The 72,089-nt window shown below is 37.9% G+C and overlaps 1 long non-coding RNA gene across 1 annotated transcript; it reads right to left on the reverse strand.

The window, feature by feature from the left end:
* Positions 1-265: 265 nt before the first annotated feature.
* On the reverse strand, positions 266-30,372 carry LOC310911265. Its single transcript, XR_014590478.1, has 3 exons — positions 30,183-30,372; positions 26,664-26,744; positions 266-339 (listed from the first exon to the last, which is right to left on the reverse strand). It is a non-coding gene; the product is annotated as an uncharacterized lncRNA (long non-coding RNA).
* Between the last annotated feature and the right edge of the window lie 41,717 nt (positions 30,373-72,089).

Raw genomic sequence — 72,089 nt, forward strand, 5'->3', positions numbered from 1 at the left:
TCTTGAAAATGACACTTTAAAAAGTGACTTTACTGTATTAAACACCCTCCTAACATGGTATCATCCTGCAGCACTATACCAGAGAGTAACAGGGGGATTTGCATCACAGCTGGGGTCTGGAGGAAGGAGTCTCATTTGGGAATTTAAATAGGAAGTATTTCAGACTCAGTCCTTTCCAAAAATAAAGGCTTTGGTCTACTAAATCAACAGAAATTAATGAAGCAAAAAAGAGAAGCTGAGATACAGAAAATATGAAGATTGAGACCTTTCCATTTCCACAACTATTATATTTACTGGTCAGATATCCCAGGAGTGAGTCTCCAGAGGCAGCAGGTTTTCCTGCAAAATGGAAACAAAGAAAGAAAAGAGGTCATTTTATCTTCAAAGTTCTAATGCAGCAAGTAGCAATCTGCCAGCACAATCTTCCACCCTTGAAAGAATTCATAGATCTCCAGCATCAACAGACTGCCCTATTGATGTTTCTAGACTATACACGATGCTGCACCCTTCATTTTCCAGTGATGCCCAGGGAGTTGGCACATGTAATTCTACAGGAGCAAGTGGCTTCAAATTTAGAGTCACAGGCACACTGGCCATTATCCGAGTTTCTTAGTTGACAAATGTTTGGAGAGACTGAATAACTGATTTTGCAAGGATCTGTTCAAGTACAGCTGCTTAGGGAAATCTAAGGTTTTGCAGAATCTGGGTGTAAAACAAAAATTACAAAGTTCAAGCCCTCCATATTCTTTTACCTTTTTTTGATTCATTTTAAATCCGTGTTTGCGTGAAACATCCATTTCATGGAGTGGGGATTTGCATAGAGGATTATTTTTTATTTGAAGGTCAGAATCCACCCGTTTCATTTAATTTTTTTATTTGGCATTAGAATTTAGCTTTAATAGCTGGGGATTTGGCTGTGCTATATAAAAAACTTTTTTGAGAAGAGAAGGTTAACCCTGTGTTTATGGAGCACGGGCAGAGCTCCAGCCAGCACAACACTGTCTCTGCTTGCTGCATTACCAACATCCTGATCAGCCTTTGGGGAGGCTGGGTTTCTCTTTTCCACTCCTTTTCCTCTCAGTTTTTTAGTTAGAAAAAAACCCAAACCAAACTAAGGCAGAGAATACTAGCCTTATCTTTCTCTTCTAAACAACTATCCCTTTAGCTTTTTCCACCGATTGGCACTCTTTCAGATGCTAGCAAGAAATACAAAAGTTGTAAGATTTTCAATTTTTTTAAAAATTAGCATTTGACATGTGGGGAAGGACAGACAGGAATGAAAGCATTTTCTTTACCTCTTAGGAATTAAATAAAGCTTCCTCCTTAAAATTGGCCTCCACCAGGAGACTAAAATACTCTGAAGGTTAGCTACAGCTTTATCTGCTGCTGTGATGGTATTTACTGGATGATGAATATATTACTTAAAATTCAAATTGATTATATGGAGTGGTAATGTTGATACCATATTTACTGCTTTAGTGTAGTCCAATCATTAGTGTGGAAAGAGTGGTAAGAAAATAACTTAAAGGTGACACTGTCTGAAATGCAGGAAATGAAGAGTGCTTTATAAATAATATATTTATCCTATTGTGTTGATTTTTCAAAATAAGCTTAGAGTTAAGTGTAATGTTCTATCAGTAGGTGCATCTATTCTAGCATATTATTAGTCTGTTTAGTCACATCTAGAAATATGTTCTTCATATTTGTGGTTCCCAAAGTAAATAGAAATCAATAAAAGTAGCAAAAGTGCTGAAGCCATTTCAATAAGTGAAGTGCTCATTAATTTAAATTTCACACTTGACATTGTTACAGACTAATCACAGAAAATAAGGCATTGACTTCTAAATATGTTCCAAGCCAGGGAGGAATCCTGCAACTTTGTTGTCAAAGTGGCATTGACATTAGAGGGAAAGACCTCTGACTGCAGCAGTTTAGGCAGATGGTAATGATATGGTAAACTTTCTCAAAAGCCTGAAGTCCATTCATATGGATGACATAAGCTTGAGGAGTTAGCAAGAAAACAATATTGAGGCACTGGGACTGAACATGTTTTAAAACATCAAAAAGCTCTTCCTGCCGTTTTCAAACATCTAAAAATATGTGTGAAGCCTGTTCACAATTTAATGGGAGATACACAGAGAGCTGGGGGTGGTTATACAGGAAATTAGAAAAGCCTCATCTCATCAGAGTGAAATAAATGTGCCATCATATAAGAAAGTAATTGGAGGGGTGTGTCTGTTCTGTTGATGTCAAGCAGGTGTTCATAAATTAGAATAAGCATTTATAATTGATATTAGTGATAAGAAAGTGTTTTAAATTACACTGAAGAGAGATACCTAATTTGCCTCTTTTTCTCCTTTTTAAGAAAGAGGTTTGGGAAATGCAATTTTCCCCAGTTATCTTACCCAACTGATCCTCTACTCACCTGCTTTTCTGCGAAGTATCCAAATCACATTGCATAATGCAGCAGGCAGGGCAAGTAACTTAGAAGGAAGACTACATTGCAGTTGCAGTAAATAGCTTTACTCTTAGGTAATGGGAGGCAAGTAGGTGACACTGAATTGGTGTTTTGTGTTTGATAGGTGCAAGGATGCTGTCTCACTTTTCTTTTCTGTCTAATCAGTTCCTTAGTCATTGAGAACTCCCACTTATGGAGAATGAACATACTTCATTCTTCCCACCATTGTCTGTTGCTTAGAATATTCAAGAGAATGCAGAATTCCTTAGCACCCATGTTCTAGATGGCACACAGATGCCTTCCTGTCAACCCTTTTTGAAGAGTTAACTTGGCTTGGACTTGCTCCTAATTCCAGACCCTGCCTGTATCTTGTTCACTGTTCATAAAATGCTATTGATTGTTGTGAAAATCTTTTTTGATCTGATATATGAATCATGACTGAGAGCTTAAATATTAATCTTGTGGTTTGTACACAATATATTTAAGAGCAATGCTGTTTTTTTGCTGTTACAATCTCTTGCTTAAAACAGGAAGAAATCAGTAGTAGTGGTAAAAACGGCCTTCATTTGAGATTATGGTGTGCATCTGAATGCACTGCTAGGATTTCTGAAGTCTAATATTTACACAAATCTTTAATAATAGATACAGTTTTTCCTGTTCAAAAAGCAGAGAACTGTAAAATTGTACATGGTGTTCAAGTGCCCTGCCATATTACAGCTCTATGTGGTCTAGTTTTTCCACCAGATTTCAGTGTAAATTGGATGAACTATAATAATATCAGTACAAGTTGGAGACAAAACCTAGTTCAAAATTTGGCCTTTAATCTAGTTTCATGTATCTGCTTAACATTACTATTGCGTTTTGGATTGATTATTTCAGTGGTTTTTTTTTCCAGTAACAAAAAAGTCCAACAGAAACTTTTACTTTGGATTTACCTCCTGTGTGAACTTAAATTTGTGTATAAAACTGTGAGACCCACTGAGCTAGTGATTGTTTTATCTTTGTTTCATACAGCTTGAAGTTACTGTGTAGTAACTTTACATTTTACAAACCTGTCCCATTCCAGTCTGATATGAAATGGCAGTAAAACAGATTCCTCTTGGAAGGGTTCAGACAATATTTATAATACAGGATTACATTCCTAAAACAAGTGTTACTGAGAACTTTCCTAATAAATGAAACAGTTGCAAAGGTGATATACTAAGGGGCTTAAATCAGTGCGAGGTGGTGGTTTGCCTTCCTTTTCAACCAATGTGCCTTTGAGGAATAAATATTTGCGTTGTAATTTGCAAGCTACTGTGAATTTTTCTCATAAATTTTAAAAAACTTACCCTTTTCCCCCCATTTTTTCCCCCAATTTTTTAAAAATTCTTGTTGATTCTTTCTTTTTCCTTTAAAATTTTCCATCTAATAGTGAAAAGAAAAGCATTTTTAGTAGGAAACCTAGAGACATATCATAGCTGGTTAAAATATTACACCAAATATGGTATTTAATTTTCTGTAAACCTTTCATCACATAATATCTCTGTGGAAAAAAAGCAGAAGAGTCCTGTTTTACCCTCCTGATGGAACTTGTGAACCTTTTCTGAAGCTCGTGTGCAGTTACACTTGAAGCATTGACTAACTCTGTCCATGTTTACATGTATATATGTATTTGGGCCTCCTGTCCTGTGTATCCTTGCATAAATGTCCTGATCTGCAAGCACTGGGATTGAGGAAGAGAAGGAAGGTTGCAATAAGGGCACTTTGGTCCTCAAATCCTGACCTTTCCCTATTCCACTTATCAGGTAGGTGTAAGACTTCAGTGTGAGGTAGCACTTCTGTCCCAAAGTTTGGCTCATGCCAACTAATTTTTGCACCATGTATAAGCTTTGAGAACACATTCTGTTTGTGCAAAGAGTATGCAGTAGTTTCAGTATCTTAAAATAAAAGTCTGGAATGAAAAGGGGTGATGTGGGGTGAGCAGGAGTAGAAGAGGCCTTGGAGGAGACAAGATGATCTGAACCATCTGCAAGAAAAGGTAGGCAAACAGCTGCAATGGGGAGGGCACACACAAGCAAGGAATGTGTGCAATTAGATTCTGCTTCACATAGGGGGGCTATAATTTCATTTTATGACTTTGTTGACAATCCTCTCATTTCTTTTTTATTGTGAATGACATCATCAATACCATCAGCTGGTTCACTAACAGATGGCTTTGCACCATTTCCAGTGTGATACCCAGCATATCATGTTATATTTACCTGCTTTCTACAGAGTATTTTACCTGGAAGGACTGCACTGCTGTGTAAGAATACATTTAACTGAGGGATCTTATGTAGCTCTCAGTGGGAGATAAGGCAATAAACAAAACCTGGATAACATTTTGCTAACTAGTTAATGAAGGAAGTGAATTAACATGTTTTGAACTTATTTGTCCATTTGCTTTTCATTTACTTGTTCAATTTTCTAGAAAGGAAGGAATGTCTTTTGATTGGAACACAATTCCAACTGAAGTGAGAAAAAGGAAAACTGTGCCACTGCATGGCATGCTGAAGAGTGAGCAAAAGCCCTTTTAAATATTTTCTTTTCCCCTTGTAAATTTGTTTTCTACTTTTTTTTGCCAGTTTAACTTTCAAGTAGTTTTTAACTTATCTTGTAATTTGTCAGTAATTTTGAGACTAAGAGAACACCCTGCTACCTGTATGACCTCACTATGTAAGTAGGGCTGGAACCTTTACTGTGAATAATCTATACCTGAGCTCTGCCCATCATTAAGGTTTTAAGGCAAGATGGTATGGTGAAGTGTAATTTTCTCTAGAGGTTCTGGAAAAGAGGTTGGAAATAGTTGTTCTGGAAATAGATGCTTTGGATTCTCTAAAATAAAGGAAAGGAGGAAGGAATTCTATAAAATCAAGGTGTATATTCATAATATTTACATTTACTTCCAAAATCACAAATTTGTATGTCTAAATTAATGTAGTCTCCTTATAGGTAATCTTTTCTCCTATATATCTAGATCTGCCACATGGTTTTGTGCTCTGTTTAAAGCCTAGCAATGCACCCAGCTTTGCATAAAAGCTCATCAGTCGATGATAATGCTAATCATAGGATTAATCATAGTGCTGGTTCCTTCTGACCATGCAGGTTAATGGTTGGACTCAGTGATCCTAAAGGTCTTTTTTAACTAAAATTACTCTATGATTCTATTCAGCCCTATAATGTAGTTTACAGTAACAGCTTTGTATACTTGGTCTTCTGCAGAAAAAAAGCTGTCAGAGAAGTGTCCTGGTTTGGTGACATATTCAGGGTAATCAACTCAGCTCCCAAAACTGCACTGTTTGGAGTTAGTGGAAATGCTGCATAAAGGAGGACTGCACACTCAGGCTTTGTGTGAGACAACCAAGATAACTGTGATAAGATTAGTAGGGAAAGAGAGTCGTATGCTCTTGCAGTAAACCAAAGGATGGGGGATCTTTATGCCATGGATAGCAGATCTTTGGAAATCATTGACAGAGCATCTTGTAGATACTTACAGTTTACAGTGGCAAAAAATGGGAGTGGAGAGGTTCATTGATGATTTGTAAATGTGTAAGAATGCCATTGGCTTCACAACATCACCAGGCTAAAAATAGAAAGAGGCTGGAAAATAAGAGAGGGAAGCATGTCTCCCCTCTTGTTCCTCCATAGACATCTGCTTATGACCTTAGAGGCAGAGGGTAGCAGTAGCTGGACCTGCTGAGCTGCAGCAGTTTGGTTCTTCTGAAACACAGCGGAACTCTAGTAATGAAACCTTTAAATAACAACATGCTAATAGGTTTTCTGGTGTACAAAGTGAGAATAAAATCTAGCCACCCTGTTGTAAGTTGGTTTTGGTATATCTAAGTCATTTTCTCACTGATTTTTACAAGGTTATAAACTCAGAGACGGAAATTCTTTTAAGCCATAAATACCTTGCATGCTGTCATGCCTAGAAGTACAGATAAAGCCAATGGGATGCTAAAACCAGTTGAAGCGCATTCCTTTTCTACCTGGTTTGCTCAGCTGAAACTGTCTGCTATCAGTTTGGGCATTTGACCCTTGTCTGTAGATATAAACGAAATAGAGCTCCATCACTTAGTCACGATGCACTGAATGATAAATTTGTACACAGCAGTTGACCTGAAAAGTGGAGGCTTAACCTCACACAAAAGCCTCTGAAGTTTCTTGTATCTGCTTTATCTCTGTAAACATTCTCCAGTCTTTCCCCATCTTATTCCTTGCAGATAAGAATCCTATAGTTGCGGGCCTGGTCTCTGAATTTTATATTCTGTTATATTCCTCTTATTTTGTGTTTTTCATATTATGTGGCTCTGGAGAAAAAGGTGGAGTAATATCCACCATACTTAGCTTGAGTTTGTGCTACAAACAAACTAATTTTTTTAAGTTATCATTTCAAGCATTGCAGGATATGCATTCTATGCATACTTTTTATCATGCCACAGTATTTGCAATGTTACTTTAAGGTTTCCCCATCACAAATCTCAGTAATGTAGGTAATAAATTGTAGAACGTGATTGAAATATAAAGTTGTGAGTATAATACTGAAAAGTGATATGTACATTCATTATCTTTTACTGATCATCAGATCCACAGTGTGAAACCAAAGGCGAAAACAGTTGATGTGCATACTGTTAAATTTCCTGAATATGGAATTTGCATATGAAAATGGAATTATCAACTCTAGTCTTTACATCACACTAAACAGAAAGAGAACAGAAAAAATTACTTCTGGAGCCAGTGTCTCAAACCTTCAACATTAAGCATGTGCAAAAAGAGATATTTCTTCTTGTCCTTTCTAAAATTCCCCATTGGGTGTAGAAATGCTAGTAGTAACATTGAGTTCCAAAAATCTGGAAGTTCAAGGATGATGCATAAATTGCTTGCAAATTGGGATCATTGACTGAACTCATGCTAGGAGAAAATTGATATTTTACAGCAAGAACATTATTTGTCAAAGTGTTTTCTGTTCACCTGGACAAAGACAAGAGGCAGAATGTAATGTACCATTTTCATTCAGTTCTACTGTATCATTTCATTCTTAGAAATGAGACACTCCTAATTTCATATTTAAAACAAGAATTTGAAATGTTATTGTATTTCATTTATTCAGGTGAAAGAATTTTTCCTCTATCCATTTTCTTGGTGTATGCTGTGGATTTTTCTTGGGCATTGAGCAACACTTTAAATTACATCCCAGAGGCTGAAAGTGAAGGATTCCAAGCTAGAAGGCTGAGGAAACTTTGTGTGTTTTGGAGAGGTTCCTGAACAATTTCTATACTTGTTTTGCTCTCCAGTAATGGAAAAGGTCAGCCCTAGCTGTTTCCACAGCTGCTTGTTCAAATTTAGAGGGAGAATAAACAGACACAGTTTTGTTCTTGAGTTCAATTATTTCAGATTTTTCTGCAAAATCATGATGAGGAGTTAGAGTGGGGATTCGACTGCTTATCTTGAAATTTTTATTTTCCTATTTGCTGTACTGAGTGGTGCATGAGCAGCTGGGGAAAAACATAACTGAATTTCTTCATCTTTTAATTTCTGCAGAAGATGGTAAATACATCACTTAGAGGGGAATGCTCCTGTTCTTCTTCTTATGTGTGCATCTTACACATTTTTATGACTATTTAGCCTGTTTAATAAAGTCATTTATTTGCATATAACATAAGAGAAATGGACTGCCTGTACTACACTAGTTCAAGTATCTTGTCTATGCCTGAGCCAGACCAAAAGGACAAAACAAGTCTTCAGTGAATATTCCCAGAATATTCTTGCTGTACTGCCTGAGCTGTGGTACAACATCTTCCATGACCATTTCTATCCTTTCAAAAGGCAGGCACCATGATGGCACCATGAATACTTGCATATAAAAGACTAGAATTTGGTATTTATTACAGAAATTATTTAGGTTTTTCAATAAGTCTGGGCTTATGTTCCCACATGGAAAGTTCTGGTTTGTCTTCTTGAAGGCTGTGAACTTCAGGTTCCAAGTCCCTGTGGCAGCCAGAATTGATGAAACTGTCCCAGAGAGACAAAGGCCTTCCTGTTCTCTTTCCTACTTGACAAGTCCCTGTAATGATTTTCAACAAGGTAATGTAGAGGAAGAAAGATCACATCAGAAATCCCCCTCCAGCTCTCCCTCCTTGCAGGCACAAGCCTGAGAAACAAATTCTCTCAACTTCATCAAAAGAGGACCAAACACCTTCTGCTGTTGTTCCCAGGCATTGTTAATTGTTGTTAATTTCCAACACCTCATTAATTATTTGCTATTAAAGATGTGAGTGAGGCAAATGCCCTTCACCCATGGATAGTCACAAGAATGGATCATTAATAACTACAATTTTTTTTTACTTTTGAAGTTGAAAAGGAGCTTGTATGAAAGTCATGTTGTTGCAGGAAAAGCCTGGTGCAGCATCAGGGTGTAATTTCATAAAGGGCTGGGTGTGAGCAATGCTTTGACATGCCAAAGAAACAAAAGAGAGAACAGTGATAAAACTGGAGCTGATTGTTGTGGTTTGAAAGCAAAATGAATGAGAGGCTCCAAGTCAGAGATATAATTTAATAAGAAGAAAGGTAAAATGGTAAAAGTAAAATAAAATACATGCAATAACACAAAGGATCACTGACAGAGTCAGAATACAACCTGAGCAGGACGGTGGAAGCAGTCCAGGTGAGGTGCTCTCCCTGAAGCAGTGATCCTGTAGAAAGGTCTGGTAGCCCTGCTCCTCTGGGAATCCAGTAGATAAGTGCTCTTGCACTGTCCCACATACCAGCTTATATCCAGGTGAGAATGCTTGGCTCCTCCCCCTGGGCAGAGCATCTCACAATAGCATGAGAAGTGTGAAGTGGGTCCTTGATGGCCCATTAAACGGAGATAACCCCTGGAGGGAGTTACCTGTGACTCATGGGCCAGGCGTTAATGGGCCATTAGCAGAAGACACCCCAAAGGCCATTAGCAGAAGAGGCACGGGGCTTGGGAAAACACCAGCCCACCTGGTTTCAACAGTTCATGAAGATGGTGATAGAATAAATACTTTGTGTACATCCTACACTGCAACCCAGGACACTGATGTAATCAACAGTGGTTAGAAGCAGCCCCTTCCTCTCTGCACTATTTCTCATTTAACTTGTTTGAAGAAGGACAATCAAAATTGGTGGTGATACCATATATGAAAGTTTTAAATCCTATAATAATGCACAGTAACGTTTATTCTTTAGTATGAAAATCAGTATATTAATCTAGTATTCTTATTATGATAAGTCTGAGAAGCCCCAAACAGGACTGAGACTAATAACAAAAGTAACAGTAGGACAATCTCCAATCAAGAAATTCACAACATAGATAGCTTGAGCAGTCCTCAGAAGTGTGGATGTGTCTCCTAATGTGATGCTCAGGAATTGTCCTTTATCATAGGAGCTCGGAAAGGATGCTTATTATTTTGTGATAGTAGCAGAAAAGGAATTTCTTCCTTTTCTGCTACTATCACAAATAGCCCCTTTCCAGCTTGTCTTTAAAGCTGAGCTTGTCAAAATGGTTTCCACAACAGCAAGGTTTGATCTTCTTAAACTAAATTTTGAGTAAATCTCTAGGTGGTGTCCAATAACCTCTTCACTGTTGGCTTTGGTTTGTGGGTCTGCTCTATCTTACCTACTATGCAGCTGCTGTGAGAAATCCATTAGATGTCATTCCTGGGACTTGCTTGTCTTTGGCTGTTCATGGCTGATACTCAGGTGACATAACAAGCTTTGAGACTATTATTTCCCTCCATTTTCTGTTCTGGATAAGGTGCCATCAAGCTAATCTTAAAATATATCCATTCTGTTGCTTCTCTTTCTTTTTACCTCTGTCAGCTTTCACTTTTATCTAGAATATTTGGTCACTCCCTGCACAGACATTTGGTAATGACAGCTCCATGGCTGGCTGAAAATCAGTATTAGATTGTAGCCTGAAAACCAGAAGTGGATTATAGGCTGATCATCTTTCACCATTTTAGCTGCAGTGACTGAGTAACTGCCAAGGAGGGGCAGTAACTTCTGCTTCTGCAGCCAGGTCCAAGTAGAATTGTGAATCAAAGCCATCATTTGCCATTGTGCACAGCCTGGTATATTCACTTTAATTAACTTTTTTTTTTTCTTAAGATATTAATATATAAGGCAATGAATTTCAGCAGCTTGGAAATTTACACACCACTCCTCTGTGCCTCTTTAATGGGTTCCACACAGTCTTCAGAGGTGGGGGGACAGGGTTGCTCTTTGAATAATTTCTAGAGTAGTGATTTCTTTAGCTGCTGCAGTTTTCCAAAAGGGACTGTGAAGCAAGGCCAAGAGATCTGGGCAAAGACTGAAGAATCCTGTTATCTTAAGTCAAGTTATTAATAAAAATAGTTCCAAATACTATCCATTATACTATCCATTGCACAAGAAATCTTAAGCAGAGCCAAGAAATTTATCCATGTCTTCTGAGCTATGTTACACCTTCAATAACAGAGATTATCTTCCAAAGCTAGATTTGAATTCAATGAGTTGAGCCTCAGACATCCACCTTACAAACCAGTCAGTGTAGGGGAGTTCAGACTGCCCCATAACTGCAATTCCCTGATGCGGCAGAACCTCCTGTTCTCTACTCTGAGAGAATGGGGATTCATAATGTTGGATCTCAGCTAATTAGGGCAGTACACAAATAGTGTTACTTTTGTCTTTTTTTCTTTGCTATATGATGTGAAACAATTAGGTAAATAACACAGACTTAAATATTTTTCTTCTCTAAAACCTTCTGTGCATATTATAAATCTAAATGGTGCTAGCCTTGAAGCCTGAGAAAGGCCGTTAGATCATCTGTTTATTTCTACATAATAATTTCACCTCTCCTGAAATTGTCTCACAGCTTTTACTGGGCCATGGGGATCTTCTCTGTAGGTCTCCAGCTTTGCTTTGGAGAGATCAATAGGCAAGACATCCACTACTGTCCTGATTATTTTACCCCCAGAGCTGATAAGCCTCAGTGATTAATGATTTGATAATCAAAAGTAAATGTTTTCTGTAAAAAATAAGGGACTTTGCAAACGCTTAAATGTTATCCTCAAAAAATATTCAATGCATATTGCAAACTGAGAATTCGATTAAAACAGTAAATTATATCCTATAGCCTTGTCTTGAGTTTCACTTTAAAAGAGATAAAACCTGCCCAGGAAGTGTTTTCACCAGATTCCAGATCTATATTTGTTTTAGAAGAGCAGAAGCATAATGAAGTACCTGACTTAAGACTTTACAAGATAAGAAGTGCCTGGTTGGTGCTAAAGCTTCATTTTTAATTCATTCTTTATTATGGGAGTTGTTCTCTCTGGGAGGGTGAGCTGTGATCAGGAGCACAGCCAGGACAGATAAGGCACATGAACCCTGGCCTGAAAGCTGACAAACTACCACAGCTGAGCAGTCAGTTATACCGGAGACAGATCTCTTTCAGGGACTAATTCAAGCTGAATTTATTCTCACTCACCTCCAAGAAAGACTCACTAAAAATGGAATGCACCACAATGATATATGACTTTTAAAAGTTTATAACCTATGGGCCTACAGGTTTCTGTCAGGAGGTAATAATAAAAGAGTACACAAGCAAGGCTTTCTCTACACGTGTGCATACCAACATGTACACATGCTAATACAGACACAGAAACTCATATGTGTATATATAATGATAATTACATATTACAGTATTTATTAAAGTGGACTTTAGACTTAATCAAACAAAATCACAATCAATCGGGTTTAATGAATTAGAAAAAACTAAACCCAGGAGACCATGAAGCCATATGGATATTCTCTTTAACACGTTTTGTTGGAAGAACTTAATTTTTGGTTTGAAAATTAGTTTTGTGATTCCAGTTTGGTTTTTTATGTGTTCTACTGTGATAGTTATTTTCTTGGTTTTCATCATGCCTGACATGTACTCATTAGTGTTTTGTTTTAACCTTGTTTGTATTGCAATGTAATTTCTTTGTGGAGAAAGCAATGCACCATTGCTTCGTTATGTCATCCAGTGCCTAGCATGGTGCCTAAATGCTCCCATGTACCACTTCACTATAATTAATGTATGATCATGATGCCTCTGTTTCTCCATTTCCTTTTGTACTGGAAACTGATTTGATTCATGACTCCTGTAAAAAGTTTAATACTTGGCAGTCCTGAGCCTCACATTTCCATATTGGAGACACGAAGAGTAACAAATGAACAAACAAACAAATGACATTTTAAAAGGAAGCAAAATTCCTGGAGATAAGGTAAAGTTATCAGATGTTTAAAAAGAGATATTTGCATACACAAATAGCTGTGTCTCCAAAAAGTGTACACACAAATACACATTTGTAAATAAAAGCTTGATTGTGATGGACCAAGATTTGGTTCTTCATATCCTATGAATTTATTATTTACTATGTTGAGGGTTTGTTTACCTTTAATCTGACCAGGGAAGGTGAAGTCTGTTTTTTAATTATCCGCATAGTATTTTATAGTTCTTTAGTTTTAAGCAAAACTCTTTTTCATTGCAAAACAAAAGCAGAAATCTTGCAACCAGTGTATTTATCTCTCTTCAGGGGCTGGGGGTTAATATCCAATAGCTCATAACATCTTTATTATAATGCATTTATAATGATTTACTGGAATGACTCTGTAGCTAAGTATCTAATGTCAAAGACTAGATACGGTGTGGTGGAAAATGTCGTATCCTTGGGTAGCTCTAGGGAAAATGAGGCCTCAGCCAATGCTTTCTGTATAATTCTACTAACTGTAATAGGAATAGGGGTAATTGCATTAATGTCAATTAAGCTATTAATAATGCCCATCTTGTCATCCCTAAATATAGCAGTCACTCATACATGCTACTGTCGCCTGTAAAGACTGTACGCAAATGAGATCATGGCTTATTTATGCTTTAAAGCCTGGCTGACAGTCAGACTTGTATCTCTTGTACACCATCAAAATAACCACTGTTTTGGAGAAAAACCACCTAAGGCACTTGAAGAGACCATGACCTGTGGCTGTGATGTTGACTACTTCATACTAGACACACAGCTCCTTCGTAATTTGGGGACCCCCCAGGATGCCAGCAGGGCCCTCTGTGTCACTTCCATTCATGCCACAGGAAGTTTTGCCATGACTGACAGTGAAGCTCTTTAGAGGAATACTTGCAGCATCTCTGTTCACTAGAAGAAATGTTATCTCTGTTGATAATTTCAGGTTTCCTGGATGATAGGCTGTAGCTAGGGGTGCAACTGCCCTTGCTAAGCATCTGTTGTGGGCTCTATATTTTGGCTGCATTTGTGAAACAAAATTCTGTTTCTAATGCCAATTAGAGAGTATTGGTTAAGTAGGATTGGTGTTAAGTAGGATTACCACTAGACAATTTAAAGACGGAGTTCTGGAGTAATGCAAATGGACACGTAACCTCCATGAAACACGCACAGATCTATATTTATTTTAAAAGTTGCTGGAAATTGAGCAATAACTTCACAGAATCAAAGCCTACTTGCTGTGTTGTGCAATGCTTCAACAATGGTGGTCAAGTGTTCATCACCAGCTGCAATGTGCAGAAAACCAACATTAGCAAATTTCAAGTGTTATCAAAGGGGTCACTCGCAGACTTGCACTGTCCTTCAGACAAGTGGAGAGAAAAATATGAGTGGAACCTTTCAGTCAGAGCTCATGACAAATGAGGCCATGGCCAATTCCCACAGGAAGACAGTGAGAAGTACCATGATGTGGCTACATCAAGGAGCAGGAAAGGAGGCAACAGATGATATGTATGCATTAAGGGCAAGAGAGGAAAGGGAAGTGAGAATGAGACTGGAATTGTTTGTGAACACCTCTTGATATTCTAATGCTGCTCAACCTCCTCCCATCTCCAGAGAGCCCGGGGTAAGGTTATAATAGGTGAACTCATTTTTGTAATAAAGTTGGCTGTAGCTCTAGGCCATAAATCACAAGTTCAAGTGCTCAAACTTATACATTTCTCTCTTGCCTCACTCTCTCTTTCTATTTTTACTTTGATATGGATGAATCACTGAATCGAAGGCAGGAAGAGAGAGTAATTCTTTCATCCCTATAGAGAATAATACATTTACATATGAATTATTAGGCATATTTTCTGAAGAGATACATTCTATTTTCTTCTACCAAAGGGAAATATAGTTTCAATGAACCTGCTATTCTGTCCATATTATTTTAACTGACTTCCTACCACAAGGTTTTAATGAGCCTGCAACTGCTGTGAGTGCTAGCCATTAGATGGACTGCAAGTTTTTATCCTGTGCAGCTGAATCTTACTTCTGACTCAGCTTTCATTTATTCCTTCCCTACTCATTTATTTCTTATTCCAGTGAAGTTAAAATATCCTCAGTGATGCACTGTGTCTCAAAATCATGTAATCTTTGCAATTATTAGCATTTTAAGAACAGCTTAAAGGAGGTATTGATACCTCCTTGTCCATTTTTGTCTCTTTTGAGGAAAAACTTTGTCACATCTGTTAACTAAGCATATTTGAAACAGCTGTTTAAACCTTCTTTCCTCATTTTAATTTCTTTCATTACTTCTCCCTTTAAGTACAGGTCCAGTAAAAATGGCTTCTCTGTTTAAATAAGGGTCCAATGGAGAATGAGAATGAATGTTGTCATATGAAGTGCATTTCAAATGTAATAAAGCAGAAAGGAGTTCCTGGCCCCTGTGTCAGTTGTAAGAGGGTGCATACTGTGATCACTATAGCTCAGTGGCTGCAAAGCAGAAAATGAAGATTGTAAAAACGTCACATAAAGAAAAAATGCACAGTGGATTCGTTTTGCGATGCTCATAATTCAGTAATGCCTTTAAGTAGCTAGAAGAAATATAATAAATGTTTTTCCACAACATTGATCATACTGTATCAGAGGAAATATTAGTGTGCAGGGAGCCATGATTATGCTGGTAGTAATTCTCGTTGCAGAAAACTCCTAGAAGATGGGACCCTTTATAGGCTGAACTTTTATTGGCTGCCGTTATTTACCTTTAAGAATACTCCTAATACACTGTTCTATAGCTAAATATTTTTGTGAAAACTCAAACCAGCAACTGTCAGTAAATCAAAAAACCTGCTACCACTTTATAGAATTTATGTTTTATTATGGACAGTCTGATAAGTTCTGAGATACAAAAAATGACCAGTCAACCAAAACAAATTTTCCTGCTGTGTTCCAAAATCTGGATTTCGTCAGACAGGTTTATTGTGCATGATCTCATCAAATCATTGCCTGTAAGTATAAAGTATCCTCAAGAAATGTAATGCAATGGTAGATTAGCCAATAGATTAAAGTACACGGTTATCTGAAGGTTATAAGCAAACATACATGAACCACCATGGATGATCTCCTTACTGTACTGCAAAACCCACCCAAAGTTACCAAAACATGTCTGAACTTTGGGCTGGGTGAGGAGCCCAGTGCGGGTTCCCATTGCAGTCTGCTGCTCCTCAGGCTGGCAGGATGCCATAGTGCTGGGGCAAGGTGTGGGTCAGCCCTGCAGAGGGGAACCACTGGGCTTCCGTGGATGCCGAGATGGCCCTTCCTCTGCACTGTAGGGGATGGAGAGGCTGAATGTAATGTGAGGAGAACTTGTCTGCCAAAGCGTATTCTGTCTGTCTGCTGCCTTCTGGGCTCTGAAATACCCTATTGTCTCTAGAGAAGACACTAAAAATTCATGTTCATTTATCATTAAGCTCCTTTTCAAGATGATGGTTGAACAAGGTTACAACTTTAAGCAAGGACCCACGCTTGTGTATTTCCAAAGTGCTGCTCACAAGCCCAACTCGTGCAACAGGACCTACTGGGCCAGGGCCTGAACAAGCAAATTCATTCTGCTCATCATTGGCTCAAGCCCTGCAGAGGATCTGGTCCCGTAAGATAGGAGGAATTGGTTTTGTTTCCTTGATAGACATTTTAGGCAAAAGTTTGATGTGATTGTTTCCCTGAGCAGATGTTGCCTCAGTCATGAAATTTTAACCACATGCAGCTTTTTTCCTGAAAGACACTCTGTGACTTTTCTTACATTTAAAATAGCAGGGTTGTATTTTCTTGCTTAGAATAAAAAAGACGATCACACTTCCTACTATGTGCTAGTAGCCTGGATTGGAAACTAAAGGTCACTTCTGTATGATCTGTTTCTTTGCTGTGTCAGTGCTTTGTGACATGATCTTAGGCAGGTCATTGAAACCTTCTGTGGTTTAGTTTATCCATCCTTAAAGTAATTAAAATAATAAGAGCATCTCTTAGCAGTTATTGCGAGGGAATTAAATAGTTAAAGACCCTTGGCAGGTGGTATCAAAACAAAGAAACTGCAAGGCTGGGAATTATCAAATGCACAAATTCTGTTGTGCATCTTCATACAATTTTTTTTAAGTGATGGGAGTATTTAATGCTCTTGTGAATTAATTACTGACAATCCTTTATTCTGTGTACCTTTATATAGAATGCATAGATATATGTTGGTCGGGGAGGGGTGTCTTTATTTGCACATGAATATTAAAGTTTTAAGTGCAGCGATCAAGAATGTTACCTTAGTACAGAGTACAACTGTTGCTATAACTTGAAAGGAAGTGCCATAAAGAAGGAGGGGCGGGATTAAACCGGAAGCCCTAAGTGGCAATTGTTGCTAAAATGCGTCAGTTTTGCTTCAGAGGGGAATACTCACTTCAGGTAAGACGTGATGTAGTGCCAGCCCTGTGCAGTTCTGCATCCTCGAGAAGGCTCTCAGAGGGAGCTCGGTGCTGTCCCCCACACGGGCACTGCCCCAGCCCCTGCTCAGCCCCCAAACGCAGAAAAGGATGCTGCTTTCTACGGCTCAAATATGCCCACAGATACAACGAGCAGATTTTACAGCAACTCAAAACGTGATGCTCTGACTCTGCAGTTGCCTTTTAACCCGAAGGCAACGCGCTACCTTTGCGAGGGAAGAAGAGCGATGATTTACTGTACTGGGAGAGGGGATTTCGGTGGCTGGCTGGGCGCCGCCGGGCTGTGAGGAGGGCCAGGGCCACTGGATGTCACTGTTGCACACGGCTGGCGGCAGGGCTGTCCCCGCGGGCCGCCCCGCACGCACCTGGTCCCCGCCCCAGCCCCCGGCAGAGCCCGGGCAGGGCTGCAGCATCCCGGGCTGTCCCTGCGCCAGGGCACGCCCTCGCCACTGAAAACACACCGCACATTTGTCCTGCGTTCTGGTTATTTTAGTCTGACTTCATCTGGGTGTATGTAAAATGTAACACCAGTAAACCCAAATATTTTAGTTGTTCTGCACACCTTGGTCTGCCCACAGGAACAGTGAGAAAGCTGAATTTACATTGACTCCTTGTCAGTGTGACCTAATTTAAGACGAACTAGACCAAGCCATTCTCATTTTCACTCCAAATATCAATGGAACTGCTGGTTTTGAAAATAATTTTCTCTTTTAAATATTTTTTGTTCTTTTCTTTTAAATTACAGATGAAATGTTGCATTTGATTTAATTAACTACTGTATTTATGCTTGCTACTGTTTTTTAGGAAACAGTAAAAAATGGGAATGTTGTTCTTTTCCTCAATTCTAGAACAGATATGAGTCAGACATTGTCATTCCTCATTCAATTCTGTTCTTAACATATGAATTCTTATGCTTCTATGAGAATTTTCATTTGATATTAAAAAATATTTTAATTATATTGAGAATTTTCCCATTGTTATTAATTCAGCTGAACCTCTGTGTTCTTTATTCCCTTTCTTTTTCCTTTTCTTGAATGTTAGAGTACATAAATTGTAGAACAGTTACAGGCTTAGACTTTAGCTATGGGATTTCTTTCTGTTCTTGTACATTATCACAAAATTATGTTGCTTGCCATCTATGGGATGCTTTGATCCAAAATTTCAGTCATTGTTTCCACATTTAGGGGCTGGAATGAACATCAAAGAAGTGGGTGTACTGAATTTGCTGAATGCCAAAGCAGTACAATAACATGCAAAGGATATAAGCAAATCCCAAAGGTAAAATGTGCTGCCAAATCTTGCACATAATAGAAGCTCTAAAGTGACAGTCTGTCTTTGACAAATGCATAATGATATCAATGCCAAGGGAAGGAACTAGCATGCTGAAAGGTGAATAAAAGAGTTGGGAACAATTCGCTACATTTACACATTTCCTCAGTGTGTTTTCACACAACAAGGAAAGCAGATGAGACAAATGTATTAGGTAATCATTGGAGAAGACCATAAAACTGCTGAGGTTTTTTAGTAACCTGGATATTTTCTTGCCTTGTGATGAGTTTTTAAAAACAAAACATAGTTAGAAACAATTCATATTCTAAAACAACAACAAAAAATACAGTCCACAAGGAATGTAAAAAATGGTTAATTCTCTTTTCCTTCGACAAGTTCATATTTAATGCCCATATGGTAGTTGCAATATGCTGTTCTCTTTCCTGGTTGATGGATTCCTAAATGCTTCAAATAGTTGCAAAGACAAGTTAAGGATTCCATATGCATTCACCAGATTTCCAGCACTGTGAACTATTTAATTACAGGGTAATTTAGGTGTGTACTATAATGTAAAAAGATGAGAATCACTGTATAAAACCTATCAATTTATCTTGAAGGAGATCTAAAACCTACTTGTTAAATTCATTTTATTTTCCTTTCTTGGAAAACAAAACAAAATCCAAAGCAAATAATAGCTGTAAAACATGTAACAAAAGGCTTCCTTCCCCAGTATGTACAACACTTAGCAGAGGTGAGTCTCAGGTAGTTTAGCAGGTCCTAGTGTGTTCTGGGGAGAAGTTTTTCCCAAGCCTGCATGTTAATGTTCATCAGAGGGAGTCTGACAGAGGCCCGCTGAACTGCAGCACTCCTGCTGCAGCCACTCAAATATTCAGAAGGAAGTTCTGCTGTAATAAAACTTCAAAGAGATAACAATCGAGGACCTGCTCTTCCCCCATTAGTTTTCCTCCCTATCTCTGGTAGCTGAACAGTCACCTCCAGTTTTCATATGACTGGTGGCTGAAAGCATGGCTGCCACATGTCAAGAGTGCTGCTCAGGTGGGTAGGTACATGGCCAGTCAGCATTTTGACCAGGTGATAGCCGTGTTCTGGTCATATGGCTGAAAAAAAGGCTATTCCATCTTTGACAAAGAGAAGGTTAGTCTTTGCAGGAAAAAGTGACATATTCTTGCCTGAGCTGTGGTTCCTGTACTCCAGCTACAGAGGTCTAAGGAGCAGTTTAAAAAATCTGGTTAGGGTAACATTCCTCCTGTTCAGTAACTGAGGAAAAAAGCTTCTGACTGGCATGGGGTTGTGTTGAGACTGGAGGGAATGTTTCCATTGCCTGGAAACATGGATTTTCACTTGCCATTGACTTTGGGGCAGCCGATTAACTCCTCAGGGTGCACCCAAACTTAGTTACTGGGGCTCTTGAAGCATCCCATGGAGACATATATATAGTTTAAAGCTGCCTATGTCTTGCTCTTCCTTCCTCTTTTCTCTCCTATTGTGAAACTACAGGTTTTCTACTATGCTTTGGTGAAGTGTAGCAAATAACGTAATTCTTCATACATACAACATCCTGGTTTGTGCAAGCAGTTAGGAAACTGAATGTCGTGCCCAGATGGGGACCCAATCCTCTATGCCTTGGCTCCAGTCCTGCATTAGATTTGTAGGGAGTGTGACCTACATTCTCTTCCAAAGAAGGCTGGGTAGGAAGGGACATCTGGTTTGGATTGTGGTTGCTACTAAAATCTCTTATGAAGCAGAGAAAAGATCTGCAAGTGGTCAGGCATAGATGCATCTGTTATCATAAAACAGGATGCATACAACACCACTGAAGAAACCAGACAAATAGATAATGTAAACTAGATTAGATGATGTCCAGTACTGAAGGAGGGAATGTCTAGTCTTTTGCATTTTGTAGGCAAAGTGTCAGACCCCATGGCAGCCACCTGCTAACACTGAGAACAAGCCTGCTCTGACAACAAGACTGTCTCAGTGATAATCGAGGAAAAGCTGAAACCATCAAGAGCTGTGAGATTCATGGACACTTTGCCAAAAAGGGGAAAATAATGGCAAGTAAGTCCCATCATCTTCAGGATAGTGGTGACATCTCCTGAATGTCCCTAAAGACATGCTGCTTCCCAGAAATCTGGGTCAAAATATCACTATTTCTGCAACTCATCTGCTTCATTGATCTATTCTGTTGCATCCTACTCTCTTGTCACAGAGATTCTGCTGGAAGCAATGCTGGGTAGATAAAGAGATCTGCAGAAAAGGGACAGAGATATGGGGGCAGAAACTCAGGTGGAACTCCTGTAAATCCTCACATTTGACAGTCTAGCCAGAGCCTAAAGATGAACATGCAGCTATGCCTATGACAATGGAAGGATATTTGTTTGCCTTGACTATTAGTGAGATTCTATAAGTTGCTGGGCAAATACTGAGCCCACTGTAAAAGAAGAAAAAAAAAAATCTTTTGAACATTTGCTAGCCTGGAAAGAATGGTTTTAATCTAAGAGTTAAGGAGAGAGCTGTCAGAACTCCATACACTAAAATAATCACCACCAACTTGTCCTAGGGTAAAAAAACTGCATGTAATAGATACATGTAATAGTTCCTAATAAAGTCACAAGGAAAAGAAACCAAACAGGTCATGAGTATTAAAAATAATCACACTGACAAAGATAAAGAAGAAACAAGGAAAACTGAAAATCATAATAATTGATTATGAATACAGTTGAATTGGAATAACAGAGAATTGGTGGGAGAATTCATGTGGCTGAAATATTAATATAAAGGATATACATCCTTCAGTAAGGAGAATCAGGTTGAAAGCAAGGGAGGATATCATGTGCTCAGATGTCTAAAATGGTGCTCAAAGCATGTGTATGATGATAAAGAAGACATCTAGAGTCTCCTACAAAGCATTAAATCTGGAAATTCAAGCAAAGGATAATTTTGATAATTAAGTAGCAGAATCTATGTGCTTTAACTATCAGACTGTTGGTAAAGGCATTGGTCAGCAAATTCTTGGTGACGCTAGTTAAAAGGAAAGAACTGAAGGGGAATCAGTCTTCCAAAGAGTTGAGGTTTATGTGGTTTTTTCATAGAGATTGTTTTCAAATTTTTTTTGCCAGTTTCTCAGATGCTCGTTTACTTTCTACCTCAGCAAAAGGATCTTTTAGACTTGCTGAACAGGTCCCATGCATCCTCTAAGACCTGACAATATCTGTGCTTTGTTTGAAACAAGAACAGCAAATACAACAGGGAATTCACCTTCCTTAGCACTATTGTATTGAATAATAAAAATGTAGGGACTTTGTTTAAAGCTCAGTTTAGATCAGGCTTGCTTTAATTTGAATCCAGCTTAGCTGCAGAGTTCTTGTTTGGAGTTTGTATTCAGAGTCAGATTTCTTTTAGATTTTGCCTTCATCAGGTAAATTATTCTTATCAGACATCTTTTCAGTCCTATGACTTAAAGAGACCTCTCAGCCAGGACAAGGTAAATCACAACTCATCTTTCTGGTTGGGGGCCTATTCCACATTAGTTCCTTTTTTTTTCTCACATTTCCAGGCTGTCTCCATACGTGCCATACACTGTGGCTGGGGCTGTGCACTGTGACTGAGTCTTAACTTCCTAAAATCCTGAAAGGTATTGTGTCTCAGGGAGACATTGTCAGGCAGATAATTTTGAGTTCTCTAAGTTCCTGTTCCACTCGGTCAAGTAGTGTTTGTTTCTGATTTTCTCAGACATTGAAAGGGCCTGAGCAAATGGTCAGTACCTTCGTCTGTGTGAACAGTAAGAAGCCCAAGGTCTGAGGAATGTGCATAAGATATGGCACTATTCCACTGCAGGACATTGAGGGCAGCAGGGCTTGAGTGGTGTGATTGTGTCAGAACTCACAATGCATAGGAGAAGAAAAAGGTAAAGCACAAAAAGTAAAATTTTAGTCTTCAGGAAGACAAAGTCTTCTGAAGTTAGACAACTAGGAAGCAAGCTCAAGAGAAAAGGATATAGAATGCTGTGACAGCTGAAATAATTTCTACTTTTTATTGGATCAGACTCTACTAAATGCATCAACTGTAGCAGCTGGCTAGTGTAATTAACACCAGCTAAAAATGGTAAAACTTTGCTTAGGATAACATAAGGGCAGGAAAATTTTTTTCATTTTCTTGACAGACTTCTTAATTATCCCAGAATCAGTCTCATCATGGCCACATGAAATTTGCTAGCAATTGCTTGGAGAGCACAGGAAAGACTGATAAGAAAAAATTTTAAAAGTTGAATGTAACACCAGTTCTTTCAGAAAGGGAGAGTAAGAGAAAAAGAATTCTGGATGCCTGTTTATCCAAAGTTTTTTCCACAATTCATAATGAATTTTTAAGCCCCAAAAGATGAGAAGGAAATAAGTAGCAGCCAATATGAATTTTTGAAATTCATCCACTTGATGAATATGAATTCATCAGTAAGTAGTCATGTCAAATTGATTTCATTTCCTCGTAGAACAGAGTAACAGGGCACAAGTAAAGGGGGAAAATGATAGGTCACAGGTGGTCTGACTGTTTGACACCATGTTGCATTGCATTGTCTTGAACAACAATCTCAGTACTGTTTAAGGTCTGAGCTTGTGTGTTATGTCAAGTTTTGAGGCACCAAACTTCTACAAAAACACAAAGGTAGTTAGAATCCAGGGAAGAATAACCAGGTCACAGCAACATGACATGTATGAAAAATTGGAAGAAGTGCATTGTATTTCTTTCTCTAGAATAAAAAAGACTGATGGATCATGAGAACAGCCTTTGATTTTATTTACAGCAGCCTTTTACAGGAATTATTTGTTCTCTGTGGTAGATAAAACAGATTTGCTCCGGCAAATTCATACTAGACCTTAGGAAACAGCTTTCTGACTCTGAAGATGGCAAAATTGATTTTTTGAGAGGGCTGTGGAGTCTTCATCACTGAAACTGTTTAAGAATGGGTTTAAGAAGAACACCTCTTAAATTAAACCTGCCTAGAGAGAGGGCAGAGACCTTCCAAGGGAATCTTATTTTCCACTGATTCCCAGACACAAAGTCAAATGTCTGCAAGCTGTGGTTTCTGTGACATCCAGGGCAGGAGATCTCTGCAGCACAAGAGAATGTCGGTGCTTTACCTTCCATAGGTAGCAGCACACCTAAGTGATATACCACTGTGCTGGAAGCTGGAGAGTCAAGCCAGGTTCCCTCACGTGCTCTGGTTTTACTCTCACAGCCTAACTCTATTCTTTGGCACCTGTGCCATAGTCAGTCTTCTCCAATACACTCATTTTTTTCCTATGAAAGTGCAAAGAGGTGTTTAAGCATTTTTTTTACCAAGTCCTTTACTATCCTTATGTTTTCTCCATCCTTGTGCATGTTTCTACAGGTGATAGTGAGTAATGATGAAATTTAGCTTAGCAGAAAGTTTTTCCTGAATATGTAATCTTTTGAAATTGTGTTTAGATTTTCTGGAGTCCCCAGTAAATTAGGGCCTTTGGCTTTTCCATTGTTTCAGAACTAATTCTTGGAGTAGCCAAAGAACATTAAAAGGTACAAATTAGTAGTACCTTTAGTGACTTGAATTAGTAACTAAAGGTTACTAATTGTTAGTCAGTTAGTTGAATGGATGTAGTAAGATTTTTTTCTGGCATGAAAAGCACAGTATTTATGAGTTAGTTTAATCAGAGAAGAAGAATACTGAGTAGGTGATGAAGTAAAAATGATGACTGTGTATTATATTTTGCCATGCAGCTGAACAAACACATTCAATGACAGACTTTGGCAGGAGCTGCAAAGATGTTCTTGACAATGGCATGAATAAATATTAGGTGCCATACACAATTCACTGCATTCCAGGCCTTGAGCAAAAAAAGGTGAGCTTTGCCTTGAAAATTTGGAAGAAACAATATGAGCATGTTGGGGAAATGTAAACGTCTACAGTATCCTCCCCAGCTGCTTTGCTGTAACATTTTCATTTGCATCAGCAACGAATGTCATTTTTTATCTGCTCTACTTTCACTACACTTCTAGGAATCAGTTAAGCTCCCAGCTACTTTAGAATTGGTGTTAGGCACTTCAGTAATATTGCCTAAATGAAGGACTTTATACTTGCTAAACAAAGTACATTGATCAGGCTTCATTTCCATTGCTGCAGCAAGTTTACCAAAATAAAAAGGAAAACAAATACTTTGATGTAATTACTGGTCAATACAGAAGCAGAAAGATATCTCCTAATAATTTAAAATGGAAATTTGAGGAAATTAGAGGGAGGCTACGTGGATGTGGGCTGTTAAAAGAGTGAGTATGACAATATGGAGAATTTAATTTTAAAGATTATTTTTTTCTCCAAACCTGGTTTATAGTCATAGTCTCTTGCTAAAACCTACAGCAGTATTGGTAACTCAAGCGTACTTGACTGCAGAAGAGAAAAGAGAGATGGGAACATCCTGCAGTGCTCTACTCTTTATTCTGATTCCATTGAGTGAAATTTAATTCAAGGTTGTCCTTGCATCTTCAGTGTTCAGAGGGCTGGTGCTGACAGTACTGTTTTTCATCTTCATTTTTTGTAATCCTGAGAATATTCTTAATTTGTGTTGGAACAATAATTTCCACTGACAAAAATTAAACTTAATGTGGAAGTTTTTCTCATTAGTTCTATTCTCTACTGATCTCATTTGCAAGTGCACAACGCTCATTTCAGAAGTAGTTCTTAAGAGTAATCCTCGTATTGGGTCACTCCAGCAAACAATGGGCGCAGTCTACCTGGAATCTTTAAGCTGTTGTGGCCTGATGATTCTACAAGGGATGACAATGTCTCTCCTTTACAACATGATGTGTTTGTGTGCCTGGGATTCTTCAGCGAGTCCCAGGAAGAATAAGCCAGCAAAGAGAAGTTGCTGGCCTAGCTGGGAAGGAGAGAGATGGTTCATGTCACTTCTGCAGTTTCTTTTCTGGAATGAATTCCAGACGTAACTCAGAGCAGTTTCGGACTCCTTGACCATCTATAGCCACATAGGTATGTTGTAGAAGCTAAGGATAGATGTGGTATTAAGCTACCCAGTCCACAGCTCCCTTTTAAACTTGTTCTCCCTATTCTGTGAGGGATGTGAGAGTTTATGAGGGTGTATATCACCTTCCTGTAAGAACTTCAAAGGGACTGGACCTGGCAAATTTTATTTATGCTATATTCTTTTACTGGAAATAATATTTACTGGAAGTAAAAAGAACAAAGTGAAAATCCATCTTCCCTGTTTGACTTTCTCTCCTCTGATCCTTTCAGAATTGAAACCCTTAAAACTCAGTGAATGGTGCAGCAGACTGCAGTGACATACTGGTAAAAACGTCCAAAGACTATTTTTTAATGAATGTAGTTTTCACATGTCAAGATGATTGATATTAAAGAAGGAGTAAAAGTAGGTCTCTTCAGTTTAGAACAGTTTTGTTAGCTGAGGATTTAGTGCTGTATTGCTGTCTGGGTTTGTAATTTTGCATTTGAGTGTGTGCCGTACAGATTTCTTCTCTAAGTTTGTAGAGAAGGTTGATTTACTCAAAATGACCAATATATCTTTTTTATCATATCTGTTCCACAGCTGTTGGCTGTTATTGTTAAACAGCTTGGGCAGTAATTTTATGGCTCAAAAAGATCCCAGAAAGGGAGATCAGGAGGCATCCTGATTTGTTTGCAATTATATATTTTATAAGTTAAGGGTTTAATCTGAGCCTCACTTAAGAGATTACTTCATCACACATTATTATACCTATTAGAACTGTATCCAAATACTTATTACTGGTGGAAGTTCTTCTGGACTGATTGTGTCCCATGTATGGGACATAGGAGAACTTAGTGTTTTGTTGGTTTTTTTTGTTTTTTTTTTAATGACAGATACATTGGGAATTCTAGACTGAAATAAAATTTTGGTGAGAAGCCTGAAAATTTGGGGCCCACAGTCTGAATCAGATTATATGTTTGCTTCATTCATTATATTAACTGTCCAGAGATCCACCACTTGTGTCATATCTCACTAGGATCTTGACAACTGGGATAGCAGTCCAGGAGCATCAGCAGCATGTGCATGGCGTCTGTGATTGTCAAATGTGTGTGTTGCACACCCAGAAAAAGCATTTGCTGAGATATTTTACAAACTTTACCTATCTGTTGTTATGCAGGACGTTGAAAGAATTCCTCACTAAGAGAGGACTCCTGTGCTTCAGTGAATGGTTGTGAATCAGCTGCAGGGAAAACAAGAAGATATTTCCATATGTGAATCTTAGGGCAGAGGTTGCTATCTTATTTTACAAATTGTAAGTGAAACATTCTTAAAAAAAAAAAAAAAGAAAAAAAGGAAAGAAAAGAAATCTCTAGCTGGTTAGAAATCTTCAATTCTAGTTCAAGAATAGCAGTTCCAAATCTTGAATATGGACTTGCAGATCTTCGCTTTTATCCTGTAACTCTTAACTGAAGAACTTAAAGCATCTAGAGACAAGATTTTAAACAAATAAAGCTATGGTTCATCATAAGTGTGTTTTCAGGGTAGCAAACAATTATTGATGTAAAACCAATACAAAAGTCTATACATGTTAATGAAAGCTGTGTTGGGAAGTTAAAAGGTATGCAGGCTGAGTGCATAGAAGCAACTCTGAGCCTGACTTAAGAGACAGAATAAACAAGCCCTTCAGTTAGGAGAGATATGAATACCCTCAGAACATGAAAGGGACAAGGGACAGTTGCTCAGTCATTTTGGTGAAGTTACATCTCCTCATGCAATCTACTTGCTCCTGGAGACATTGCTTAGATATTGATATTTATCTTGTTTTGTTTCCTGTATGTCATCTCTGACAACACTTGAATAAATTTGGTTGGAAAATAGATGGGTTTTTTAATGTCATGGGTATTCTACTAGGTTCAACTGATTATGGAGAAAATAATTTTTAGTTATTTTATTCATAAAATACTACAGAACAATTTCAGAAAGTCCTTAAATGCAGATATTTAAATAGCTTTAGGTTTAGCTATTGCGTCTGCATGTACATCACTTTTCCCAGTGTCATGGGCATATTTTGAAAGATTATGAAAGTTAACTGCAGATTTTATTGAAGGGTATTTAAAATTACAGTTAATATTGGTAATGATGCCTGTTCCTTTGATTAACTTTGGTACTGACTGGGACTTAAACATGATTACACTGCCAGAGAGATAAGTTCTTGTCTCTTTATGGTTCCTCTCTATTTCTACAGAGTTAGAGAAATGGTTCAATTACTGAAAATACCAGAACTGCTGACCTATATTCAGATCCTTTCACCTGCATGTTTTTGTGGTGAACGATTTGTTTACTCAACAATTTCATTGTGCTAATAAGATGATTATACTTTATATTACTTTGGGCTCATATTTACAAAGTTCCTATAGAAACTAGATATTGGAGATATTTCTCAGGAATATTATATACATAAGCATCAGTAATAACTTCTAATTTGTGGTTAATTAATGATACCTGGCTGATCATAGTACAGGAAAGGGTCTCTCTTGGTCTGTCTCTTGTAGTCTTTTAAGAGATACAAGCAAATAAGACCTTGTAGCTGATAGATTGTGAGCTGTATGAATGGAGAAGGGATGTTACAGACATGAAAACAGTTTCTGGTTGCATTATTATATGAATGACTCTTTAAGGATTTTAGTCTTAGAAAAATCATTCTGTGTTACATTTAGCACTAAATTTAAGCCAAAGTTTTTTTTCCAAGAGATAAATTTACAAAGCATGTGGGTCCCCACTTTCTTAAGATCGTCTGTTGGTCTGGACTTGTGAGCCATAGAAAAAAAACCCTCCATTTCTCTAAGCTACTGTACAGTTTCTTGGCAACTGATGCTAAACAGATATGGCTTGTTAGGAAATCTGTCTGCCTTTTTCTCTTTCTTATTTTAGATGTAATCTGGAATGAAAACCAATGCTGTCATACAGGCTCCAAAACTAACAAATCAAATAATATTTATAATATAACTTGGGATGCAATATTAGATTAAGTCTTTAGGCTTAGCCATGTTCCAGAAAAGAGTTGTAACATGAGTTTTCCAATTCCAACCAGCAATGGCAAAAAATCAGACTCCATGAATTGCCTCCTTCCTGCCCATTTGCTCCTGGATGAGAACACAAACTGCTTTCTAAACCAAAGTACTTTGAAGCTGCTATGATACATGAATATGTAACCATATGAAACTCTAAGACATCTGTGGATACCTATTTCAGAACCTTGTGGATTTAATAAACAGAGAAGGGATGTGTGATTTGTTACTTCTCTGAATAAAGACAGGGCACTACCCTTTATGAGAGCTGGAAATAGCTGAATGGGAACTTAGAGTCAAAATGAAATTTTATGAACCTTCACCATCCTCTTGTCAAGCTGGAAGTCATTAACACCATCAACACCAACCTATGGATATTGACAGACAGAGAGAAGCTGTGATTTGGGCCAAATGGCAACACCCAGTGAAAACTCAGCCATAGAGACACCACTCATAAATCCAGATGCCAGGGAATTGTTTCACCAGTAGCTGTGTTAGCAGAAGACAACCAGCAAATAAGAGAAGATGGGGACAGACACTATAAGGAAGAGCTCAAAAGCAGAGCAGGGAACTGAGGGGAAGGACAGATTATGAAAAGGTGCACAAAGAGAGTATTTGTTCTTATTCTGCTGATTTTGCATTAATTCTTCATAAGCCTGGTTGTTTGGAACAATATATTGTGAATTATATAAATTCCTCCTTTTGATAGAAATTACCCTAGAGATGCCTTAATGTGGGATAATTTCAGCTACTGTTTTTGTCATTGTGAGAATTTCAACCAGATTGTGTCTGAATATCATTAATTTTAAAAAAAATTCACAAGAATTTTATGTTAGGGATTTTGTGTTCCAATTAAATTAATTTGATACAGGAACCTGTAAAATTAAGTTTTTCATGTTTTTTGTAAATTATTTTTCTGTATTCTGGAGTAATTAAAATATTTACCAAACCCATAAGACACCTCTTTCTTGCTACTTTGGACTTTAACTCTACTATGAGGCATCCTAGGAGGATATTAGGTATTTCAAAATGTAGCCAAATATAAATTTAGGTTTTGAAAAATGAGACCCAAGGACCTCAGTAATTATTGATGAATAGTACTGTGTAAAAATCCTAAATATGCTGTTCTAATGGAGACAAGAGTTTTGATTATTGTGAACTGTGAAATAGCTTGTCTAAGAATTTGATCTTTATTTTTTATGACAATTAATCTTGAAAACTGGGATAAACTAAGAAAACAGCAAAGGATGATCTTAGCAGATCAGGATTTTTCTAGGAAAACCTGCCAAAAGTTTCCCATATAACTATTTTCATCCTTCTTCAAAGGATAGATGGTTCTCCCATCTTGAAGTACAACTTATTGCAAATTTTCTCCCACAAAAGTTAGTTAGTTTCAGTTGGATAATTCTATCATGCAATAGTAATTCTTTTAAGGGGAAAAAAAGCCTGCAAAAAATCATGTTATTGCACTACAGTAAGTACATATAATTAATAAAGCTGTGAAGCAAAATAGTCTGCTGCAGCCCTTAAACCAAATAAATTCACCATAAGCATGAAAAATTCTGCAAGAAAATGGCATAAAAATTAGTAATTATTTGAAGTGTACTTACAGTTCCTGCAGTTGCTTTGTTTAATGAATACATTTCAAACACCACTGGCACACTCAGAGATTGACTTGAACTCTCTCTTTGCATTGCTTTGTAGTTAATGGTAAACAGGACTTTAACCTTACCTCCCAAGCTCTGTATCACTTCTTTAACTGGCTAAATAAATACCGGTACAGTTTAACAGTGCAGTTTCATATTCTTCTATTTCAGCAATGATGTTTAGAGGGTTTCTGACCTCAGCTGATTTTTCCTGACCCACACCTGCCTCTGCAGTTGTTTTGATACAAATATTTTTAAAGATAGGTAAAAATAGGTAGGGAGCAGGCTCAGATTAAAATATCTACTTTCTCAGTGCTATTTTAAATTGAAACCCAGTTTCTTGATCCAATTCCTGGGTGTCCCTAAAAATGATCGTGTCAGCACAAGGGAAGGGATGGAGCAGAAATGAGGATTGTGAACAGAGAGAAAGAGTTCCTTATTCTAGAATTGTCATTAAAATCATTGGAGACTATATCTGTATAGCAATCAAAAGCAGAAAAAAACAATTTGGCACCAGAAACTTAGATTAAAAATACAAGAAAAAGGAGAGAGCGATGATTAATTCACTAGAAGTACGGTAAGATACTATCAGCTCGCATCAGTGTACCTGTTCCCCAATTTTTTGGCACAGCATAAAATAGGAGATTAAATATTTCTCTCTGTCTATATTATCTGGTCATGCATATATGTGGGAGAACACACATATACAAGCAGGCACATGTGCAAGTATCTTTTTTTCCCTCCTGGTTATGGTGCTTGACACAGGAACTGAGTGAAAACAGGCAGTGGAGATGGCTGCTAACATGCAGGGTGCTGCTGCATCCAGTCCTGTCAACACCAGCCAGAGAAGGAGACTGCTAGAAACAAAGGACTTGGGTATGGATTTGACTTAAGATATGTATCTGGATAATTACACAGGAAAATATATTCCTCTTGGATGGAACTGTGACAAGTTCTGTCAACTTTAATTCTAACTGTATAATTTTTTGAGATCATGTTTCTAAACAGGGATGTAAACTTGTAAAGTGGCCTAACCCCCTTCCCAGATGTAGTCTGCATATGCAAGCACCCACTCAGAAACACAGAGATCTCACTCTTGATCTCCCTAATCCAGATTGAAAATATTTAGACTATAATTATTTTCTGTGAGTTCATATGACTACCTCATATGGTTGTTACATGGTTGGCCTTCTAAAGTTTTAATTGTATGTCATTTATTAAGGTTATATTAATTTCTTTCTAAGTCTGGGAAGTAAGAGATTGGTTAAATAGGTTTTCAAGGAGCTATTCAGGTGATTTCCTGTTGTTATGAGGCATGTATCAGCTCCCATTCAATTATTTTTGTTTGAGCACGCAAATTATTGTCTACTTTCCATGGTAGCTCCTGTCCTCTTATAGCTGCATGTGTGACTGCTGTAACACTGAGCCCTTTTCCAGAAGACACCTTTTTAAAGCCAGTTGATTTGTCTTTTAACTTCTATGGAGTTTGTGTGAACAGGAATAGAGAACAGAAATCCAACTTGTACTTTTTTTAAGTGCTATTATTTATTTTAAAAATAATTTGTTTGACAATTCATGCTCATGGCTAGATCCTGTGAGAATGTTTGTGTGGAAAACACCTCTTTTTGGTTTGGCTTTCAGCATCCCTGGGTGCACCAAGCAGTCTTTGGAGGATACGTCCTATACTGGGACAGCTGCCCTGCCTGCTGAAGACATGCAAGCAGAAAATCTTCCACAGCTGCTCTTTGCAAAACATTTGGGGGCTCACCATGAACACAAAGCTTGCTCAAGTTTTTTTCTACCTGCTACTTACCCACCTTTCATCTCCGAGCTCTGCCCTCTCTTTACTTTTCAATGTGCCAGGAGTAATGGAGTTGCCTGCAATAACCCAATTCTCTTAGACACTGACCAAGCGAGAAATATTCCCAGGAGCTGCTGCACTGGTGGTGACTGAAAGGAAGGGTGGCTGCCCAGCAGAGCTGGGGCACAGGAAGCAGCTTTGGTGGAGTAAATGCCAGTGAGGTAACAGTGGCTCCAGGATGTGTGAATCAGCCCTGGGTGTGACATGTAGGGGACAAAGCTGCAGATTATTTGTCCTCAGATGTTCCTTTCCATGTAGGCAAAGCAGGCAGGCAGCCTGGTGTGGGTGATAGGAAAACTATTGGTGGATTCACAGAACTTTTCTGACAGTGCTTTCCATAGTGCAGCCATATTATTTCTGCAGCCTGTTGGCTTAGGGAGCGAATTTCTAGTTGTTTTACATCCTAACCAGACGTACTGCTGTAGAAATTTCCTTATCAGTTTTGCTGGATGTTGTATTCATGTTTACAATACCTGTGCAATGTCATCAACACTGTTCTATCTGATGTGAAGGCTATTAGCCCTGTTTCAATTATTTTTGTTTATTGAAATGATAATTTTTTACCAGAGCTATAATGTTTTCAATAATACACTAGATTTCTAATCTGTCAGCTCTTTGGACAAAAAGAAATGCTATTTAAATAGCTCTTACTCTTCTCCCTATTCATCAGCAGCTTTTTTTTTTTCTTTTTTTTTCCAAATTGGCAAAAAAAAAGAGTTCAAAACTATTACATTGAAGTCCACCAGTGCTGGATTGAGTTTTGAACAAGTAAATATAAACTTTATAATTCCTAAATGAAGTGACAAGGTAGAAAGTAGCTGATAAATGGCTGTTATTCTGTTCTTCTTAGACACAGAAGACAGAAATAATATTCTCTAAATGTAGTGTTATTATTATTAAGCTATTAAAAAAACCCCAGAATCTCTTCTCCCAGGTTGGAGATGGTACCTCTGCTGGGTTATCATTTTATGTGCTTATGTATGTATGAACTGCAGGTGGCTATTCAATAAATCCATTTTTCTTGTCATTAATATTAAAAGATTTCCAACTTCCACTTGCATGCTTTATTTATGATCAAGTTCTTGCAATCAGAAATGTGATCTTTAATAAAATGAAATGTATGTGTCTGATGGAAAGAAACATTAATCATGCAGAAAGCAACCAATACACATTTATTTCCTTTTGCCATATTGTCACATTGCATTTCTATAGGTTAATCATGATTTGTAAGAAATAAGTAAACATATTTTCAAAGTGCTCTCCTTTAATGCGCTGTGAGACCAAATAAAGAAGAGTATGTTCAGTTCCCTTTTCTATTCGGAGACCAGGGCAATCCAATGCCCATTTACCTCTGCTTTCCTTCTCGGTATTTCTGTTATCTTGCATGCTGTGGATTCAGAACTTAGAGACGTGAAGTTCCCTAAAGGATAAATTTTAAACATCAGTACCACAGCGAAGTGATTCTAATTTTCAGTAACCTTACTGAAAGCTCATTCTTTGTAACACTAATTAGTGCTCCCCTGAATACATAGAAATTATTTGTATTGATATTTCATTTATTTACATTTTTCCATCATGATTAATACTCACCTCCTGCAAAAAAAACTGATTTGCAGTTTGTTAATATTCTGCTTAAGCCAACTTGGGATGTTTATTTAGCAATAAACTCATTTTAGAGCCTAGTCTTTTGGCAAAGAACATTTTCAAAACAACGCTTTCACTGAGTGAACTACACCACATTTAAATCATACAAAAATGAATCATAAATTTAAAAATTACATTCATAGCAGAGCTGTACCAGGCAAGAAGGTGTGAATGAAAAACGACTGAAAAAATTCTTTGGATAGTTGCATTAATTTCTACATGAATTAACTGCACTTATCATTATTTCCTTTTGTGTTCACTGTCATCAAGTGCCACTAATCAGTTGAATCTCACAGGCCCACACAAAATGTAAAGTGACCCACAGAGTCTTCATTCCAGGCTCAATTTGGCACTGCATGCACAGCTGACTGCTGTTCACTGTTCAAGAAGCAGAAAACAGGCTCAGACTTGTCTTGGCAGTGCAACTCAGCCCTCAAATGCTGAGCAGTTTGAATTACCCAAGCAGATGAAAAAAATGAAAATGGACAACACAAAGGCATTTAGTGCTGGATGTGTGCCAGCCTCAGGTGAGTATAACAGAGCTATTACCATCACCTGCTCCTCCTGCTTGTACAGCCTCAGCTGCATGCATCCTGATGTTCCCTGGGTGCTTGATGAAGCTGCAGGAGCCTGGGGTAGTCCTGGTGCTGGAGGCACTCTGGGGCTTTGGCACAGGAATGGTTTTAATGTGCTGAGAGTGATCTAGGTGAACATGTAGTGCCTAACTTTAGGCACAGGTAAGCCTGAAAGCTTAGGCACCCTGAGATTGATGGCTGGGATGCTCTGGGTGGGTGTGGGGAACTGAGGGTCTAAGCTTTGAATTTGGATGCCTGCAATGCCGACAGGATCCTATAACCACCTGAATCCCATCCTTCAGTGAGTTGGGAGACTGCTGCTATGGGAAAAGCCCTGAGGATGAGATCTTTAATAGCTGTAAGTTGGCAGAGTTCCACTGAGTGTATTGAAGCTCCCATAATTTACACTACAGGAGGATTTGACCCTCTTCTTTAGCTGGAGTCCTTAATCAAGTCAGCACATACCCAGTATTAGAGGCAGCTCATTATGGAGGAGCTGTCTTCAGCCATGCTCTCTCTCTGGGAGGTCTTACTCTTGTTCCTTCATGATTTCTGTAGCTGTACCAATGCTGAGTAGAGGTCACTGCCACTTAGGAAATAAGTTTTGTTAAATAAGACTGAAGCTACACAACAGAAACTCTGGCATGAGGTTCCTCTCTGGGCTGGGGCTGTGTGTGTTTGGAAGAAGGGATTTGCAAAGCTATGCAGCTGACCAGGGTGAGTAGATGTGCAATCTAAGGGTCTTTCTCTTATTTTCATTTTTCCCTTCCCCACATTTATTTTCTTCATCTCTTCCTTTCTTGCTTAGTTAAAGAACAGTTCCTATTCCAGTGCCTCTTCCAGACCCATTAGGACTGTCACGTGATGAAATACAGAGCTTGCAGGACAAACAGAGCTCTTGAATAACTGATGGTTGAAAGGCCCTATTTGGCAGTGCTAATTGTACACAGAGTATTGCCCAACTGCACCCCTCTATCTAATGACTTGTTGTTGTATGTATTTTATAACTCTTTGTTAGTCTTGAAAAATTTGCTTAGGCTGATACCCAAAACTAAAAGTTGGTGCCACAATTTTAATTGAATTGTGAAAATATTCCAAGACCCTGCTTTATCTCAATAGTGGCTGTGTTAAGTTCCTAGAACTAATAAAACTCCTAAGTGGTCTCAAAATGCTGTTGTGTATAGCTTGAAATTATGGACCAGACGTTTGCATGATTTTATGCAGTAGATGTACTCTCAGAGTAAGAACTCTGGTAAAGTAACTCATATACTTCAGAAAAAAATCACATAAAACTTTTCCCATAGCTTTCTGCCTTTTGATACTAACAATAATAATAGCAAAAAATTCAAAGGTGTTAAAGAGCAGTTTAGAAGCAGCTCTGCTTTAAGATTGTTTAGACATAAGCAAAAATAGAGTGAGTTTGTCCATGCTTTGAAAACAGGGTAGTTTTGCTTGCATTTTGCAAGTGAGGCTGCTGTTCTGAATTTTAAGTGATACTTTCCTTTCACTATTAATATCCATCTTCTGTGGCACATACAATAAACTCTAGTGTGAGTTTGGTGCATCATGCCTTTATTTGTGCATTTCTTCTTCAACTAGAACTTAATAATTAAAAGATTCCCACCTTCCCAGCAGCTGGGAAGGTGAGCTTAGCGTAGAAAATTTACTCATGTTATTGTACTTCTGTGGCTTTTAGAATTGGTGTACAGTAACTCAAATAAAGCACTTATTAGAGAGGCAGCTGATATACTGATCATACTGATAGAACTGCAGTGATATAACTGTACCACTCTAGTAATATGAGTACATTTTCTTGCATAAGCAAGCCTCAAGTCAAACCTTTAACATTATTAAATTGTAGGTTATATTATGAACACTAACGCTATACAGAGTTTCAAACATTAGAAGTATTTAGTCTGTTCGCAGGGGGCTAGAATAGGATTATATCCTTAGTGTGTAATAGTGCTTTGTTTCTTCTAATTTTAAATGTCTCAAGGGAATGGAGCTTTCACAATTTCTGTAGAGACACTATTTCACAGCCCATAGATCTTTCTGTCAGGAATATTCACCTTACAGTCTCACAAATTTTTTCCTCTGTGCAAGTTCAGTAGCATTTTTAGCTCTCCTGGATAGCTTTATATGAGAGAGGTGAAAGGAGAGTAATTACAGAGAGAGAGAGCAAAAACAGTGAAGTCTAAAAAAAGCTCTAAATTACTTCCCCATTAAAAAAATCACAGCCCCACAGACTGAATGTTGCTCTCATCAGCACCTTGAATGCTTTGAATCCTGTTATGATAAATGTAAACTTAAAAGGATCATAATGTCAAATGGAGCAGGAATTTTACAAAACCAAGAGAAATTTCATCTAGAGATAAGAGTAAAATATTGCTTTGATTTGATTCACTCTAGTAGATTTCCTCCCTTAATCTGATATATCTGCTTTAAACCTCAAGGAATTTGTGTTGGTTTATAGCGAGTGAGACCTTGCAATGAAACGGAGAAGTGGGAGTTAACTTTAAAACGTACTGGCTTTCTCCCAAGCAGTGAGTGCTGACAAGTATAACCATATTACTAAAATCACATCAGAAATGTGATATATTAAATAAAAACCTGATCATCTACAGCCAAAGTAGTTTGTATTTTATCCATGAAAAAGCATCATGTTACATCAATCTGCCCAAAAAAATGGGGCACATCAGAAAACAATGTTAAGAAGGCTTTTAAAACACATCATTGAGATTACAGCACCTTTAAAAATAAACAGCACTGAATACCAACACAGGTAAAATGTCATTGTGAAGCCCAGATTTGAAATTCAACGGCATGCTTTATAGCTTTCCAGTGTGTGATAAAATCTGTTCACCAGATGTACTATCTGTCTCCTGTGTAGCATACTTGAGCATCATCTAGGTCTGAGGCCCATTTATTTCATGTAAATGCCTTTCCTGTGCACACCTTAGGGCGCCCTAATTCTCCATTTTATTTCAGGCACTGTACAGGGTACCATCTGGTAGTGTTAAGCTCATCTCATTTTATTGCACTATTGCAGGGGCTATATCCAGCCCTATAGCATTCTTTCAATGAAGAGAGAGTTCAGTTACTGCCAGCTATTTATTTTTGCCAGAAACACTATACACATGCAGAGTTCACATGTATATCAGTCTCACCTGAAAAGCAGGTCACTGCTTTTCACTCCACGTGGTTAAAAATAACTAAATAAATGGTGGGTTGCTGGTATCAGGTACAGCAGCTGTTCTGGCATGGTTCTCTTTGGTTAAGAGTAGATCTTAGTAATGATGTAATGATGTCTCTAGTATCTTACTTTTATTAGTTCTATTAAAATGAGAGAAAAAAATTATGTCATGCCTTAAAAAAGCACCTTACAGGAATAGCTTAGTATTTAAAGGTAGCAATATTCCTCTCAACTGTACTTTGTTACGAAGTTCATTTGCTATTTTAGGCACAAATTTACTTTTTTATGTCACATTTCCCCTTGTTTATTCTTTTAAATTATTGCCATAAAAAATTGAACTTGAAATTGAAGTTATAGAAAACTTCATCCATTTCTAGTTTCTTCTTCATTGTCTGCCATTTTCAATTGTCTCCCTCCTTTTGAGCCTTTGTCACATATCTTAATGGCCTGATTTTTTTAAATCCCTTTCATGCCAGCAGTTTGTGCTCTTGGTTATTGCTACTTAGACATCTAACTACCTGCTTGGGCCTACAAAAGAGGGAGTTGGAAGTCTAAGTGACAATAATTAGTCCCATGGCTTTCATGTGCAAAAAGAAGCCTGGTTTTTCAAACTTAAAATTTTGCTGGCAATAGGTTTGAAAGTGCAATGTTGTTGTCTTCTGTAGATCCTAATCCTACTTTCCTGTAACCTCTGCTGATTTCAGAATGGCTACATGCCATTGAGGCAGACCAGAATTAGCCTCTCTGCTGCAAGTCTAGCAATGTTGGAGAGGAAAAGAATCTCACCTTGACTTAATTTTGGTGGAAACATGATGGGAAACACATTCAGCACCAAGTTAGATGCCCTACAACAAAATACACAGGTTTCCACGTTTCTTGGATGTGTGAAAGAGATTCCATTCTTGATGTCAATGTCAGCATGAATGAAATAAATGAAGTGCTTTTCTTCCCTAGGCTTTTTTAAAACTATTTAAATCACATTTTCATTACATCCCTTCCCCTAGTGTTTTCTCTCTAGGCAACATCAAGACCAGAGTAAGGTTATTTGGATGCATAACACCTTCCCTCCTCCCTTCATCTTTAAAGCTCTGTCTCCTCTTCGGAGCAGTAGGGGGATAGGATATTACCCTTTGAAGAAATACGTGTAAGTGTCACTTGGGAGCAATAGTTGTGTTAGGCAATGCTTCTAGATGGAGCTCAGGCAATGCAGATTCTCTAGTAATCACAGCAAGGGGTGGCATCTGTCCTTTGTCACCCTGGGCAATGGTGAAGTTTCCCATCTAGTGAAAAGCAGAAATGTTTCCTCTTCAACCAAAGCAATGTGGTTCCAGGCTTTGTGCACACTCTGGCTGATGCCATTTAACTGGTACCACCCAGTTCATGTGTCACTCTTTTCAGCTGTGAAAACCTGGATGAAACATTCATGTGACTGAATGCTCCCAAGAGCTGGACAGTGTCAGTTTTGATCCATCCTCAAACAAGGTAACAGATGAAAGAAATTGAGGAGAGGGAAGATTTGAAAGTATTAATTTTAGATAAATATTTGAGTTACTCAGCTGCCATTTCCAATTCTGGAAATTGCTCTCTTTCTATAATCTGCTGCATATAGCAAGGAGAAGACAGTGGACTGCTTCAGAAAATTGTTTGGCTCATCTCTGATGAGCATATATAAATATACCATAATAAAACAAAATCACTGTTAAATGCATTCTCTCCTTTCTCTTGACTTTCTCAAGTCATTGATTACTAGTAGCCACAGCATGGCACTAATACTCATGTCTGAAAATTCCACTTTGCAGATAAATAAATTATAACATAATGAAGCTTTAAAAAGGTAGAATTATGTTCCTTCGTGTGAATAATTCTCTATGGTTTTAGTTCACTGGCAATGACAAATATAGGTAGAGTCAACTGGATTAGCTGTCTGTGTTGATATAAAGGACAGGTGAATGGAAATAATAACTCTCTTTATCATACATTGTTGTAGGAAACATTTATTTTTCTGTTTTCAGTCTCAGCTGAAATTGAGAGTAGTGGATTGTGACTGGACAAGCTGTGATTGTTCACAGCCAAAGTATGTTTTTTTCTGGTGGTTTGTAAATCAGTAAAAGTCTCAAAAATAAACCCCAAAAAGCCTTCATATTTAAAGAGTCACAGAATGACTGGTTGGAAGAGACCTTCAAGATCATAGAGTCCAACCCATACCCTAACACCTCAACTAAACCATGGCACCAAGTGCCACATCCAATCTTTTTTTAAACACATCCAGGGATGGTGACTCCACCACCTCCCTGGGCAGACAATTCCAGTACTTTATCACTCTCTCTGTAAAAAAAACTTTTTCCTAATATCCAACCTATATTTCCCTTGGTCCAGTTTAAGACTGTGTCCTTTCATTCTGTCAGTTGCTGCCTGGAAAAAGAGACCAAGCCCCACTTGACAAGCCCCCTTTCAGGAGGCTGTAGAGAGTGATAAACTCACCTCTGAGTCTCCTTTTCATGGAGGCCTCCATCTCTTCTGGCTTTCAAGCCACTTGGTCTGTAAAAATGTTAATGACAATCTCAGTATGAAAACTCATTTCTCCCCTTCTCCCCATCAAAAAGTTCATCTCACCAATTCCGAATACATTCATCTGTGAGGAGCCAAGTGTCTGAACAAGACACCACAGACCTTAGAGGAGTCAGAGTTCAGAAATTCTGGTAGATAACTGAGTACTGAGATTTTCTATATACCAAGAAATGATGCTTTAAGGAAGGGAAGAGAACTTGGCAAGGTGTGATAGACAGGTGTGGGTGCAGCAGGGTACCAGACAGTATCTGTTGAAGTACTGGAGCCTTAAATATAATTAAGACCATTCATTTGGTTTAGCAAAAAGAAAACTCATCCATTTTTATTGATAAAAATGCAAATGTGATAATTTGAACTAAAAGGAGAAACATAATGGCACACACTCATATCTACATTTATTTTCCATTAGTAAAATGCTAATTAGCCATTAATCATTTGATAATGTATATGTAGCAAAAAGCAGCTCAAAGTCAAATTGTCTAAATAAATAGCACAGTAGCCAGTCAAGGTGAAAAATACCATGATTCTTTCTAAAGAAGAAAAGTAGAAATCATTGTTTCCCCTCACGGATACCATAGCTGTGACATACATACAGCTGGAGTTATGACACTGGGAATTATGTCCAGGTAGTCAATCTTTTCCTACAAGTGGCTGTAGTTAAGTGGAAAGAACATTGAAGCAGACTTACCCGTCTCTGCAATCAAACTAGGAGAAAACTGCCCTGGGATTCATTGGACAGTGGAATTTGAAAGCATCACATTCCTGCAAAGGTTCCCTCTGAGCTGGTTTCCTGGTGCCACTGACTTCTGCTCTGAGCTAATTTCTGCTCTGCTCCCACTGCACATTTTTGCATTCATAGGCCCCTGGAGTGCTGTGCAGCCAGACCTGCCAGCATTGCCTGTTTATTTCAGTCTCTGGTATGATATTGAAAGTAACATCTCAGCCTGGAAGTATATTAAATGAAGTGTGAATGCAAATTACTACCAAACCATCTTTTCCATTTTACAAAAGGTTCTTGTTTGATTGGTTCATTTTACAAGGCTTAATTCTGTAGGATGGGCTAGGCATTTTTCCCATTATAAAAAATCCCTAATAACTAGTTCCACATCTGAGACAGTGAAGATTAAAATCAGCCATTGTGTAGTATATGAGAAGTAACTCTTTTTCATAGGGTTTTATTGTACATTTGGGATTATGATTTCATATTATGCAAATGCATTTTATGAAACCATAACACATAAATGTGTACTATTGTTAATACACGTTTGCAGCCTAGCATGTGAGGCCTCCAAAAGAGCCATTCTGGTGTCTTCTCAAATTGTGTATTATGAATAATAAACAAAATGTAGTTAGACATATTCTATATTACAGAACAATAATAGTAAAAATTACATCCTGTCATTAATATGCATCAACAGCATGCATCCTGGTAGCTCAAAAAGACATCTTAATGTGAATGCATGTTAAACAAAAAGAAAAAGTTGTCTAAGTCACAGCAGGAATAGGGACTGTTTGGGACAGCTCCGATTGTTGTACTTGGAGGGAGGGATGGTAAACAAAATCCTTCTTAGTCATTTCTTTCAGCCTCACAGTGGCGTTATCTTTGCCACTGCAGTCACTGCCTGCATGTTAGTTCCTGTGTCATATTTTACACAGTACTTTAATAAGCCTCAAAATAATTGTTCTTATATTTGTTTTCTAAAGAACTTCAAAGAAGCAACTGGTGCATGAGCAGCCTCACTGCTACTCTGACATGCCTTGCCTGGGTGCTCAGCTTTTTAAAAGCACCACATGCAATGCTTATGTTGATGATGCCATTCAGACATGGAATCACAACTATATATTCTTTCTTCTTAATTTAGTAATAGAAAAGGAAGTAATTTAGATGTTTTTCCACTTCAGTCTGATTTTTTCACTATAGGTGCAAAAAAAAAAAAAAAAAAAAGACTATCAGTATTCCTGGAAAAAATGTTTCAACACTTGCCTGTGATGTACAGGTGTGATCCTATTTCCACTTATTTCATGGGTCTCAGAACTCTACAGAGTATCCATTTTCCTTTATGCAGTAGACAAAACCACACTGGCTAGTTTTATTCTGCTGTAATGTACAGAAATGCATCCCCCTACCTCTTACCTGCTACCATTGCTTCCATGGAGTCACAGCTTGTCAGCCACAAATCTGTGCCAACTAAACCCAGTACTCATCTAGTGTCATAATTCACCTTTCTGATATCCTGGAATGGTATCTGGGACCCTTTATGGACTTGAAAAATCTGAAGAAACAAAACAAAACCACCCAGCCAAAAAAAAAAAAAAAAAAAAAAAAAAAAAAAAAAAAAAAAAAAAAAGGTCAGATGAGGAATGGAGCTGTTCTGCTGTACCCCAGAAGAAATTTTTAACAGGGTACCTTCCAGGTGTTATGGTACTGAATGAGGCTCATTCTGTCTGGTGGAGCTTACAAAGATTTTGAATGTCTTTTCATAAGATGGGTTGACTACAGGTTGTGGATATTATTATTTGAGTATAGTAGAGATTTAATTAGAACTTTATCATACCAAGGGGAAAAGATTAACTTAATATCAAAGTTCATTAGAAAAATATTACTTTAATTCAAACATCTGTATTTTGAAGTTTCTTACAGGTATCAGTTAAAGACTATTCCATGTCTAGGTGGCATTAAAAACATGATATCTAAACCTGAGCAGATAGACACTTGAAATTATATCTTTCATATGATGAAATTTGCCTATCTATAAAACTCTTTTCCCATTTGGGATTTTTACCCAACTGCAAAAAATATTTGTAAAGGTAATTTTGTCAGACATTTGGAGACTTTAATGTACTTTTCCATCCATATGGTTCTTCCTGAATAGGTAATTTTTATCTGTTCTCTACTCAACTAAATGTTTATAAGACTGTCTGGTCACAAAGATGCCTGCTTAAAACTCTAATTGCCTTCAAATGACTAATGTAACATTTATTCATTTATTCAACTTATTTCCATTTTTTTCTCCCTCAGTTTTGCCTCCAGTAAAATCCTAAATTTTTCTAGTTTGCTGTGCTATTTTAATTAGGCATTTTCACTTATTTGTATAAGTAAGCAGTCTTACAAGTTTGAGACTGTAAATCATTCATCCATTAAAAACTCTATTTCCTCATATTGCAAGTTCGATTCATTGAGGAAAGAAATAAACCTTGCTGTGGGATAGAATTATGCAATGTCATGGACACATTAACATTTGGATCAAAATTTTACATTGTGTCAGCCAGTAAACAGTATAAATGGTTCAGATTTGCAATAAATAATTGTCTATTAATACCTTGGCGTGGTGTAGCAAATTAAAGTCTCACTTCAGTAAGCACAGATGTAGGTAAGAGCCGGGGCCTAAAGAAAGCAACTGCTATGCAGCATTAGAGTAGAAAGAGCATCATGAAGCATTACTGCATCTTTCCAGCAATGAGAATAATGTACACAGATTTAAACAGTAATAGACGAACGTAGGGGGGAGGTAGGTTGTAAGTGCAGTTGAGTCTAATCAGGCAAGATTTAGAACCATTTGTTTTAGATGCTCTGGCAGACGTTTCCCTTGCAGAAGATTAAGAGAAGCATTTTAAAATACAGCTTTGTGTGCTGTTGCATACGAAACAGAGCTCATAATTCAGGATGACTGGGAAATTTGATACTCAGGGACCCCCTGGGTCATTATGTTGGGTCCGTTCCTGTTGAAGTCAAACAGCCCCCAAAATATTACCTGTTTATTTGTTTTGTGAAACTGCCATATTTTGCAGCTTGCAGGTTGTTGCCAATTGTCTTGAGATTTTCACAAATTTAATTGCTAACTGAAATTTTGTCAAATTACTTCAGTAACTTCCTGCCCCACAGACTATGAGCAGATGGTCCTGAATGATCACTATCTGAAACTCAAAGTTCAATTTCTCAGTGTGGATTATTTCTGTGTATGTTTTAACAAGCAGACATGCCACTACTTTAGTGCTGAAATTCAACACAAATAGGAGTATGATAATAGATTAATTTTAAAATTTAACTCTATATGAACCATTAGGTGTTAGTAATCATTTGAGAACTCCAGTGCATAATGTTGTCTCTCAGCTGTCTCTAGTGATGTCCCCCATGAACCATAACTGTTGTTACTCCAGTTTTGAGCATGTTTTTTTCTTTTGTGTTACCAGCTCAGCCCATAATTCCATAACACAATCTAGTTTGTCTGTACACTAATGGGGAGGCATTAATCAAAATATCATTCTCTGTTACATTAACTATAGAGCAATATGTTTTAGAGCAATATATATTTTAAGAAGACATCTTTGAGACCAGACAGTCTTATAAACATTTGATTGAGTAAAGCACAGATAAAAATTACCTATTCGTAAGGAACCATATGGCTAGAAACACAATATCTACTATTTCTTAGCTCTCCTACTTCTTTCTCCTTATTCTCTCATATTTTTAATGCTTTCTTTGTCCATGAGTGTTTGAAAATGCACCCCAGTGTGCAGGACTGCAAGTCATCCGTGGTCCGTGCTTGAATGGCTGAGTAATCTCTCTCATTTTCTTTGTCACGTTGTTTTCATGTCCTTGGTGTCTGGAGCACAAGTCAGTGCATTTATAAGCAGAGTACAGGGTCTGTTATTTTGTAGATCTGAAGCTGGTTGAGCTAGCTGCACAAGACAAGGGCTTAAAAATCTTCCTCCAATCCAAACGAAATTTGGGTGTCTGAGGGAATACAAAAACCCTCTGCTTTCTGCACTGCCTGTTAAAGGGTAATAGATGTGCCCATGAAAGCCAATGCCTCTGTGCTTCAGAACTCCTTGGACAGACTTGAGAGTTTCTTCCTTAGCTCCTCTAGCGGTGTTGGAGCTCTTCTCCAAACCTCTGAGGCTATTAATAAAAGCTTGAAAATCATTGATCTAATAAAACTCATGTCATTCCTTGGAACACTTAGACCTCTTTAACTTCCAATGATTTGTTCTGTTTGTGCAGCATACTCTGTGGACCTGAGTCCTTGCATAGTTACTGTGAAATAATGGGTGCTATAACATAGTAACTTCACTGGGAGCAACAGTGATTACAGACTAAATTGTGTTAATCTCCCCATGCTACTGTTTGGTAGCTATGTAATTATTCCAGGTCACTTGTGCAAATTAAAGTTGCTTGATAATTTTTCTCTTACTCCCTTCTTGCAACAATTACCTTTTAGAACATGGACAGTGTCTCAGCAGGGGTATGTAGATCCAAGCCTGTCTTATCAAAATCGAGGAGGAAATATTACTTTGAATAGACTTCAGTCACAGCCTGTTGCTGGGTTGGGACTTCTGAAATAAATTAGGCATCCTGAATTTACTACCACTCTTATATGTTATGAATTTTGAACAAGAGAGGCACAAGTTTGGTGAAACAGTGGAAAATCTTGAGCGGAATTTGAACAAGGCTGTGGCTGAGGCACAATCAAAAATCAGCCATAAGCCATGGTCAGTGAAGTATCTGTTCTGTGGCCAGAGAGTGCAAGTTACCAGAGATGGCAAGATGTGACTTTTTGCATAAGCAATAAAGTCTACACATCCACAGTATAACAAAAAACTGCTAGGGACATGACATGACGTCCTGACATGATTTTCTTTAGTGTCAGCCTGAGTTGCATGCTAGAATACAAAGAAGAAATTATATGATACATAACCAGCTCCCATCAGTGCTCCAGCAACCTATGAAGCACTATTTAGGCATGCCTTTCCAGTGACACTCCTGTCTCCAATATATCACACAACATAAAGAAGCACGCATATCAATGCTCACAGTATCATCCTTGTGCAGAAAATTTCACAGTTAATTAAAAAAAAATCAAATATAAGCAGTCCATCTCCTTACTAAACTAATTAAAAATATAAATACAAAAACCCTGACTGAGTTTTTGACAGGTCATTAAAAGACACAAAATTGAGTCAAGTACAAGGACTGGTTTCAATGCATAACAGAGTGAAATTATGATATAAAATGTTGAGGCTAAAGTTATTGTAACACTCATTTTGTTTCTGTTGCTTCTCACCCTGGTGTCAGTGTCTGGATTTACACAGTGCATTTCTCCAAAGGTAAAACCTCAGGCAGTTTATTTTGTGAAATCAAATATGCCAATTACTGTTTTCTTCTGGCTTTTAAATATGCATCCCTAGCAGCAATAGCAGCTGTGTGTATTCCACACAGTGCCTTTTCGACCAAAAATTTTGACATAATTTTCAATCCTCTGAAATTTTTTAGCAATTAATATGTACTCTCACCACTCCAAGTATAGCCTTTAGAAATAACTGGTCAGAAGTGAATCAGGGCTTTTGGTAGAACAGCTGAGGGATTCTGACCAGGACTAAGATCCATCAAGCACTTTCCTTGTAGGAGTTTTAATACTGTGTGATGGGGCTACACTGGGGTGTCATCCTGGCATTCCCTTTCTTTCACATGGGAATCCTAGTCCTGAAGATATTCATGGTATATACAGCTTACCCAGGCTCTTTTCAAGGGCAAATAAATATTTCACCTAGTGAATTAGGATAGATCTGACTTCAGAAGGTTAGTTTGGTGCTTGGCTGTAAAATTCCCTTCTCCCGTTACACTGGCAATGTGAGGAGTTCTCCAACATAACTAAAAAAAGACCCAAACAAACTAAAAACCCAAAACTCAACCTGAAAATAAGTGGGTGTAGCCACTGTTAATATTTTTCTGTTGACCTTGATTTATGAACAGCATAAAGAATGTCCTGAATACATTTGAATTTCCTTTGAACTATGATTTAGGGGGTTTCAGGAATATTCCCTGTATTGTTTAGAAAAAAGTGAGAGATGCCACTGTGAATGAAAATGCTGCTTCCTGGCATGTTCCAGCTTTCATTTACCGACATCCCACATATATTCACTTGTATACAAGATCCTAGAACAGTGTGTAATACAGTTTTCAGCTGAATTGATTTCCGACACAATTTGGCCTGCCTATAAATTGGTACAAGCTCAGTTTTTATGGATCCAGACTTGAGGAACCTTATTTCCTGCCGCTGGGAAAGGAGACAGGATCAAAGCTGTGGTCATGGTTGTAACAAGAGCCCCTATGCTGAGCCACCAGGATGAGAGGGAGTATCTCAAGAGGAGGTTTACCTAAGGATGTAGGAGTTTCTGCCTCAGGGCTTGTCCATTTCAGGAGTTCCCTTGCAGCAAGCAAAAATGTGAACTCAGCCCAGAGTTTTGTAACCCTTTGGACAATGAACTGCAGTGATGTAGATAAAATGCTATGGAGTCATATTCTTGCTTATTGCTGATTCCCACTGTGCAAAAGTGCCCCCGAATCTGTTTCCCCAGCACTCAGAGTCCTCATCCAAAATAGTCAGGAGTACTGACAGTTGTCCCGGCTGCTGTGGCCTTTAGGATTTTCCTGTGCTTGTGCATGTGTGCGCTTCAAGAAGCCAGAATCCTGCACCAACCTGTGCCTTGAAAAAAGGGGTCAATGTCTAGAAAATATCTTAGTCTAGAAGTTTAGACATGATTTTTATAACTTAGTTAATAATCTAGTACAGGGGAGGCCTGAGAAAACATAGCAAATATGTATTAATGCAGGACCTTCCTCATTCTCTATTCTCTTCTACTGCCTCTACATCAGATGAGACTCCTTTTTATCCCTAGCATTAAGTTTTTATCACTTTACTAAAATACTATAAATCAATAAAATAGGGCAGAAAATTGCTTTCTTACATCATTGCACCAACATGCTGCTTGTATGGTCTGGAATGACAATGAGACATCCATCTTTCCGTGCAAAAAAAAAAAAAACAACATTTCCCAGAACAAAATGCCAAGTGGTACATGGCTAAAAAAATTACAGACCAAACATTTGCTTCTGCTGAGATCAGAAATGCCTACTTCATATTTCTAATTTTTTGAAGATGAAGAGAAAATTCTAATTCTATAAACACAAAAAATTATTTTGAAATTAATATTTATATTCTGTCCTAAAACTCACTTCCTAGCCATTCTTCTTCCTGATAATATTTGCTTGATTCTTATGCCAAGATCTATGAAGACCTCTTTTTCTTTCTTTTTTTTTTTTTTAATTTTTAAATATACTCACTAGGGGGGATGCTCATAAAATTCAGCCTCAGCCACAATCTGGACTATGGTCTGCCAAGCTCCACATAAATAAATCATCAAGTCATTTTGGCATCTTCTGGGCCAGGAGGAATATCTTCAGGGTAGATTTAAAGAGACATTATCCTGTAAAGTATATCCTTTGTGGAGAAAACTAAACAGCAGATTAAAGGCTACTTTGAATTTCAGGTATAGAAATTTTTACAGGTAATGGCATCAAAATACAGGGAAAGACTTTTTAATTCCAAAATTACAACTGTACTAATCTTCCCTGCTGCTGCCCCAGCAGAAATTAAATCAAATACTCAAGACGTCAGGGTTCTGTGAGAGGCGGATTCTGGAGATGCCGATTTTGAGCTAAAATGTCTGCAGAACACACAGCAAGTGGCCATTTGAGATTTTCTCTTAGCAATCTGAATGCTGAAACAGGGATAAAGCAGCCAAGCATTTCTTGGCTTTGCACTTTTTAAAGCCAATCTAAACACTGAGACACAAGGGCGCTCCAGCTCCGGAACAGCAAGCTGGGGTTGGCGTGATAGCGTGTTGGCCTGTCAGCTGGAGGCACCTCGTCCCTCTCTCCCCCCCTTACACCCTGGGGAAACAAAACCTCATCTCAGTTAAAGAGAGCAACAGTACCCTGCAAGGGCCTCAGGCAGGGGTGGCCAGTCAGGAGCATCGGGAAGGGTTTGTGCCCTGCAGCTCAGGCTCAGAGCCCAGTCCTGGTCGCGGGGCGTCCGTGCTGGCTGGGAAAGATCTCTGGAGCTGGCTCTGAAACTGAGCTTTGTTCACCTACCCCGTGTGGCGGGCATCTGAAACAAGGACATGTAAATCAGATAATAGTCAAGAGAAAGCAAGCTCTAGCTGGTTTGTCAAGAGGAGGCCTTGGGCCATAGTCCTATCTGCCATTCACAGGTCACTGGAATCAATGGAGTTGTGACTGCAATTACACCACAGGGAATCTGGATCCTATTATTTGGACTGTGGGAAGTTACAGAGCAGTAACAACGTGGAAGGAAATTGCTTCATTTTAGGTTTTGTTAAAGTCCCCAACTGGGACCAGGTTCATTGACCTGTTCTAAACTGTTGCTGGTTCCTGAGAACATTGGAGAGGGTGGGTGGGCAGCAGAAAGAAGTCAGGCAAAAATTAGTGTCTTCAGCTAGATTTTTCTTAATATCACTTTTTTCACAAGAGCTGCAGACAGACAGGAGGAGTTTGAGCTTCCTGAAATCATTCCAAGAGTGAAACAAGCAACTTATGGGTGCACAGAGACTATGCTTCTGGTGGAACCAGAAATGAAGTACCCAATCTAGAGTGGCATCCATTCAGTTGCAGCTGAACCACTGACTGCCTGAAGGAAATTCCCCATCAGTCTTTTAACTTCTGAAATGCAGAGGAGAGATTTAGATGCAAAAAAATTTGAAATTTAGGAATGATCTTGGGAATTGTGGTTGGGCCCCTTGTAAGTAACAATGACTTCCTGAGAAAAAATTAAAACTAAAAATCAAATTAAAAATTTGAGGAGTTTCAGGTCATAGCTTCTCACAAAAACATTGTACTAAAACTGTACTTACCACTGATGATAATGGCTAGAGATGCTCTTTTGAAGATCATTTACCTGTTTTGAGTGGTCTAATGACATTGAGAATGCAAAATGGAAAGAAGCATCAGATACTCTTTCTGGGTTACTCTGAAATTAAATCTTTGGGGTTTGGAACAGTCACACAAAGTAATTAATGTGCTGTTGGTACTCTTTGTATGTGTTTCTGAATTGAAAAGAGGCATTCAGAAATACAAGCCAGGCAGTTACAGGTTAAGGATCATTTACATAAATTAGCAAATTTGCAAATGAATTCATCTAGTGAAAAGTAAGACACGAGACACTGCATTTTAATAATTGACATTCCACATGAAATGCAATGTTCTTGAGGAGGAAATTGAGCTCCAGGTTGCTATTAGAAGCAGCGGAGCAGCAAGAGCTGGAAAGAAATGCCATCTCATATTATGTGAGTTACTGCTCCTGCATAACAACTATCTCCTATTCTGATAGACTTTATTTTAATAAAACTAGTACTAGGATTTTTACAGGGGTAAAATTCCATCATCTACAACACTGGTCAAGAAACAAAAAATGCAGGAAATCTTTGTGAACTGGTTCTAACAGTCAGCTAGTAATTCATTGTACTCTAAAGTTACCTTTCCTGTACTGTTCTATTTGGCAGCCAGATCTCCTTACTCTTCAATTTTACCAAGTAGTTACAATCTTAGCCCCAAATATGCAACAGTGACGGAAAATTATAAATTATCTAATTTTTTTGTTCCCTGTCATAACATAGGTTAAATTGCAAAATAAAGATAAGTGATCCACTTAGCTGCTTCCTGCTGTCCTGATCAGTTTAAGAACACATTATGTTACAAATATTGTTCTTGATACAAAAGTAATGACTTTCATAAGGTGTTAGTCAGTCATTCAAAGTCACAATACTTCCATTGTATGCCATAGATACAAATTATATGCTTACAGAGAGCTGAAAGCAAATGTGTCCCTGGTAATGTTTCTTAGTATACTTTAAAGATTAATTTAAAGTGAACAAAATAATTCTCTCAGTGATGCACTTTTTCCAAAATCACACAGAGTAAGTGTGTCATTTCAGTGAATGCCAGTAAAATTTCTGCCAAGTACTGATGAAAGTGTTTGTGCTTAGTCTGGCTACAACTCTGACATCATTCATAGGGACTAATGTGCTAAACTTCCTGAGGTGGAAAGATAAAGCAACAAACCATTGCTACTTGCAAACAATGTTTGACATTTGGTTGTCCTTACATCCTTTTTACTTCTGTTCTGATACAATTTATTGCAGCAACCTGGGCAAGCGTGCTAAGTTCTCTCACCCTTCATTTCTCCCGCTGTTTTTAGGAACCCGAGACATTTTAATTCCTGCATAGGTTGAGAAGCCTCTCCAAATGAATCAGCTGCATTAATAATGTAACTTTATCAAATGATTCAGCTGTTTGAAATACAAACAAGATTCTTCCCTGAACTCAGACTCAATAAATAGCCAGGCTGACACCCTTTCTTTTCAGTATTTTGACATTCTTGTGGTACATACATACATACATACAGGTAGAGCAGAGACACAGGTTGCAATGATGCCCTGATAAGGAAAACTTACTGCCCTCACTGGCACAGTAGCAAATTTATGCAACTCTCACGCCCTTTGGTATGAGGTCTTACTGAAAAGTATTCTCCTGTACTGATTAACAGACTGAATGAAGAAAGCTTCAATTTTTAACTTCATTCTTCGTGACATAAAAATAACTGCCACATATTAATGGGAACAGTGATGTGGTGGAATTATTTTGCAAGAAGAAAGAAGGCAACTCTTGGGCATTTTCCCCAATGTAGAATATTCTTTCCCCACCAAAGCAACAGTGTAACATAGGTCAGATAGTCCCTGTGTTGTATCCTATGCAGAGCAGTCCATAGCTTTGCAGAAGTCCATGGCTTCACCAAAGACTTTACCTTTAAGAGTGCAGGAACAGGGTAAGTGCTTTGCACCAGGATGTCACTGATAGATCTGAGCAGCTTTTCATGTATGCATGCTGCAAACTCTTTATATTTTTACATTCTAATAACAGTGAACAGCATAAATTATCTCTAATTCTTGATTCTGCAAGGAAGCAGCCATCTGGTCTAATACCACTGTGACAGTGATATAGGACTGAACACTCTGTGCTTGGTCTGCTGCACAGGAAAGGACAATAGGACATATTTTAAAATGTCAGGATACATCAGAACCATATTCAGGAAAGTTTGCATTTATGAAAATTGATAGTATTGGAGATATATCATGATGCAGACCTAATCATGGCTGCTGGTATAGTGAATTAAATTAAGAGCTGATTTGAATTTTTCTAATTAAAGATGTGTTATTCCTTCTCTCCTCATGTTTTCTATTTTGGTAAAAGAAGCTTATTAAACAATTTTCAGGAAAATGTTGTAATTCAAAGTGTTAAGGCTTTGGGGGAAAAAAAATGCCCTGATGTCAGTGGTGGTTTGACTGTCTCAGAGCAGTATTCAATGGGCATTTATTTGCATTCCAAAATCATTTCTGGTGTTTGCGTAATTGTTATGGTAGATGGACTTGGTAAGAAGCCTATCCAGGTACTGCAGGGAAGAGTAGTGTGCAGCCACTGTTTAGCAGAGCTGGGTGAGACAGACTGCTTTCAATGCCTAAAGCACAGCACTAGAAATAAAGGAAGGGCAAAAAGAAAAAGCAATTTGTCTTACATGGGAGTAACCTAATTTTAAAAGTAAGCTAATTCAACATGAATTAGGTGAAAACCTATCAATGATGATTTGTCCCAACAAACTCACTTCAGCTTTGCTGTAGTACTTAGATAATTAAGTAGCTGGTTTATGTAACTATTTTGAATAATGCTGGATATTTTTCAAGACATCAGGAACTTAGGAGTATAATTTATAGGCATCACTTAGAATGTGTTTCCATCATTAGTTGCAATGATTTTAAGAAACTTACTGTATTAGTTAAAAAACAAGCATGAAATCACTTTTTTCACAGTGTGAATGTTTGTTAACCTAGAGAGGTCAAAGAGTTAAATATTGTAATGGGATTTTTCAAGGGACTTCTTAATTTATGACCAATAATATAATTTGTAATTTTACATACTAGGAGGGGCCATCAAATTCATACTCGAGGGTGTTAGCTGATCACAGGGATAAGAAAGAGCCATCTCAGCCCTTTTTGCCATGTAGGACATTGCATAATTAGCCAGCTGTTTTCTTTGAAGCACCTAACCCAGGCCACTGGTGAAAGCAGAATTCTGAGCCTGTAGAATATAAAGCAAAGTTTCTAAAAATTGCATCCTTGAGGTTTCTTCTGTTACAATACCAACTGGTTATAATCTTCTAAATTCACACAAACAATAAGAAAGGTTATGAATTCAGTTATTCTATGCCTTACCATTACTCTATGCCTTAAACCTATGCCAAGAAACCAATTCTTAGGTCTTCACTCTTTTGTTGCTTTGCTGTTTCAGAACTAAAGTAAAATCTAATCAAATCTGTCAGGATCCATGAAATCCTAAGCGCAAACTACCTCCTGTTTCTGGCAGAAAAATCAGAGGCAATACTAGTTCTCCAAAGTCCCATCAAATGGTTTCAATACCAAAAGTTTTAAAATGCTGTCACTGAAGGTAGGAGACAGAAATTGGATGAGAACTTAAGCTTGTCTTACCATCAATTTGTAAATGCTGAAATCAAGTTTTGAAAAGTCTATGAGTTTTGAGTTTCTTTTCTCCTCCTATATTTTACACAAGGATCCTTTGTGACTAGGCAGTGCACCAAAAGTCATGCCTGAACTTTTCTAGGCCATTGTTGCCACAAAGAGCCATAAAGAAAGCCATGGTCCCCTTCGGGTGCTGCCTTTGCTGGTTTCAGACAACTGTGTGAGCCCATTATAAATGCTGAACTAGCAGAAAACCAGCTTGAGAAGAAATACAGAATCTTTTAAATTCATTTTGTGAACTGAATGAGGCTACAGAGTGAAAAATGGTGGGGGGTGGGAGAAATTAGTGAGTTATACAACAGTGTCTTTGTTGACAGTAAGTTTCATCATTTCAGCCGTGGAGTTTAGCATGACCCAAGGTGTTTGGAAATGGACAAAAGTGGGTTTTGTTAAATGGCATTACTATTAAGATCTTGTGCTTTGATCTTACCAAGTTTCTTAAGACAAAGAAAATCATGGCTGGTCAGATGAGATCCCTCGCTTTCATTTCCTCTTTTCCCTTGAAAAGCCAAAGCTCATTATACTAATTTCTACCTGCACTTTGTGCTGCATTCCCATTTGGGCAGAGAGGCAGTGAATGTGCAACAGTGAGCATTACTTCCAGATGAGATATCAAGCCAAGGTCTTGACTTTAGACAGAATCAAGCCATGTCTGGACAGAGATCCTCCAATATCTGTTAAGCAGACACAGGAAATGCTAATGAAAGTTTACAACAGAAATCCTACTACCAGGTTGCTGTGTAAGTGGGAGAGATCTATGTTATTTGTCATCAGAACAATTCTACATCTGGATAGAAGTTGGAGGTGTTCATTAGCATGAATTCGTGGATAGTAATGAACTGAAAATTGGCATTATTTTCTTAGTCTGGAAAGTGCAAAATTTGTTTCGTGTGCAATTAATTTGAATTTCTATAAGTTTAGTTGCAGAAACTCAAAGCATGGCCTACATAAAAGAGTACATTTTTGTAATCTGTATATTACAGGGGAAATTTGAAAATCTCTTTGAAAACCATCACTGCAGTAATTGGAATATTCATTCTCATTTGTTATTTATGTCATAGAAACATGACAAGAAAGGCAAGAAAAGAAGGAAGAGGCAATCAAAGAGAGAAAGAGAGGCAAATAGAAGCTGAGGGGGAAGGGGGAAAGACAATTTCCATATACTGTCCAGTAGAGTTTTCACTAAAGGACTCATCAGAGTATCAGAGGAAGGATGTAGAGGATAATTACCTAAGAACAAGCCAAATTCTGTGATGTTGCTATAAGCCCAAAGAAGAAGGCTATGAAATGCTATGGGCACCTACACACATCAGGACGACTAAATGGGGTTTGGAATCAGAAATACAAATGACACGATTTTTATGATACCCTGCTGTCCTGCTAGCAAGTGCTTTACGGTCCATCAATCAGTCACTCAAGTAGTCAAAATCTTTAACCACATAAAAATCTATTGAGAACAAGTTTTATTTACAATGGTGACCTGGCCAAGAAAACTCACAAACAGCAATATGTAACATCACTACAGACATACAATCACTGTTGTATATTACTAGAAAGCTCCCAAACATATCATGAGGCATAAATCAATTATATAAAATACCACAAACATCAAATAAACCAATAAAAAAGAGAAGGTCATAACACAACCAGACATGTCATGAATAATGGCCACAAATATCAGCCAGTGTTTCATCCACAGTATGAATAAAACCCCAGAAGATATACAAGCAATTTTTTTTAGATCCTTTTGTGTTCTGTTAAAAATGTGTTACTGACTTTTCATGTTGTCTATGTTTCAACATTACTTCTTTTTATATTTCACTAAGGGCATAAGTTACTTTTAAAGTCTGTATAAATTAAAATTGGGAGGGTTTGTTTGTTTGAAATATAAATGTACATTTTATCATATATGTTTTAGCAATTCATTGCATATAGTTCTACACTTGCTTATACATGGCAATACTTTGCATTTAGTAATAAAGTTCACAATGTTATTAAGTTCAGAATACTTAAAGAAATTGGACATAGAACACAGTGGGAGGCAGAGTTTGATATCATTGTCATTGCCATGTGTGTGTCTCTCCTCCCACCCTGCCCTGGATTATGAACATAATTCAAAATCCATGATGATTTGAAGAACACTGCCCCCAGATATCCAGGATCTCTTAGATTGTGTGCCACTATTTGTATATTAGCAACAAAGAACACATACAAAACCATCATTAAACTTGGTCCTTAGAGAGTTGAGAGCTTATACATGGAACAATATATCTGTAATGATTAGGTGTGATGATTGCAATCAATCCATTTTGAACCACCAGATCATGGATTTTTTAGTATTTATATGTTTTATTCTCAGAAGTCCATGTTAAAAGGTGTCCTATTCCTCTGTACTCACAACTGCAATATACATTTATATTTTTGCAAGAGTCACAAGATTTTAGCCTTCATAAATTCTGGTTTATTTGATGGTATTTGACACATGGATTTTCAGATTGCATTCAAAGTGGCTCATCTGTTTGAATGAAATTTTATTACATAAATAATAAAGAATATTATAAAATTTAGCCTATTCTTAATACTCAGAAATATTCAGCATTAGCATAATGTAAATAAGCTATACCTTCTGTCAAACTTGACAGAAAATGAGATAGCATGTCTCTCAGATCCTGTTCTCAAAAGGAACATCTGTAAGAAACTCACACCTTATAAGGTGCTGATGATATTGCCCACTATTTACACTGCTGCATTGCTCAGCTGATGAGATATCAGCAAAACAAACCTATCTGCTAACTTGGAGACAAAAGCATTTTATTGCTGAAAACAAGATTTGCATTTAAATGCAGAAAGTGGGTGAAAACATTTGGTTTATTTATATTTATATTTTTCCAAACATGAAGCTTTTTCTGAAATTCAAGAGAATAGATCATAGACTATAATCTAGATTCCTTGCTTTTAAACTGATGATATTGGCTGAAAATCAGACCACTATAATTTCAGATTACTCATTTTTGCTTCATTGATAACATATGCACTTAGAAGCAAGTTCTGCACATTAAAAAAAAAAAAAAAATCCTCCCCTTCTATGCATGCATTTTTCAGATATAGACCCAGCTAGTATATGCTAACACCAAGCAATTTGTTTTGCAGCATGTCACATAATTCTCTTTTTTTTATACCCAATATCTATGATTAAGAAATGTAATACATACTAAGAAAGTCTTAGATAATTTACACTATGCATTAAAGTGTTTTGCATGAGAATATAGTATGATGCAGACAGCAGAAGAATTATGTCTTTCATTAAAAGGTTCGCAACTCAGTGTGCTATGATATAACTATAGCAGTTTTTCTGTCTCAGTGAAGGTTTTTTATTTTAAACACTGCCTTGAAGACCAAGGGATGCATATGCAATAGCACTATTTTGGCTATATGTTTTAACTTAATATCACCTCTTAGTAATTACACACTGTCAGTTTACCTGCTGTCCCAGTGTTATGGGTGAACAGCTATACTGTCACTGTTCTTCATCTCTCTGAATCCTGAAGTAAGCAGTAAAATAAGATGGTGTTTTTTTCATTATTTAACATTAAAAAAAAAAATCCTTGTTCAAAGCCTATTTGAAGCAGTTCAGCAAGAATGATATACATTAAGGTCAGGATTAAAAGAAACCAATTACCTGGAAGAAATATGATTTTTGACACAGATCCTTTATGTGCAAATTAGAATTTGTATTTGCCACCTAACTTAGAAAGCACCAAAGGACAGCTTGCAGGGATGCAAAGTAGGCTTTGGATGCATTCAGCATTTGTGTTTCTTGGGGAATTTAATCAGAGGACAGGAATGCACTTCACAAGAAGGTTTGTGTTCAGGGTAAAACCTGGCCATTGGTCAGCATGCTTTGTACTATCAGAAAAAAAAACACTTTTGGTGTAGATCAGCAGCTTGGAAGTTTCTCTGGCTTGGAGTACGTTGGCAGCATGCATGTTGACTATTCTGCATCCTCTTCTTACCTTCACTAAATGAATACATGACAGCTCTAAGCTGATACATTTTGATGCTTCTGACTATAAGAATGCTTTACAGGGCAGATGAGGTTTCAACTCTTTTTTTCAGGGTCTGTTTCAGAGGCACTACAAATCGTGCCTAGAGCCTTACAAGTGTCTTCCATGTCTCTCATCCACTGAAGTTAAGAACACCCTGCTGGGACAGTTACTACCTGTTTTCCCTTTCTTACATTGTCTTCTCATCACTTGTCTACTTGATTTTGTGTTCACTGGTTCTTCATGGCTTTACACTAAATATTTGCTTGGAATATGTAGTTATGAAGCTCTTCTTTCTTTCCATGTCAAAACTCTAGTGCTTTATTTTCAGGGGACAAAGTGGATTTCCTTGAAACATCCAGACATGAATAACTTTATCTAAGTAGAAAGTGCAGATAGTGTAGATCAGTATGATGTGTAGTTGCTTCAGACCCTCCCCAGCTTCACCTAGGTCTGTGCATCTACAACATCAGACAGTAAGTGGGGATATGATATTTTGTTCCCTGCTCAGTACATTGACTATTGTTTTACTTGTGCTGCTTTAAACATAAAATATATTTGAATTTCTGGTCCAGATAAAAATGACAATACCTAAGAATGGTCACTATAAACTAAAATGTGGGAGATTGAGTTTCACTTGATAGTAATTAATATTAGCTGGTATAATAACTAATACCATTTTAGCTAAGTAGTAAAATAGACTGTAATGTGTAGCACTCAAACATAGCTCCTCTATTATGCTGTTTCAGACTAATATAACACATATACTTGATAAATCCAAGGCAATAAAAGGACTTTTTTCATAAGATATTTTGTTAGTATGTGGGCTTTAGTTAAATTTTTCAAGCTGTAGTTAAAAACAAATTGAAGAAGCAGGAAGTCTTTTGTTATTTGGCCAGAGCTTACTTGTACTTTGGTGCAGAAAAATAATTATGTTCTCCTTGGAATGCAAAGCAGCCAACATTGAGGGTCTGTATATCCTCTGAAGACCTTGTTTATAAAGACAAAAAAAACCTCAGCATGGCTTGTCATGACACTTCACCTTAAATAAGTTGGGTTTTGTCTCCATCCTCCTGCCCACAGCTGTGGCAGGTTGGAGTCACAGTCCTTAGGAGTTTGGCAGGAGTTCTCTCAAGAGAAAACCTCAAGAGATGTAGAGCTAGAACTAACCCCATGCAACATAGTGTGCTCAGATTAAAGATAGCAACAAGCAGATTTTTGCCTACTGTAATGGCCTTTAAGGGTGTAGGCATCTGGATGCCATTTAATCTATCAGAGTCAATGGTACTATGCCTCAAGACTTGAATGGTATAGTGCTATTTTGGTCTCTTTCTTCCTACTAACAGCTGAATTCCAGACCCCTGTAGTGAGGTCCATGACCCTCACTTGCTGCCTAGTACATAATTTTCTGCATGAATTGCAAACCATCTCCCAAATGCTCTGGGGATCTGAAAAAGTGAGAGTGACACTGAGTTACCTTTGGAAAATGTGGTGCATTGAGCTATGAATGGAGCTATGTTACTATGGCAATTGGTGTGTCCTGGGGCAGTGGGCTCTTGCTGCTGTTCAAGGAATACTCTTGTGGGATTTTATTTCTTACATATCCAGTAGGATCTGGTGAATACTGAATCTTCAATCTAGTTGATCATCCCTCAGCTCAGATGTTTGGAGTATATGAGCCACAGCTGATACTTCACTTACTGTAATTCTCCCAAGACCAAGGCTCCAGACCAGGACAATACCTGAAATCATTGATCAAAAATTAGGAACTTAAATTAAGGTCAACCAAAGGAAAACTCTCCCTGGATCTTCCTGGGTTCATCTCTACCACACAAGGTCTTAGAGATGCCATGTATCTTGCTCTGCAGGAAATTTGCACATGGTCAATAACTCTTATATTCTGTGACTTTCAGCACTAAAGATTGCTCACAGCAAAAGTCACTGGCAGATGAATTTTGAATGTATAAAGTACTACATGCTATTAATCACTCCTCCTCTCTCTTGCCAAATTAACCATCTAAAATGTGTAGTCAAATTTATTGGAAACTTCTAATTTTAATATCCGTGGGACATGGCAACCCTAGATGTAGGGACAGACTGGGAAGTGAGAGGCTGGAAAGCAGCACCATGGAAAGGGACCTGGGGGTCCTGGTCCATGGTGAACATGAGCCAGCAGTGCCCTGGCAGCCACGAGGGGCAAGTGTGTCCTGGGGGCATCAGGTACAGCATCACCAGCCGGGCAAGGGAGGGGATTGTCCTGCTCTGCTCTGCTCTGCTCTGCTCTGCTCTGCTCTGCTCTGCTCTGCTCTGCTCTGGGGCAGCCTCACCTCGAGTGCTGGAGGCAGTTTTGGGTACCACGATATGAAAAAGGTATTAAACGATTAGAGAGCATCCAAAGGAGAACCACTAGGATGGTGAAGGGTCTGGAGAGGAAGCCAGAGGAGCAGCTGCAGTCACTTGGTCTGTTCAGCCTGGAGAGGAGGAGACTGAGGGGAGACGTCACTGCAGTCACAACTTCCTATGAGGGGAAGAGGAGAGGCACTCCTCTCTGTGATGGGCAGGGACAGGACTCGAGGGAATGGCCTGAAGTGGTGTCAGGGGCAGTTTAGACTGAATATCAGGAAAAGGTTCTTCATCCTTTCAGTGTTGTCAGTCACTAGAACAGACTCCTCAGAGAAATGGTCATGCCACCAAGCCTGACAAAGCTCAAGAAATGTTTGCTCTCAGAATTAAAAATATTGTGATTCTTGGGGCTGTCCTGTGCTGGACTTTGATGACTCCTGTGGGTTCCTTACAGCTCAAGATATTCTGTGTTTCTCTAATTCTTATCCATCTACCTTCAGTCAACAGCTGCAAATTAGAGGTCGTACCTGTTTATCTCAAAGAGGTAGTAGGAAGGTAAGTGCTTCACAGAAAGTGCTGTGTTGATGAGGACCGAAAGCATTCATCTGGTAAAATGAGGATTTCTGTCTTCAGAATATCTGTCCTCCAGAACATCCTAAGGGCCCAAAACATGACCTTCCTCTGTCTTCAGAACATCTGTCCTTTACTTGCATAAAGATACATCTTTAAGAGATGCTCTTCATTCTTAAGAAGCTGTATGTATTCCTATAATGCAAAAAAGATATATCCTGAAATATCTGCCCTGCGGAAAGATTGTAATGAAATGGTAGTTCATTTGAAAAAATGTAATGAAGTGCCATTCAGATTACACCAGGAGTAGGTTAATATCTTGTGTGTGAGTCATCAATGACATACAGTTACATCCTCAGGAAAACATTTCACACAACTGAAATACAAAATGTTAGAGATTTTCCTTCTTATCCCAGTTAATAGCAAGTTTTTAATACAATCTACACAGATATCAGTGGATGTAGAGGCTTATTACCTCTGCCAGCAACACCCACAGTTTTCAATTGATAGAGCAAATGGTTTTCTCCTTAAAGCTGCAGACCAATATGAAATGTCAGGCTTCCTGCTGGTGCTTTAAGATGGGAACCAGTCACAGAGACTGGAACAAGTAATATAGCTAGCCTAGTTTACAGCATCACTGCCAGAAGTGTTTGCTTTTATTTACTAGCATTAGTCACTGAGTTCACTTAAAGCCAGTTTCAGTCATTGGTCTTGTGCTGAATCAAGAGCTGAAGTGAAAAGAGGCAGTTAAATGGAATGCGTCTGATGATGTTCTAATTTAAAATGCTCTAACCAAAAGTGATTCAAGTTTTTAGTGTTGCATATTCTCATTCAGCTGCTGCAGAGATACTGTTGTCTCTATGTGGGAAGTAGATGCTCAATAGTACCACAGGATCACAGCATAGTCTGAGTTGGAAGGAACTCACCAGGATAATCCAAGTCCTATCCCTGGTCCTGCACAGGACTGTTCCAAATATCAGACCATGTGCCTGAGAGCACTGCCCAAATGCTTCTTGAACTCACAGAATGGAAAAACCCAGTACAGCACTTCTTTCATCACAAGCTTCTACACACAAAGAACTGCAGAATAGGTTCTTAGCAATGTCTCTTGGCTCCCAAGTTCTGTACTCTGAGATTCTGAAGGCCCTGAAGGCCTTCTAATGTACTTGTCTAGTTGGAAACTGGAACAAAAAAATATTGATAATATGATAGTTCTATCCCTCTGCTTGTACATAAATTTGTATGCCCAGGAACTCTCCTAAGAGCTGTCTTATAATTTGGTCCCCTATTTACAAGTAGGCTCATTTGATAACATCAGGAATGAATGAGCTGCTTTCTGCAAGTATGCCTAAATTTGTTAGATAATATTTGTCATTGAGATTCAAATTGACATAAACAAGGTGATATGGCAGGATACTAAATGTAGCTATGTGATATGTGCCTAATCGTGGCTCTTTTAAAGCCAATGGAAGTCTAACATCAGTAACCTCATGATGTTAATTGCTTTAGCAGAAATTAAATGTTTTATTAACGACTTCTTGTAAAAAGTTAATCCTTACTTTTGGAACATTTTTTTTTTTTCCTTAATTATCCATCTTTACATGAACTGAGAATGCTTTCTAGCAACACAAAATATTTGAGTCCGGCAGGGTCTTAATTTTGGTACTCCAAGCCCAAATTAACACCTTCTGAAAACTAAAAAAGTTCGGTTCTTGTAACTACCCTGGTAGTTCCACAGTAAATACACCTGTTTGTTGGCAGAGAAACATGCCCCTAGACTACTGAGGTTGAAAGTACATTTTCTATGGCTGCTGAGAAAAAAAATGAGACTTTAAGTCTTGCATCCTCTAAGGTGCATAGCAAAATTCCCATAAAGTTTAACAATCAAGAATGTATCCAGATACCTAATCTAAACTCTAGTCTCTGATACCATCTACAGAGATGGAAAGTACCTTAGAGTGAAATCTATACTTCTTTTGCCATATATTTAAAATTTGTATGCAAAACATACTGATCATAAGTGAAATATGTTCTTTCATAAATTGATTTTACCCCACTACCATTGATGCATCTGTTTTGGCAGCAATGTACAGACCCATTACTAAATAAGCAATTTCTAGGCACCCTGTAATAAATTTTGCGCATTGCTAATACTTCAACATTTCTGGCACTGCTCTCCTTGTTTGAGAAAAGACAACGTCTCCTCATATGTTAAAATAATGCAAGTAATTTCCTAAATGTGTTGAATGAAGAATGTTTATTGTTAAAATTTAAATTGACTTAAAGAAGAGCAGAGAAAGAGAGTTTTATGTTAGCATCTTTTTTTCCCATGATACTACAAGATAGTGGATGTGATCAACATAAACATGACCCATCCAAAAGAGGCTGCTGGCCTTAGAAGCCCTTCTTACCAGCAAAATTATAGAAGCTTGGATGGCCAACAGTATCAAGAAATAATTGCAACTTTATCAGGCTGATTTCAAGTAAGTGCTGTCACTGCCTGAATCTTGTGATAAATTGCATTGATCACGTAGGTTACAGAACCCCTATCAGTATCAAAGGAAAGACATTGTAGTTTGACAGTAGTGTCTTCATTGTCAACTTCTGGAAGTATTGTACTGCACTACATTGAATGGCTCATTTAATAACTCTTTATAAATTAAACAAGCAGAAAAATTATTCCTAGGAACTTAAAATGCTTGAGAGAATTTTTAGTTTTAAGAGACACTCCAAATTAGGTAAAAGTTTGGATGTTGCAGTGATGTTGGCCAATGTTATTGTAAATAAGCAATAGTGGATGTACACTCTAGATGGTAATATCAGGCTCGATTATTTCAGGAACACACATTTTTATGCTGTATGTATCATGGTCAGCTAATAGGAGTTACAAAGGAGTTTCCACAAGATATGTGGAAACCCTGACTTCAAAACCATCAGGACTTTTCCATATTATAGCAAGACTGATCCAACATTCACTTCTTAGCTGTATTTTGAGATTTCTTATAAACTTTGAGATTGAACCCTCAGTTCTAATATTTAATTTGAATGACAAATTGGCAGGCTGTCACACTTTATGCTGCTATATACAGGTAAAATGTTACATGATAGTACTTGATTAATTTTAAACAAAAGGTGGAGCTCACAGTAGTCACAGCCCAGACAGGACTTAAGCCTTAAGCCTTGAGGAAACTTTTTGTCATGTCTTCCAATTTGAATAGCTAGCCAAAATTTAGATTTTTAGTTGCTCTTAGGAGGAAAATTCATGATCAAGTCAGAAAATTTAATTTGGAAACTTATACTTTCTTAGTATGAGAATGTGATTTATAAGAACATGATGGAAAAAGAATTTTTGTTTAAAAGTAGCATGAAATGAGGGTAAGTTTTGCAATTTGTCTAGCAACATTTTTTTTCTTCTGTAATTATTATTGACACATACAGAATAGACTGTTATGAACCCAAACCTGTAAGTAGAAATTGAGTCTTTATAGGGAAAAATCCATTATCCATGTTCCTTGGGCTTACTGGGCCTAAGAAACCGGAAAAGTCTTTTTTCTTTTGAGACAGTTTTCTCCCACGCCTTTTTTTAATTGATTCCTCTCTGAGTCTTAAGAAATCTGGATTTTAGTGCTCAGCCTCATCTCAGCCAGCTTCAATGAGGAGAGCTGGGAATTCAAAATAAAGTGTCTCATAGGTTATGTCTGCTAACAAATTTCCACTAATTGACATCAAACTGGTTAATTTCCATATAATAAGTGTTGATTGATTCAAGGGCTTGACTCAGCTGGCCAAGACTGTCCTTACAATGATCACTTATGGGCTACCTTTTTGGAACACAGTGGAATATTTAATGTCTTGCCAGATTTGAAGGATGCTGGGAGTTGGAACAATGTTTTTAATCTTGGCTACTAATTATGTGGCAAAGGTATAAACTGGGCTTTGCAAATCATTATTTCCATTAGAAAGGTGTTGGAAGCAATTCCACTGAGGGCTTCCCTCCTATTTATGCAGCTGTTATTCCCATGAGAGGAGGCCATTGCAGTCATGGCTGAAACATGGGCTTCTGTTCTGTTTCCACAGCACTTGGAAGAAAAACAAAACAGGACTAATGAAAAACACACACGGGAAATGCTTTATTATTTCATCATCCTCACCTACTGAGATCTGGCACCACTCTGTGTTTAGGAAGAACTTCTCCCGCCCTCTCTCTCTCGCGCGCAGTGTGGTTGTATAAGGCTGACACTCTGTCATTTCCTGTCAGATCATTTCAGAGGAATTTGCTCTTATTTCCTCCCAGCCTCATCCCCTCCTCGTGGCCTCAGCCTTGGCTGCGTGCCCCAGCAGCCATGCCGTGTTTACTTAACCGCATGGAGCGCTGGGCTGCCCGGGCTGCAGGCGCTGGGGCAACACGCACACACGCACATCAGGAGCTCACTCACGGGAGCTTACAGCCACACTCAGGAAACACACCATTCTTTTGGGAAGAAAACATCCAAGGCCAAAGCCAAACCTTATGCGGGGTCTTTGTAGGCTGTAGATGGGTGAGTTCTAGATGTGGAGAAAAATAATGGATTTTTTTTGGCCCACAAGTGTCCATGTAAATTCTCTTGGAAGTGGCATTGTTTGTAATTTCAAGTGTTCAAATTAGGGCATTTTCTGAACTTATCAGTGTGTCATGGAATTCTTAGTACATGAGTATGAGTTAATTCAGCATTCAAGTCATCTTTCAGCCAAACATATCTGGTTCAAGTAGATGTTCCTTCAACATTGCATATATAAGTGATTACTGCTACTAATTTTTCTACTCTGGCATACTGGATAGGTTTGCTAAAAATGTCTATGTTTTATAAATGGTATAAAACTATTTTAGCACCCAACAATGGTGTGAAAATAAACCATGCAGAAACAGGACATTTATACTTGAATGATGTGTGAGCTTTTCAGTGGGCAAAGTGGTCACAGTTCATTGTTTAAAAAAAAAGTAGTCAAGTCAGTAACAGTCTCCACAGCAAGATTTATAGCAGTGGAGAAAAAGAACTAAGTAAACTATCTGACTGAGAAGTCATTTCTTCCTTCCTTGGCAGCATAGGATTTGTTTAAACGCTGTTAGGAGAAGGCTAATTAAAACAATTTTGCCAGAAGTCTGGGAGAATGCTAAGTACAACACCAGCTCAGTGTTCTTGATCTGGAATGACAACTTTCCTAATATTAACTAGGAGTTTCTTTCTGATACAGAAAATAAGGAGTCAGAGAGAGAAATACCTCCCTCTGACATAGTTAAGACAATAACCATTATTTTGAGTAGCAGTCATAAAATAAATGATATTTGACATTTTATGACAACATTTAAATTTTATTTAATATTACTGCTGATATTTATTTAATTTAAAGCTAATGGGCTATCTGCCAGGCCAGAGCAAGAATGAATAGTTTCCATTCCACTTATGACAGAATTTTCTTATCCAGAATACTGCCAGAGCTTAGAGCAAAATCATGCAATCATAATCTGTGTCAGTTAGGGGTTTTAATCCATTATCTGCCAATTAATGTTTAGTCCATGTCCTTTTATAATCAGATACAATATCAGCTGAATTGCAGTTCCTTGTTTCATGATTCAGATCATTTTTATTTTCTCAGTTCCATTGTACATTCAGTAGTGAAATAATGTAATCTTTAACACAACCATACAAAAATATCATACAATAATACAAACAAGAAAATAGCAAGATTTATTTCCATTTGCTGTATATCCACAGCAATGAGCCCTAAACTCACAGTCTTGTAGTCTGGTATTAACACAACTTTTACAATTTTCCAGTTTTTAAATGTATTAAATGAAAGTTAGAAAAATCCTAAATTCCTTTTTAAAATTAACTCTTCATATTAGAAAGTTTTTCCATATGTCTGAAAGTTTATTATTAACTTTGCAAAGCAGCTATGTTTGTATGGTCTTTCTTCAAGTAAACCAATCTACCAAATAAGATACCTTAATTTTCCCAGAATTATATACACAGAAGCCTAAAAACCTGTTTAATCACTATGAGATACAGTAGTATATGAAATACCAGTATTTGGAAGAAGAGAAGAATTGAGGGTTTCCAGATTGAGATATATCTATTGAGAATTTGCCAAATTTGCTAGAAAATTACTCTTGCTCACCACCAGTGACTAAATCCTCTGAAACTGTAAGAAAATGGACCAAAAGGAAGGTGGGATGGAAACCTAGTACTGAAGATCAATAACAAAATGGTTTCAAGTAAGTGCGTAGCCCTGGTTTCATGCCTGAGATGTTTCAGTTTTCTGAAATTCTTTTCCTAGAGAATTTTCTGTAAACAAATGACATGTTTTTGCACTTGTAACTTTATTTTTCATCCCTTTTCCTAGGAGGGACTTCTTCTTGATACCCCTCTAGTCTGACCAATGTGATTAAAAAAATTTGTCTTTTTGTCACCAATCAAATTGATCTGTGTACAATAGTGTATAAAAAAGACACATCCCAAAAATAAAAAAGTAATTTTCAGCCTTCTAAAACTCGAAGTCTGTGTTGTTGTCGTGTACAACAATGTCATAAGTGTACTCAGAAAGGAAAAAAAATTTCATCCTGGGGCAATAAGCCTAGAAAAAAGATCTAGCCTAGGACTGTGGTGCCCCTTATTCTTTTCAACCCTCTGAAGAACATAGCTGAGTTGAAAGAGGATCTATCACGTGGTGTTTTTTTTCTATTCTGGGAACTATAACTAAACTATTTTAGCAGAAAAGACATATACACTTATCATGACAGGCTTTATGACAGGTTTTATGACTTATTAACCAGCAGCAACAGAATGACTGAGACAGCATCTACAGCAGCAGAAAAATTGGAAGATGGCTCTACTGGGAATACTTTTTTGTGATCTAGTATTTTCCAAGGGAACGTTACGAGACACAGGGAGGAATTTCATGTCTATTTTGATGCACAACCTATAGATAAAATCTGGGATTGTACTGCTATATTACAAGTATTTTATTATGATTCTAAAAACCTCAGTCAGTATATATCTGCATGGATAGGACACGAAGTGAGTCTGACAATAATTGTTCATCTAAGGGTGACCTGAGAGTCAAAAAAATAGTCAGAAAAAGTTTCTCATCTGAACTCTCATATGGAAATAAGAGGTTCTATTAGACCTGACAGTAAACAGAATTCGGAAGTAGAAATATTGTTAAAATGCATGCCTTTACAAAGTTTGAAAGGAAGTGAAAATGCATATTCAGACAGCAATGCTGAAGTCATATCATATGCAGCCAGGAAGAAATTATGAAAACTGTTCTTGCCTGCATAAATATTAAGGTTCCTGGACAACAAATATGATCACTCTAATAGTACAGTCTGAGTCCAGTCATCAAGCTGAGCTCTGCCTCTTAGATATGCTGAGATCACCTTGGAAGAGTATAGTGCCCAGCTGGAGGAGGCATGATGTGCTCCCTGAGTGAAGGCACTGGTGTGAGCAAGGTGTGACTGGAGATGGAAATAGCTGTTGGATGGTCAGGAGCAGCACACTGGTGTGGGTGAGGTCCAGCATACTCTCAGAACAGTTTTATCTAAATAAACTGGACTTATGCATTTTAGCACGCCTGAGATACTTAAAAACACATTTCTGTAAGTCCCAAGGAGATACAGGTAAGAAATTACAGAGCATGGAGCACAAAGACCAGGGTTATGAGATCAATCAGTCCACAGAAGGAAATGTCACCCATGCTGCTACCAAAGCATTTAAAATGTCCTCTCTAGAGAACCCAAACACACTAAATCTTTCTCTCTGATCCTTGTGGGGAATTGTAAGTAATATGATATCTTAATGGTGAGTTTAATAAGGGTATTGCATTTTCGCAAGTAAAAGTTCTGGATGGGCAAAAGGCAGCTTTTGTATTTGAGGATTCTGCAAATGCCACTTCATACTTCAGAGGGAAGGTTTCTGGAGCAAGAAGACCCAGTGAAGATGATGTTTTATCAAATGCTGAGGGCGGGGCAGGAGTGACCCAGGCTTTAAATTGGGAGAGATGCAGATATATAATCAATCCTCTTCATGGAAGTATTCAGGTCATTTTGCCAAAACTGAATATCAGAATTTTAATTATTTCTTTCTATTTCTAAGAGCTGACAGTGTGCTAAGTACTGCAAAAAAGAAAGCCCCTGTTTTGAGAGGCTTCCAAAATAAATATTACTTTTTTTTTTTTTCTGAAGTTTGGCCCAGTGCCCATTAGTAGCCAAACTGTGATAGTCCTAGACATAATGACATACTGTGCTCATTTTCCTCTGAGAAAGATGACTGATGATAATGCTTATGAAGAATTTCAGCTCTCTTACATGGGGACACATCCATGAACAGACTTCAGGGCCACATGTCATTTGGGAAACAAGCATGCATTCAGTATCTTTCAATGCTGAGTTGCTTGTGTTAATGACCTGGCTTTTGCTGATAATATTCACATGTATAAAACTCACCAGGAAACAGTTAGGAACCCGAGATAAAATCTTGATCCCATTGGAGTTAAGAGGAAATTTCCTTTTGAGTTAGAGATTGACATTACCTCCATTTGTCTAGATAAAGAGTGATCAGGTTTTTGTTCTAATTCTGTGCTACCTAGGTCCAAAATCTACAGCTGTAGTATGGAACTCTCTTCTGTCAATATAAGTTCCAAATGAAACCTTAGCATAGTTATTGTATAAACTAAAACTTCACATTATTTCTTTATCATATTCTTTGAGTTTTAACTTATCCTTTTCATTAAAAAATTAAACCAGAATTTTACAGAGGAATAAAATAGGAAAAGGTCCTTTTTCTGCCTCCTAGAATGGCGGGGTAAATCTAATTCCACAAGAATTAACAGAAATGTATCACTGTAATGAGAATGAGAATCCAGATTTGAGTATTTACAGGAAGTTCAGTTGTATCTTATCTTTATGCAATATAGTAATCTGCTGTGAGCTTACCTAGTAATATTTTTAGTGTGCACATAAGCAGGTATGTTTCATCTATACCCTCAAACAGGGGAAACTGGTGGATATTTTTAATGTGTTTTGCTTCGTTAGGTTTGAATAGGGTCTTGTTTATGTGAAATCCAGCTTGAATTCCAGTTAAAACATTGTTTGCTTTCTTTTTTTGTCTTCCCACTCTTAACTATTTCTTTGCAGTGTGAAAATACCACAGCCTATGGTTGATGTCTTCATCAGAGTGGAATGCTTTTAAACTTAATGAAGAGTTGCAATAAATCAGTAGACTTCATTCTGCTTTCTGTCATCAACACATACATACCTTCTTAGCTATTAATCCCCTCAGAGATTATTAGAAGTCAATAAGACATGTTAAAAATAATTGCTATTAACTTTAAAAAGGATTGTACCTGGTATCATATACTGGCTATCTTGTCTCCAGTGAAACAACATTTGTACATTATCAACTTCTGAATTCCTCAGAAGAAAAAAACCAAAATGACATAACTTGCAGCATTTAGTCACATCCTTGCTTCAGGATACTGAAGGTAAGGATGTGTATTTTGTGCAGAGCTGGGGCCTTAAGTGGATGACCCGTTAAAGCAAAGACTTTATATTGTTTCATATTTGCCTGGTACCTTCCCCAGTGCACTCAGATACTGCAGGACTTTATTAATGACCATTAAAATATCGTATTGATTTATTCTTTCTGATGTTTCTTAGTTCTAGATGTGGCAGAATATCCCAAGGGTAAGGCTTTTTCCCTCTTCAGTTAAGGGTTCAAAGCTTTTTACCCAAACCCCATAGTCTGCCAGGGCCACGAGGGCACTGCTGGGTCAGTGTGCCCTGCCTGGCCAGCAGCCCAGATCCCCCTGGCAGTCCCCGGGCCAGCAGCCCCTGTCCCAGCAGTGCCACAACTCCCCGTGAGCCCCTCAGCGGGCACATCCATCCCAGCGCAGCCCCCGCCTGGCCCGGAGCCCGGGAGGTGCCGGGCTGGGCTGTCCCGGTGCCCTGCAGGTGCCCTGCTCCGGCCAGGAGCCACCCCACGCGTGTCCCACCGGCACAGCTGCCCACAGCTGCTCTGCCCCGGGCTGGCTGCACAGCACTGCTGGGGTTCTGCAGGCCAGTGTGAGAGCACTGCTCCTCATCTCATCAGCAACAAAAAACAGGCGTAAATAGTTCAAACCCAGAGCCTGGTGTTTACTTCGCTGACCTTGGAAAATTTTTCATTCAAATTATAATTTATCAGACTTTTCTCTGCGGTTATGCAAAACCAAATCAAATGTGGTTCTGTCTTTTCTTACATGTAGCCTTTAGAAAAACTGAGAGGTGTGGATCTGCTAGGAGCCAGGAGCTGGGCAAGGGATTCTGCAGCTAGTGTTAATTCTCAGAATTGTGGTTTTAATATTCTTGAAAAGGTTCTGGTCATTTTCTGGGCAAATGTACAAGTCGATTCCTTTACTATTTGAGTTTGGTTTTCCTTATTTTCCCTGCCAATATAGCTAAATCATAATTCAATGTACTGTACCTGAAACATGCCTTTTAAAATGCTGAGAGCAATGAATAGGGCAGGGTGCTACATTTTGTAGCAATACATTCAGATTCTGCCTCTTAAAGATAACAAGGAAACTAATAAAAGGGGAAGATATTTGTGAAAGCAATACAAAAAGCTAAACTATGAGAGTGAATTCATTATGACAGAGAAATTTTTACAATATATTTGCTTATAGGATTGTCCCTAACCAAGGCTACTATCTTAGAAAGGAGGTTACTATGGAAACAGTGAAACAGGGTTGCACAGATTTCTTGATTGCCCTTCTCAGGCTTTATTATGTTCCTTGTTGAAAAATAAATTTTGAAATCTCTCAAAATAAACAAGTCTCTCTTGTGTGCAATGGGTATTTAGGTTAGTAAATAACTTATTGACATCTTACAACCTGTCAGAAGTCCATTTAATGGTTTCTTTTCCATGAGGAAATAATATATTTTATGAGATTTTTGGTCTAGAATGAGTTTAATACCACTTAGTATTTAATGCCATTTAGTATTCAGTTTTTCTGTCTTTGGGCCATGAGTAATAAACCTGTAGTAGAAAGACAGCTGACTGATAGGCAGCATAAGATAGAAAAACAGTTAATAAAGCTTGAATTAAAAGCTTTTTTTTTTAAGAATAAATCTTAAAAATAGTTGTTTATAAGAAACATGCCAAGCATGACACCACATGCTCTGGGATGTCCCTTGGGTCAGTTGTGGACAGCTGTCCTGGCCGTGTCCCCAACTTCTTGTGCACCCCCAACCTACTGGGATGGGGTGGGGTGAGAAGCCCAAAGGGCCTTGACTCTGTGTAAGCCCTGCTCAGCAGTGACTAAAACACCCCTGTGTTATCAACACCATTTTCAGCACAAATGCAAACCACAGCCCCTTAGCAGCTACCATGAAGTAACTTTATCCCTTCCAAAACCTGGACACATTTATATTATAAATGTTTCCCTGAGAATGACACAGGAGCAATGTCCACAAGACATATTCCACCCATGAAATGGGGTGCCCCTCAGCAGATTCTGCAGGAGTTCAGCTCATCTCCAGAAAACTGCTGTGCTTTCTTTGCTGGAAGCTGCTGCTTTTTAGATCAGATTGAATTAAGGCCTAAGTCAGTA

Source organism: Zosterops lateralis (genome assembly GCF_965231275.1).
Source record: "Zosterops lateralis genome assembly, chromosome: 7".
Classification (NCBI taxonomy): Eukaryota; Metazoa; Chordata; class Aves; order Passeriformes; family Zosteropidae; genus Zosterops; species Zosterops lateralis.